Raw genomic sequence first — 72089 nt, 5'->3', positions numbered from 1 at the left:
ATATCCTCACCATTAGATCCTCAACCTCTCTCAGTCATTAACCTCACAGCCACTCGGCATAACAGTAGAAATCAGGGAACTCAGTCCGAACAGTTCTCACATTTTAAGTAGTACAGTGATAACACCAGTTTTAATCAATAAACAGATAAAACATGACTAAGGATATGCTTTCAAACAAATGGAGTGAGGAAAAACTGTAAAAATGCCCCCAATGGTCTCAATAGGTCGGCACATAGCCCCAAACATGGCATACAACCCATAATACAGTATAAATGTCTAAAATACTGAATATCATAAGATCTCAAATCAAATACGCGGCTTAATAGTCGCTACGGGATGGATCAAGTCACAATCCCTACCGGTGCGCGCCCACACACTCATCACATAGCATGTGCGTCACCTCATTTGTCCACACAATTCGAAATAGTACCCTCAGTTTCAGGTTTAGAATGGTTACTTACCTCAAACCGGGTGAGTTACTACTCCGCGATGACTTTGCCTCTCACCTCGGCCTCAACTCGCTGAATCTTTCCAAAATTAGAATCATAACATTAGAATATGCTAAAGGAACGAAGCCCAAGCGAAAATAATTAAATTGTACCAAAAATCCCGAAATTGGCCAAACTCGACCCCCGGGCCCACGTCTCAAAACTCGATAAAAATCACGTCAATGGAATCCTTATCCTCCTACGAGTTCATACATACCAAGAATACCAAAATGCGACCACAAATGGCCCCTAAAATACCTAGATTAAAGTCTCAAGTTTCCAAGCTCTAACTCCCCAATTTAGGCTTCAAATTCCCCAAATTTCATCTTTAATTAGGTAGAAATAACAATAGGATCGAGCATTATGTTCAAAATTCTTACCTTTAACAAGTTCTCCTTGATTCCCTCTTCAATCTCTCTAAAAAGCTAAAAACCGAGTAAAAATGGTGAACTTAGGCCAAAACTCGCAAAAATGGCCTTTTAAACATTGTGCCCAGCGATCAGAAGTCCTTCTTCGCGAACGCGTTCAAAGCCTCACGTTCGCGAAGCACAAAATTCCATTGTCCAAAATTCTCCTACGCGAACGCGATCGCATCATCACGTACGCGATGCCTCAGCCTCACCAACCATCGCGAACGCGGTCAGGCATCTCTCAAACGGAATGCTTCCCATTCCGACTCTTCGCAAACGCGGGACCCCCTCGCAAACATGAAGGCCAAATATGATGCCTCCCTTCTTCACCCTTCGCGAACGCGAGGGTCCCTCGCGAATGCGAAGAACAAAATGCCTGCAACAGCTGAAACCAAAATCTGCAACTTTCCTTTAACTTAAAATGGTCCGTTCAACTATTCAAAATACACCCGAGGCCATCGGCACCCCAACCAAGCATGCCAACATATCCCATAACCTTATTCAAACTTGTTCCAACCTTCGGAATGCCAAAAACAACATCAAAACACCAAAATTACATCAGATTCAAGCCTAAGAATCCAAGAACTTCTAAATTTAGCTTTTGATAAAAAACTCAACCAAACCACGTCTGAATGACCTAAAATTTTGCACACATTCAAAATGACACAACAAAACTACTACAACTCTCGGAATTCCATTCCGATCCCTGTATCAAAATATCACCTATCAACCGGAAAACGTTAAAAATCCAATTCACCAATTCAAGCCTAAATCTACTTCGGACCTCCAAAATACATTTCCATCACGCTCCTAAGTCCCAAATCATCTCTCAAAGCTATATAAACCATTGGAACTCACATTCGAGCCCTCTAACATTTAATTCAACATCTGGTTGACTTTTTCAACTTAAGCTCCCTCAAAAGAGACTAAATATCTCAAACCTTGCCAAAACCTCTCCGAACCCGAATCGATCAACCCGATGACATGAAATACAACTGAACAAAGCAATAAGAAGTTGAAATGGGGGAAACGGAGTGATAACTCATGAGACGACTAGTTGAGTCGCCACATCAGAATAACCTGGACATTAAGTCTGAATAGGAGGTTTAACTTTATGACTCGCTATATGAATCCTTTTGTCATGACATCTAACATAATAATACATATTGAGAATTAACAACATCCAGTGAAACATTCCAAGCTATCAAGATCACCAATACTCCAAAATATCAATGAAAACTTTTTGGACAGTGTTAAATGATCATTAGATAACGAGAAATACTTACTTACAACTAGCTTAGGCAAAAGCGGCATGTGATTGCAACTCATCATTATAGTCATGAAAACAAGATCACGATTGAACTCTAAAGTAAATAATGCCAACATAGTTTGTCTTATACTTCCCCTTCTGTTCAATTTATCATGGTAAACACGCATGTTTGCTAACATAAATCATTTTAACATAGTACCATAAATATAACTGTTAATTGAAATCATTTAACCACGCAAATGAACATGGTAATGTAGGAATAACTATCAATGAGGGTCATTTTAATTATCTAAACAAAAGAAACATGATACTATAAACATGAGGATCATTCAAGCAGGAAAACATAATGATATAAGCATAAGGATTTTTTCAGTTAATTAAACAGGATAACATGAAGGTTTATGAACATCATTCAATCAGCTTAATCAACATATAATATAAGTATGGAAATAAATAAGCATCACTAAATTAACATAGCAATAATATGTAGAAAACATTGTTTACAACATAGAGATCAATTAATTAAATCCACGTAAGAAATTAAACAGGACTGTTCACAGTGATCACAATAATAAGCACAAAAATCATTTCAATTAGTTAGCAATACAAAAATGGTAATATACTTGTGAGAAACATAACTCACTGATCACTATAAGAAGTTGATTTAAACAACAACATAGGGAATAAACACAACAATTAGCAAGAAATATCAGTTAATTAAGTGAAGAACAACACAAGCATCAAAAACAAAATTGAAGGTCACATACTTGGCCGATGTGTGTCATGAAGAAGAGCATGCAAGCGATTAATAGAAAAAAAAACTCTGTAATAACACATGAAATAACCAAACAATTAAAGGGAGGTCAGCAGTCTACTAACCCTCTTCGGGGTAGCAAACCAAGTAGGAGTTTTTAGTTGTTTAGGGACCAAAGCTCACAATCAATTCTCAGTTGTTGAACTCGAGCAAAAATAAAAGAAAGAAAGGAAACCAGTGAAGAACTTTTAGAGTATTTAAATGGAGAACATTTAATAGAATTCTTAAAGTAGTTCGTGTGTTTGATGAGGGCACTAAAGCCCCCTATTTATAGTTGCAATCAAGACATAGGGTTCTAATTGAATTTCGAAAAAATTACTAGAAGGTGACGATAAACACTGATGAGAACAAGAGGGTAAAATATGAGAAAAATAGAGGGAAAAATTAGAAGGAGAGTTTACTTATTTGAAATAATGAATGAATTGGTTGTAGAAGAAAAATGGACCACCAGTTAAAACCAAAATCTATTAGTCACTGCGTTAGACCTTTGGACTAAAAACTGTCATGGTCATATCAAAGATTTGTAGTTGCATGTGCCGATTTGAATGAGCAAAGGAGAGGAATGATTAGATTCTCGCCCTTTGACATTTAGGATTAGGGTTTTGGGGATTGAGTTTTATAATTGGATGATGAATAAGGTAGGTTCGATTAGATTCGCGGTTGAAAGAGGGAAATGATGAAGCTCTTACTTGTCTTTGAATGACTTTGCACGATCTAGTTCTAGGTTTGTGAGATAGTAGGGTGTCAGAGGATGAGAGAAAAAAAGAGAGGAATGGGAAACAATGGAGTCCGGTCTTTGGTAGAATGATTACGGTGTGAGGTTTTTGTTAAAAATGAGAGATTGTATGGGAGTCGTTGGATCACTTAGATCAACAGTTGAGGATAAAACGGAGGCCGTTGAATTATTTTGATCCAACGGTTGTGATAAAACACTAGGAGGTTTTAAAATTCAAAGGGAATTATGGTTGATTTTGGATCGTTGATGACTTTGATCAATGATCCAGATGGATTGTATTCGTTGTTTTAGTGATATGGAGAGGTGACGTAGCGTGTTGTGATTGGTAGAGAGTGAGTGGCATGGATTACCAAGTAGGACACATAGTGGGGATGGCCGGACCGGGTGAGGGGCATTGGGCCAGCATATTTGGGCCAACTAAAAGGATATTAGGCTGGAATGAGCATTTAAATCATAGCCACTTGAATTAAAATCAATCAACTGCAATTGTCGCTTTTTAAAGTTTTAACCCCCTTTTATAATTATGTTAATTAAACTTATTTAATCCTAATAAATATAATAAAATACAATTAATGGGTATATTATTAATTAATTACTATAACTAATTTTAGATTATCAAAATAATTATAATACTCGTTATAAAATTATGACAGCTAGATGTTTGATTAAGTAAAGTAATTGAGTTTATATAATAATAAATATTTAAGACTAAATGATTATTAATATTGTTAGCTATTATTATACTTATTATCACCTATTACATTATTTATATTTGAGAAATAAATAATAGTAATTTTAAAAATACTTTACTATATTTATTGTTGATCAACAAGCGTAAAACTTTAATTTAAAATGGGGAGGGTGAAAGTTGGTCATCAAGAGCTGCCCCTCTTTGACAGAGACGATAAAAGATTTTGCTGGCAAAATAATTAACTTAATGACAAATTTTGCCCCGACATCAGGCATATACTGTAGAAATGGTGTATGAAATTGTGATATAGACCTATGAGATTATGGCTGAATTTGGCTTTGAATCGCCTACATATCTCGTGCTTTACGAGAATCGGGTCATAGGTAGTTCTGGAATGACAATTCAGAGAGTGTTATGCTTGCCGGAATTGCCTAGTATTATGCTATGACGATACTGCAAGACTGAAAGTTTTCGAGACCCAGTGACTTTGAATTTCACCTTGATTATAGGTTTTTGAAGGATGATGACAATTTTGGAGTTCTACTGATCGAATTGAGTTGGAGACTGGATCTTTGGCTTGCTTGTGAGTTTGTTGTCCCTCATAAGTATGGTAACCTGGTTTGTTGGTTAGAGGAAGTTCCACGTTGTAGTATTTGAACCTGCAAAAAGGAAGATACACACAAACTCATATATTGTAATACAAATATGTAAGGATATAATGCAAATATGTAGGAACAACAAAGCCTGGCCGTTGACGAGTCTTTTATTTTGGATCTCTAGGAAATGGGATGTTTGAATCTGAAGCCTCCGAGTCATGAAGCATTATTTGGGATGCCGGGAACAGGATGTTTTAACTTTGAAGCCTCCGAGGTGTGGAGCATTATTTTCGATGCTGGGGACGGGATGTTTGAATTTTGACTTTGAATGTTATTCGGACTGTGCACCATTCTGAAGTTGTCAGAGTGTTTGACATTGACTTTGAATTTTAATCTCTACACGATAAGAGTATTTGACTTTGAATTGAATTTCCTCGCAATGGGAATATTCAACTTTGAATTTGAATCTCCGTGCGATGGGAGTATTGGAATTTGAACCAAGCAAGAATGTAAAAATTCATGTAAGTTGCACAAATGATACATCAATACATTCAAGATAAAAAAATAAGAAAATATATGAGAATTCCCAAGAGATACTCTTCACTGTAGAACTAATTTGCGGCCGTTGATCGGCGAAGCGTGTGAAAAAATTTAACGGTCCATCCTTCGATTGGCAAAGTTGGCGATGAGGTTTGCAATGATCTATCTGAAATCTTTAATTTGGTAGGGTGACTTGGTAGCTATACAATCCGATGATGCATCCGGGCAAGACTTTACGACTATACAATGAGCTTCGATTGATAGGACGGATAGTGCAATCTGTAGAAGGCGCTCTGATTGGCAGAGAAAATGGTGTAATATATAGAAGACGCTCTGATTGGCAAAGCAGACGGTGTAATACGTACAAGGCACTCTGATTGATAAAGCGGAGGATGTTATCTGGTTGCATTGGAGCTTTGGCTTCGGGACACCTGCTTAGCTTTAGATGTATCATACTGAAACGAATTGAACAATAAAGGAGGATTGAGAGCTCATGAGGTTGTAGCAGGTCTGGCATCGATTCTGGTGTTATCTAGCGCCCTTTGATTCTTGTCGACTCTGTGGTCAAATAAAATTCTTAGTAGGGGAGGGGCGTATTACACCCCCCAAAGGGGGGAATGATGTTACGTCCCGCAATATTATGATGATATTACGCCTTGCAGTATTATATTATGATGATGTTACGCTTCGCAGTAATAAGTTACGACGATGTTGCACCCTGTAGTATTGTACGTTGAATTTGTCATAAGGTAATTGACATCAGTCCAAGTAAAAGATTATTTGGAGATTATAAGGATTATGCTATTTCACAAGTGATGAGTAAATTCGTGAAGGTGAAAGGGGAAGCAAGTCAAAGAAAATAAATTTTCGTCAAAGTTTGGCATTTTGGGGTAAAATACGGCCCAAGCTAAAATACCCGGTATCTATGGACTAGTACCATACAAGGTACCCCATGGCCATGATAGTAAGGTGTATAAAGTGTATTAAAAGTGAGTATCATTTTAAGTAAATTGAGATAATTCTTAATTATGTGGATAATCAGATAATTAATAATTTTTGGTGGGAGATTAATTAAGTAATTATAGGATTTTCGGATAAATTAAAATGTTGGGATAAGGCCTAATAGGCCCAAAAACGTGGCAACACAAGTTTGTATTGATCAAGCCAAAGAAATGACTCTTAAGTAATGTGAAAAGGTGTCACGACCCCAACCCCGGTCGTGATGGCGCCCAACACACTGCTAGGCAAGCCTGTCTCGAGCCTCTAATACAAGTTCAACAGCCTACTACATAAGCAGTCTAGATCTAGTACGAGTTCAAAAGTGCGGAAGACAAAAGGATAGAAGGGAGAGATTAAGGCTGTGGACGTCATGCAACTACCTTGATACTCCAGGATAATGCTGGTCAACTGGAAAACTCTCACTCCGCCTCTGGAACACCTGGATCTACACGCAAGGTGCAGGGAGTAATGTGAGTACTCCGACCTAGTGAGTAATAAGCATAAATAATGACTGAGAATAAGAATTCACAGAAAACACAGAGTAATCTATAATGCGACAGTTAAAACGAGTAATATGAAAGCAATAAACCAATGAAAAGCGAAATATGGTAATTCCACAACAGATAAGCAGTTAAGTGACAGACAGTTAAAGAAAGTCAACACATAGAACAATATTATATAGTGACTGCTGCAGCGTGCAGCCTGATCCGTATATCTCGTCGACGGCGCTCGCTGGGGGTGTGCAGACTCCGGGAGGGGCCCCTTACTGCCCAAGCACAATATCAAGCCATCTCGTGGCATCAAATCTAGGCCCTCGGCCTCATATCAGAAATATGTATCACACTGCTGCGGTGCACAGCCCGATCCCATAGTATCCTCACATTTGGCCCTCGATCATACTTAGTCCAGAATCACATAAGCCCCCCGGCATTAGTAAAACAGTAGTTCTCAGCCCAAAAAACATCATTTAATATATCATTTTACTTTCAAAACCGAGTAAAAGTGGCTGAGTTGTAAAACAGTGGAAAACAATACGACTGAGTTCAAGTAGTAGGTCAAAACAGTGAGGAAATAGTGAATAAAAATCCCCGGAGGTTTCAAATAGTTGGCATATAGACCAAATATGACAATCAGTCCAAATAATGATGATAACGTATGAGTTCAAATCAAATATGCGATAAAAGCATCAATCGGGATGGACCAAGTCACGACCCCCAATAGTAAACGACCCTATGCTCATAATCAGGCGCGTGTCTCGCCTCAATATAGCACTACGATGTACGAATCCGGGGTTTCAAACCCTCAGGACATCATTTACATTCATTACTCACCTCGAACCGGCTACAACTCTAGCTCGCGACGCCTTTGCCCCTTGAATCAGACTCCACGTGCGTCGAAACTATCGAAAATCAGAACGAATACGTCACAATATGCTAAAGGAATAAAACCCAAGCGAAAACAATCGAAAATATCAAAAATCCTGAAATTAGCGAAACCCGAGCCCCGGGACCACTTTTCGAAACTCAGAAATTTTTACATCATTAGATTCCTCGTCTCCCCACGAGTTCATACATATCAAAAACACCCGAATCGGAGTTCAATTGACCCCTCAAATCCTTAATTTAAGCCCTCTTAAACTCAAGCTCTAAACCTCCATATTTAGTCCATAATTCCTTAAATTTATGTCCTAATCCATGAAATACCACCATAGAAGTATGTTTTAAGTCCAAAATTCTTACCTTATCGAAGTTCCCTTGAAATCTCTCTTCAAAATCACCCAAAAAGAAACATATATACATTCTGCCCAGCGGTTTTTGCATCTGCGACCCCTTTACCGCACCTGCGGTACCGCATTTGCGGTCCAACCAACCGCTTCTGCGGTTTCTCATTAAAATTCCAAAAGTCGCTTCTGCAACTGAACTTCCGCATCTGCGGCTTCGCAGATGCGGCCACCTCGACCGCTTCTGCGAAAACTGCACCCCAGCCCAAACTTCGCATCTGCGGCTTTTCCCCTCGCACGTGCGGTACCGCACCTGCGGCTCCCAAGCTGCAGGTGCAAAAACACCAGAAGCAGCAGATTACTGAAACCTCTAATCTTCCCGTTAACCATCCGACATCACCCCGAGGCCCCCGGAACCTCAACCAAAAGCACCAATATGACCCAATACCTTATTCGAACTTGTTCCAATCATCAAAACACCTCAAACAACGCCAAATCCATCAATTCACATCGAATTCAAGCCTAAGTTTTCTAAAAATTCCTAAATACGTTTTCGATCAAAAACCCAACCAAACCACGTCTGAATTACTTGAAATTTTGCACACACATCCCAAATGACATAACAAAGCTTCAACAACTCTCGGAATTTCATTCCGACCCTCGGATCAAAATCTCACCTATCAACCGGAAATCGTCAAAATACTAATTTCGCCAATTCAAGCCTATTTCTAATCCGGACCTCCAGAACCAATTCCGATCACACTCCTAAGTCATAAATTACCTCCCGAAGCTAACCGAATCATCAGAACTCACATACCGAACCCTCTAACACTTAAGTCAACATTTGATTGGTTTTTTTCCAACTTAAACCTTCTTAAAAGAGACTAAGTATCTCATTTCTTACCAAATCCACTCCGAATGCAAACTACTCAATTTGATCACATAAAACACGAACAACGAAGCATAATGAAGCAGAAATAGGAAAAATGGAGTGGTAATTTATGAGACGATTGGTCGGGTCGTCACATCCTCCCCAACTTAAACAAACGTTCGTCCTCGAACGAGTGAAGAAACATACCCGAAGCCTCAAATAGGTGAGGATATCTGCTCCACATCTCCCCCTCGGTCTCCCAGGTATCCTCCTCCACGGGCCGACCTCTCCACTGTACTTTCACTGAAGCTATATCCTTTAACCTCAACTTCCGAACATAACGACCCAAGATAGCTACTGGCTCCATATAGAAGGTCAAATCATCGTCCAACTGAACCGTGCTGAAGTCCAAAACATGAGACGGATCTCCAATAAACTTCCGGAGCATAGAAACATGAAATAACGGATGCACACTCGACAAGCAGGGTGGCAACGTAAGCTTATAAGCTACCTCCCCAATCCTCCGAAGTACCTCAAAAGGCCCAATAAACCGCGGACTCAACTTTCCTTTTTTCCCAAATCTCATAACACCCTTTATGGGCGAAACCTTCAACAAGACCTTCTCACCTAGCATATAGGACACATCCCGAACCTTTTGGTACGCATAACTCTTCTGATGCGACTGCATTGTACGAAGTTTCTCATGAATCACCTTCAACTTCTCTAAGGCAGCCTAAACAAAATCTATCCCCAATAGCCTTTCCTCAACGGGCTCGAACCAACCAACTGGAGATCTACACTGCCTCTCATACGGAGCCATCCGTATACTCGACTGGTAGCTGTTGTTGTAGGCAAACTCTGCAAGCGGTAGAAACTTATCCCGTAAACATCTGAAATCAATAACACAAGCACGCAACATGTCCTCCAATATCTAAATAGTACGCTCGGACTGCTCGTTCGTCTGAGGATAAAAAGCTTTGCTCAACTCCACCTGAGTACCCAACTCTCGCTGAACAGACTTCCAAAACTGGGAAGTAAACTGAGTACCTCTATCTAAAATAATGGAAACCGGAACACCATGCAACCGAACAATCTCCCGGATATATATCTCTGTTAACCGCTCTGAAAAATAAGTAGTACACATAGGAATGAAGTGCGCGGACTTGGTCAGCTGATCCACGATCACCCAAATAGCATCAAACTTCTTCAAGGTCTGTGGAAGTCCAACAACAAAGTCCATAGTAATCCTCTCCCACTTCCACTCGGGAATAACCATCTACTGAAGCAATCCACCCAGTCTCTGATGCTCATATTTTACCTGCTGACAGTTGAGACGCCGAGCTACAAATCCCACAATATCTTTCTTCATTCTTCTCCACCAATAGTGCTGCCTCAAATCCTGCTATAGCTTTGTGGCACCCGGATGAATGGAATACCGCGAGCTATGGGCCCCCTCCAGAATCGACTCTCTAAGCCCATCCACATAGGGCACACAAATCCGGCCCTGCATCCTCAACACTCCATCATTGTCGATGGTCACATCTCTCGCATCATTATGCTGAACTCTGTCCCTAAGGACAAGCAAATACGGATCATCATACTGGCGCTATCTTATGCGATCATATAAGGAAGACCAAGAAATCACACAAGCCAACACCCGATTGGGCTCTGAAATATCCAATCTCACAAACCGATTGGCCAAGGCCTGAACATTAACTGCAAGGGATCTCTCCCCAACTGGAATATATGCCAAACTTCCCATACTCGCTGTATTTCGGCTCAAAGCATCGGCCACCACATTGGCCTTCCCTGGATGGTACAATATGGTAATATCATAATCCTTAAGCAACTCAAACCATCTTCGCTGCCTCAAATAAATATCCTTTTGCTTGAACAAATGCTAAAGACTGCGGTGATCAGTGAATACCTCACAAGATACGCCATACAAGTAATTCCTCCAAATCTTCAATGCATGAACTATGGCAACCAACTCCAAATCATGGACATGGTAGTTCTTCTCATGGGGCTTCAACTGACGAGAAGCATAAGCAATAACTCTACCATCTTGCATCAATACATAACTAATTCCAACTCTCGAAGCATCATAATATATATGAACCTGAAACTGATGGCAAAACCAATACTGGAGCTATGGTCAAGGCTGTCTTGAGCTTCTGAAAGCTCTCCTCACACTCGTCCGACCACGCAAATGGAACACCCTTCTCAGTCAACTTGGTCAAGGGCGATACAATAGATGAGAATCCCTAAACAAATCGGAGATAATAGCCCGCTAACCCAAGAAAGCTACGAATCTCTATGGGTGAGGACGGTTTAGGCCAACTCTGAACCGCCTTTATCTTCTTTGGATCAACCTGAATACCCTTGCTGGACCCCACGTACCCCAAGAAAGCCACTGAACCGAGCCAAAATTCACACTTGGAGAATTTTGCATAAAGCTTCTCCTCTCTCAATCTGTGCAATACAACTCGTAAATGCTCCGCGTGCTCTTCCTGACTACGCGAGTACACCAGAATATCATCAATGAATGCAATAACGAACGAATCCAGATAAGTCCGAAATACACTGTTCATCAAATGCATGAACGTTGATGGGGAATTGGTCAGCCCGAAAGACATAACAAGAAACTCATAATGACCATATCTGGTCCTGAAGGCAGTCTTAAGAATATCTGAATCCCTGATCTTCAACTGGTGGTAGCCCAAATGGAGATCAATCTTGGAGAACACCCTCGCTCCCTGAAGCTAGTCAAATAAATCATCAATGCGAGGCAAGGGATACTTGTTCTTAATTTTTACCTTGTTCAATTGCCTATAATTGATGCACATTCTCATTGTGCCATCCTTCTTCTTCACAAACAAAACTGGCGCACCCCAAGGTGATACGCTAGGCCGAATGAACCCCTTATCTAGGAGTTCCTGAAGCTGCTCCTTCAATTGTTTCAAATCTACTGGTGCCATACGATACGGTGGAATAGAAATGGGTTGAGTGCCCTGCACCAGGTCAATACCAAAATCAATATCCCTGTCTGGTGGCATACCCAGCAGGTCTGCAGGAAATACATCAGGAAAATCCCTTACAACTGGTACGGAATTGATACTAGGAGTCTCAGCTCCAACATCCCTCACAAACGCTAGATATGAGAGACAACCCTTCCTAACCATACGTTGGGCCTTCAACAAAGATATCAATCTACTAGGAACATAATCAGTCACACCACGCCACTCGATCCGCGGTACACCCGACATAGCCAAAGTGACTGTCTTAGCATGATAGTCTAGAATAGCATGACACACAGATAACCAATCCATGCCCAAAATGACATCAAAATCCACCATGCTCAATAGCAATAGATCCACTCGGGTCTCCAGACCCCCAATAGTCACCACACATGACCGGTACACACGGTCTACAACAATAGTATTGCCCACTGGGGTAGATACATGAATAGGTAAGGAAAGAATCTCTTGGGACATATTCAAATAATGAGCAAAATATGAGGACACATAAGAATAGGTGGAACCAGGATCACAAAATATAGAGGCATTTTTGTGGCAGACTGAAACAATACCTGCAATGACAGCATCTGAAGCAATGCCATCTGTCCTGCCTGGAATAGCATAGAAACGAGCCTGGCCACCGCCTAATCGACCTCCCCCTCTAGGGAGACCCCTGGCTATCTGACCTCTACCCCTAGCTGGCTGGGCAGGTGGTTAAGTAACTGGAGCAGAAGTCGAGGGCTGACCCCTCTGTTGTAGCTGACTATCATGAAGTCGAAGGCACTGCCTCCTCATATGTCCAAACTCTCCGCACTCATAACAACTCCCCAGTGCTGGAGAAGGGGACTGAAGGGAACCCCTCGCACCGGAGTGACCAGTAGAAGGACCTAGCATGGAAGAACCCTAGACTAATGGAGCACGAGATGAACTCTAAACTGGGAGGGCGTTGAGTGATGACTGGCCCTGCTGAGACCCATGATAACCACGACCTGAAGATGCCCTACGATACACTGGACGGGCCGACTGAGCAGGTCTGAAAGGACGACCTCTACCATGCTGGAACTGGCCCCTCGAAGGAGCACCATTGTAACTACCCGATCCTCGAGGCCTCTTGGTCTCCCTCTCCTCTCGCTCCCGACGGCGAACTGTCTCAATCTCACAAGCGATATCAACCACCTCCTCGAACGTAGCACCCAATACACTCTCTCTAGTCATAAGAATATGGAGATGGTAGTTAAGGCTATCCACAAATCTCCTGATCCTCTCACGATCCGACGGAATCATCTAGATGACATGACGAGCCAACTCAGAAAACCTCATCTCATATTGGGACACAGTTATATCCCCCTACGTCAACCACTCAAACTGCCTACGCAACTCCTCTCTAGGGGACTACGGTACATACTTCTCCAAGAAGAGAGCGGAGAACTGCATCCAAGAAAGGGGTGCTGCACCGACAAGCCTATGCGTCTCAAAATCCTCCGACCAAGTGAAGGCAGCCCCGAGAACTGAAAGGTGGTAAATGCCACACCACTAGACTCAAGAATCCCTATTGTACGGAGCATCCGCTAACACTTATCTAGAAAACCCTGGGCATCCTCGCCTTCAGCACCACTGAATGATGGAGGCTGGAGTCTACTAAACCTTTCAAGATGACTCTCTCATCATCCGACATAATTGGCACAACAAACTCCCTAGCTGGTGCAACCGGCTGGGCTGGAGGTGCTCCCAGCATCTGAAGCCTATGCACTACCTACTCAGGTGTGCGAGCAGCGGGGGTCTTTTATTGCCTTCCTCGGCCTGTGAAGTAGCTGCTGCTGTTGTGGCTGAAACTATCTGAGTCAGGCCAGTGCAAACTAATAAGATTTGTGCCAAGGCCTACTAAAGACCCAGAATCACGATAGGTACAACTGGCGTCTGAACTGGTGCTACTGGAGCATCCGTTGTTGGAGCCTAATCCGGAGCTAGGGCAGCTGGTGGATCTGCAGGTGCTTCCCTCGCTGCTCTGCCTCTACCACGACCACGATCGTGCCCACGGCCTCTGGTGGCCTCAACAGGTGGCACTGGTGGTCGTCCACCTCGTCTTATAGCTCGGGTCCTCACCATCTGTGAGAGAATGGAATAACAGAAGTTTAGTACTTGGACCAATAAGTTCGCACGACAAGAATTTCAAGAATATGAATATTTTCCTAAAGGTTCTGTGGCCTTCCGAGGATAAATACAGATGTCTCCGTACCAATCCGCGAGACTCTACTAAACCGGCTCTTGACTTGCGAGACCTATGTAACCTAGGCTCTGATACCAACTTGTCATGACCCCAACCCCGGTCGTGTTGGCGCCCAACACACTGCTAGGCAAGCCTGACCAACTAACAGCCTCAACCCATTTTTCTTATAAAATTCATTAGTTGACAAAGTTAAACTGCCATTTTTCCATAGTAAAGGTCTGAAACAACGAATTAAATTATGCGGAACTTCAAATGATAATACTACTACATAGCCCATGCAGATCCGGTGTCACAAGTCTCGAGCCTCTAGTACAAGTTCAACAGCCTACTGCATAAGCAGTCTAGATCTAGTACGAGTTCAAAAGTGCGGAATACAAAAGGATAGAAGGGAGGGATCAAGGCAACGGATGCCATGCAGCTACCTCGATGCTCTCAAATAATGCTGGTCAACTAGAAAACTCTCACTCAGCCTCTGGAACACCTGGATCTACACACAAGGTGCAGGGAGTAATGTGAGTACTCCGACCTAGTGAGTAATAAGCATAAATAATGACTGAGAATAAGAATTCACGAAAAAACATACAGTAATCTATAATGAGACAGTTAAAACGAGTAATATGAAAGCAATAAACCAATGAAAAGCGAAATATGGTAATTCTACAACAGATAAGCAGTTAAGTGACAGAAAATTAAAGAAAGTCAACACATAAAATAGTACTGTATAGTGACCGTTGCGGCATGCAGCCTGATCCTATATCCCGTTGACGGCGCTAAGTGGGGGTGTGCAGAATCCGGTGGGCCCCTTACGGCCCAAGTGCAATATCAAGCCATCTCTTGGCATAATATTTAGGCCCTCGGCCTCATATCAGAAATCTGTATCACACTGCTATGGCACGCAGCCCAATACCTCACATTTAGCCCTCGGCCATACTCAGTCCAGAATCACATAAGCCCCTTGGGCATTAGTAAAACAGTAGTTCGCAGCCCAAAAACATCATTTAATATATCATTTTAGTTTCAAAACCGAGTAAAAGTGCCTGAGTTGTAAAACAGTAGAAAACAGTACGACTGAGTTCAAGTAGTAGGTCAAAACAGTGAGAAAATAGTGAATAAAAATCCCCGAAGGGTTCAAATAGTTGGCACGGAGCCCAAATATGACAATCAGTCCAAATAATGATGATAACATATGAGTTAAACCCTTTAAAAATCGCGAAGAAGAAACATATATACATTCTGCCCCGGGGTTTTCGCATATGCGACCTCTTTACCGCACCTGCGGTACCGCATTTGCGGTCCAACCAACCGCTTCTGCGGTTTCTCATTAAAATTCCAAAAGTCGCTTTTGCGACTAAACTTCCGCATCTGCGGATTCACAGATGTGGCCACCTCAACCGCTTCTGCGGAAACTGCTCCTCATCCCAAACTTTGCATCTGCGGCTTTTTCCCTCGCACGTGCGGCACCGCACCTGCGGTTCCCAAGCCACAGGTGCGAAAACACTAGAAGTAGCAGATTTTTCTGAAACCTCTAAATTCAAAATCTTCCCGTTAACCATCCGACATCACCCCGAGGCCCCCGGGACCTAAACCAAAAGCACCAACATGACCCAATACCTTATTCGAACTTGTTCCAATCATCAAAATACCTCAAACAATGCCAAATCCATCAATTCACATCGAATTCAAGCCTAAGTTTTCTAAAAACTTCTGAAATACGTTTTCGATCAAAAACCCAACCAAACCATGTCCGAATGACCTGAAATTTTGCACACACATCCCAAATGACATAACAAAGCTACAACAACTCTCGGAATTCCATTCCAACACTTGGATAAAAATCTCACCTATCAACCGAAAATTGCCAAAATACAAATTTCGCCAATTCAAGCCTATTTCTACTCCAGACCTCCAGAAACAATTTTGATTATACTCCTAAGTCATAGATCACCTCCCGAAGCTAATTGAATCATCGGAACTCACATCCGATCCCTCTAACACATAAGTCAATATTCAGTTGATTTTTTTCAACTTAAACCTTCTTAAAAGAGACTAAGTGTCTTATTTCTTACCAAATCCACTCGGAACACAAACTACTCAATTTGATCACATAAAACACGAATAATGGAGCAAAATGAAGCAAAAATGGGGAAAATGGAGTGGTAATTCATGAGACGACCGGCTGGGTCATCACAAAAGATGTCACATTTTAATGAGAATTTTATGACTAAGATATATTAGGTGGAGCCCACATCATTATGGAAATAGATTCACTTTATAAGGTCATTCATTCATTTCTAGGAAAATTTCATACAGATCTTCTGTCGTGCCCCCTTTTTCCCTCCGCAGAGAGAGGTCCGGGTTTCGATATTCATAGGGGTAATAACTCATTTCATTTTTGGGAATTGGGTATTTGAAGAGTCGTCACCTAACGAGTTATGGTGCATTAGGGCACCTAGAGCGATTAACTCTTAGACTAGTTTGCATTACCAGAGATTAGGGTAAGGGCTCGAAATGACCTTAAGGGGAAGGTGTTAGGCATCCCTCTTGATCCACAACTATGGATCCCGACCGAACCTAAATTTTCGAATTAGTCCATTAACAAATAAATAGTTAAATAAAATAATTTACAAGTAAAGCACATTGGACATTGTATAACTTCAAATATTAAGACAAAGGTTTTTGAACAAGTTGTATACATAAAAAAAAGCTTAAAACACAAGGAATTTGGGAAAGGAGGAGTCCTAGGTTGGTTAGCCTATAAGATCACCCCACACAATGTCCGATAAACACTTCTCAATGAGGGGCTACACGTGACATTAGCGCGCAGTCATCATATCTCATATCTACCCTTCCCACCTTCTTAGTGGTCATTAAAGTGAGTGTTGGTCAGTGATCTCTATTACGTGCTGTTACCCGTCCCTTCTTAATGGTACTGGTGGAAATTTAGGACCTCTACCTATAGGTGGTTCTAGAGAGATCCCTAAGGTTTAAAGGTAAAAATACTAAGTCAACATGCAAGAATAATTAGGACCTTAGCACATAAGATAAAGGGAGAAATTAGAGGCTCAAGTTTACCTCCTCAAACAATACACATAAGCATCACAACTCAATCACAAATAAGGGTCTTTTGTTAAAAAATAACCTAAGGCATGATGTCTAAGTGAATATCAAGTCAAAGAAGATAGGCAATTTATTTTATAAACTCAAAAGTAATGGTCCTATTAATTTGCCTACTAATTTCTAAAGCCTGTTAAAAGCAAAACGACATTAAGTAACAGAAATAGTTTCCAGAGTTATAGGATTTGAAAACGCCCTATAGGCTTGCCTACACGCAGAGTAATGATAACTACGTTTTATATGGTAAAAGACAGGTCAGATTTTAAAGCAGACTCTTAAATCCCTATAGGCATGCTGTCTAATGGTAGATTAAGGCAGTTTTTTTGAAAGAGATCGTTTCAGGGAAAATAAAACACTAATTAAACCAGTTTCGAAGTGAACTAATCGTGGACTAGATTGACTTATTGATTTAAATCTATAGGCAAGATTTGTGGTGGTGTTCCCTATAGGAATGATATCTAGTTGTTTAAAACTGATTTTATAAACTAGTAGGCATGATAACAAATGAAAGCACATATAAATATCTGTTATAACAGAAGTTGGACTAGATCATATTCTATATGCATGGTATCTACTTGTGAAGTTGATTTTAAGACCTATAACATGATTTCTAACTTTGTTAGGCAAACATAGCAACAATATAAAGTTTTATAGGCATGGTTTCTACCCGTATTACCCCACAAATATGTAACTACCCACACTTTTTTAATAGTTACCCCAATATTTGTTTACAAATTATTACATACCATATTAATGAATTACATAAGTAGATAAGAAAAATAAGAAGTTATTCTATAGGGTGCGTACAAATAGGCCCAGAGTCGAAACGGGATTTATTATTTAATTCAGAGTCGCCACTTGGGAGATTTATGGTGTCCCAAGTCACCGGTTGAATCCCGAATCGAGGAGAATATTGACTTTGTATTACAGTCCGCGAACCAGAAATTCGGATAAGGAATTCTGTTAACTCGGGAGAAGGTGTTAGGCATTCCCGAGTTCCGTGGTTCTAGCACGGTCGCTCAACTGTCATATTCGGCTTATTTATCTGATTTTAATACATGTTGGACCTATGTGCAAATTTTTACTTTTTACCGCTTTTATTATTATTATTATTATTTTAACAGAGAATTGCAACGTTATTAAAACACGTTTTAAACCACGTTACATCAATGCACCCATGATTTTGTACACGTTTTAGCATCGTTAAGATTTGGATTTGGGTCGCATAAATGCGCACCCGAGTTTAGGGAAGTAATGTTATTAAAGGCGCGCCTAAAGCGACTAGTGTATTATTATTTTGGGTAAAGCCGTGAAATTTCGCTAAACGGCCCATCCGAAATCTAAGTAATTTTACCAACACGTATAGAGGGCCCCGTAGCTTGTGTACTTTTGTTTGTCGAGGCTCGTCTCATTCATTATTTTTAAAGGAATTTGCAACGTCGTGGAAATGCATCTCAAACCATGTCACAATCAATGTACCCGTGATTAGCGACACATTTCGACTCCATTGGGATTTGGATTTGGGTCACATAGATGTGCACACGAATTTGAGAAGGTAATTTTATTTAAAGTACGCGCCTAAAAAGATTAACGTATGGTTATTTTGGGAAAAAGGCCGTGAAGTTCGCTAAGCGGCCGATCCCGAGTTCTAAGTAATTAATACATACATTTGTGAGGGCCCCACAATCTATGCGTTTTACTAGGTGAGACTCATCTCGTTTATTTTAAAACGGACAATCCTAAAGTGACTACATTTTTCTATTAAGTTCGTCTCTAAAATAAAAGAGAAGAAGTCCTAATTAATTTGTTACTGGACCAAATGATAATTCTGCACCACAGTCTAGCCATCGGGCTCCAGGATAAGCCCAATAAAGAGAAATTACATCCAGGTTTATACCCCAGAATTGGCCAGTCGCAGACCTTGGCCCAGGTCCTAACGTATAGGGAATTAAAACTGGACCTGGGCCCGCGTCAAAGGAGCTGAAGCTCAAACTGCCGGTAACAGGCCGCTGGGCCTTGATCTTTGTACCAAGCAAGCTTAATTCAATTAAAACGAATCCTACTGAAGTTGCTTCAAGTTATTCCATGTGCCCTCTATAATTTGTAACAAGTAAGAACAAGGTAAACCTACTCAAATTAGCAAGCACTGATCATTTTGATTCCAATTCCAAGCTTGGGTTATGCCTAACTTATGTATTACCACAATATTCCGAAGGCAATGGAGTGATTAACGACCGAGTTGAGCTATCAAACACACTTCACCAATTTAAGTGCATATTCCCTGATCTTAAGCTCAAATCACTGGTGTCATAAGTAAAGTGCTGCACTTACTAAATCAATTACTAGGCCCGATTTTAACATTATCATGATCTACATTCTGATTTCAAAGCCAATTTTAAGCTGTAATGAATAATTATCACATGAATTCAAGATACACTACACTAAAACTACTATTCAGAATGAACAAATTCTAATTCAAATTTAACAGTCCAATATCGTTCAAAGTCCAGATTATTACACATCAAATCTGATTTGCCTCAAGAAATATACACACTAACTAACATTTATCTAGCCATCAGTGTACGACACATAGAGAACATGAGCATGCTGATCTCATTTCTATTTCAATAGTTACATCAAGGTAGTTTTGAGACGTGTACCTGGAATTTACAATAATGAAGAAGGAGCAGTCAGTAGTAGCAAACAGCAGGCATAACAGCAGATTCGGAGTTCAAACAGCCACGAACATAACCAGTTCAGCCCAGAACACACAGCAGAAATAACACCCAGCACAAGCAGTACAAAACCCATTAGTGAAACCAAAAAATACCAAGCAATTCACAGACAGGAACAGAATGTATTCAGAAATGAAACAGGAGAGTAGATTTTCTGATTTCTGTTCTTCAGATTCTCAAATAAAGACACTCAGAACCTCAATTAAACAGTAACAAACTAATTATGATTTTCAGTAGTAAAGAAGACCTAACTTTTTTAGTATTTAGCTCTCAACCTATTGAACTCTTTAGGGTAAAAACTCAGCTTGTATTTCACTCTTAAACTCTGAATTTCTGATGTTAAAAGCCCAGCCTAGGCTCTCTGAAAAAACTGAAAGAGAACTGATTTTTCTTCTCCAAAAAACCAACACCTTTTCTGTCTTGAATGACCCTATTTATAACCCAAAAACAGGCCTATTATCTCTTCCTTGAAACCATCAGATTCTCACTGCCCATCCCCCTTTTAATCCCATTACTTAATGTCTTCTTGTTTGAAGTTATTTTGTTCCCCACACTTGCATGCCTTGTTACCTATTGTTTCAATCAAAACTATGGGTTATTATAATATTCCTATTGACTCACATCCTATCATGTTATGTTCCCCATTAGCACTAAACAAATTCATTAGTTTAATGTTAATTAGTACATACTGGACAGAACACTTAAACTAACCATTTTTTAAACTTTTCAATTCCCAGATTACCCCCTTAACCCCTGTGTATTATTGCCCTGCCCTAAACCTCTTAATCTGATGGTAGAACTCTGATCACTAAAGTACTACAACTATAAACAATTCACAACAAATTTCAAACAATGATTCAATCAGAATTGAAGTAGTATGAATCAAATTATTATCAGGTTATTCTAACATTCAAGCATGTAAAACTAATCGACGACACTTATCCAATCGACTACACGAATTACATAACATACAATCAATAACCAATAATCACAATCAAACAGGCACACAGGTGATTCGTGTCGTATTGATAGAAACATGGATATATAATAAAACTTAACTAGTCGACGGAGCTCATTCGAATCAATTATATAGTTTATTATATACTCGACCATGACCAGAAAAAGTTCGACCAAATAAAAGGTCTTTGAAGAAGGACAGAATCAATCGACAAAAAATTGAAAAATCAATAAAACTACACTAAACAAATAAACAGATATAAACAAACACAAAAATGGAACAAACAGGAAAGGAAAAATACCTCGAGAACTCGGAAACTGGACGACCCTGACTTGGACTCTGACTCAGACCTTTTTGAGGTCGAACGGACCTTAATCGAGTGTTCTCAACTGAGAACACTTCGACTAAGGTCCACTGGACACCCAAATTCCTTTTCTTCGGACTAACTCCAGACTTTGGTTTTCTAGGGTTCTTGGGCTTCAATTTGGGGTTCGAACGGTTCTGGTCTGATTCGAACCAAACCAACGGTGGTTTGGTGACGAGGGAGGTCAGGGAGATGTCCGGTATGAGTTTGGGACTGGTTGGGGTAGGTTTAGGTTCTGCTCGAATCTTCGATTGAAGATTCAAGAAGTTGGAGGTTGATTCGAGGCAAACAGTTAGCGAATCTGTAACGAGGGTGGTCAGATGGCTTAGGGGTGTTAATTTGGTGACTGGCGGCATTGTTGTCGCAGGGTTTCAGGCGGAGGTGTAACAATGGCGGCTACGGTTTGGGTCTGGTCCGTCTCTGAGCTTGAGAGAGAAGATAGGGTGAGGGGGGGTTTGGTTTGGGGCATGGGGTAAGGGATTAGGGTTATATACGGGAGGGGGCATTTTATCTTGGCCGTTGGATCAATCACGATCAACGGCCTGGATCATTTTACTAATAGGCACGGTGTCGTTTGGAGTAGTACTGGGGCGGTCCGGGTTGGGTCAAAAACGGGTTATGGGAGGAGTGGTCTGGACCGTTCGATCAAAACAAATCACCGGTCTAGAGCGTAACAGAAACGACGCCGTTTGAGCGGTCGTTTTGCCAGATCGACTGGACCGGGTACAGGGGTGAAATTTGGGCCTGGTTTTGGTCAAAATAAAACGGCCCAGTTCCGATTTCTTTGGATTTTTCATTTCTTCCTTTTCTTTTAACTTCTTTTTAATTCCTAATTACCAAAAATTAAATTCCAAAAAAATCTTAAATTAAATTATAGAACTTAAATTAACTTGGTAAAAACACAAATTAACTTCTATTACAACTATTAACACAATTAAACATCAATTACAAACAAAATCACACAATTGGACTACAATACATATTTTGTGATTTTCGCTCTTTTAAAAATCAAATATGGATTAATTACTAATTGCAAAATTAAATCCTAAATGTACATGCAACATATATTTTGTATTTTTCCTTTAATAAAATGAAAACAAACATGCACAGACAAATACAGATAAATCACAAACAACACAAAACCATTTTATTTTGAAATTTTTGGGAGTAGTTCTCATAGGGCAAAAATCACGTGCTCACAGCTGCCCCTCATTGTCCGAAAACACAAAGAGTTTTCGTGCAAAGATAAAGTGAGCGGATTCGAGCGATTTCTGCCCGTTCGGCTACTCTGTGTGAAGCATTTTTTTTGAAAGGCTTAACCGAACCTTTGCTTCAAAGGTTTCCTACATATCCCTGGCTAAAAGGGAATCAGGTTAATGTAGTTTGGGAAGTTTTGGTAGTTGGGACTACCATGGGACTGCAATGTTGCTGTTACTGCTGTTACATGTTGTTACTACTGCTTTCCGACCTCCTTATTACACCATTGCTAGAAAGAAAACAAAAAACTAGACTAAACTAATGATTACAAAATCTTATCTATCTTCGACTTGCTCTTGTAGTCTTCTTTCTGATTTCTGAAATGGGATTCATGCTGGGGGTATTTTTGTTGTAAACCTCCGCATTACTGACTTCTGACTTGATCTTGAAATGTATTCCTTTGTTCTGCAGGCGGGCTCCTGACTTCAACTTGAATGTGTGCTCCTTTGTTCTACAGGTGGGCTCCTGACTCCAATAGCGACTTTGCAAATAAATCAGCCTCTATTCTCCAGGCGGGCTCCTGACTTCAACAACAACTTTAAAGTAAACACCTCCATTCTACAGGCGGGCTCTTGACTCCTTCAACTTAAAATATGACAACCTCTGTTCTACAAACGGGCTACTGACTTCATCAACATCAAATATAACAACCTCCGTTCTAACAGGCGGGCTCTTGACTACTTCAACTTAAAATATAACAATCTCCGTTCTACAGGCGGGCTCAAGACTCCTTCAACTTAAAATATGACAACCTCCGTTCTACAAGCGGGCTCCTGACTCATTCAACTTAAAATATGAAAACCTCTGTTCTACAGGCGGGCTCCTGACTTTTTTATCTTAAAATATAACAACCTCCGTTCAACAGGCGGGCTCCTGACTTCATCAACTTCAAATATAACAACCTCCGTTCTAACAGGCGGGCTCCTGACTTCTTCAACTTAAAATATAACAACCTCCGTTCTACAGGCGGGCTCCTGACTCCTTTAACTTAAAATATAACAACATCCGTTCTACAGGCGGGCTCCTGACTTCAGCTACTTCTTAAAAATATAATACCTCCATTCTCCAGGCGTGCTCTTGACTTCGTCTACAACTTGCAATGATAACAACCTCCATTCTTTAGGCGGGCTCCTGACTTCCCACACAACTTAAAAATATAACACCTCCATTCTCCAGGCGGGCTCCTGACTTCAACAACTACTTAAAAATATAACACCTCCATTCTCCAGGCGGGCTTCTTACTTCAATTATGACTTAAAAAATTTAACACATCCATTCTCTAGGTGGGTTCCTGACTTCGACTTCTTCTTAAAAATATAACACCTTTATTCTCCAGGCGGGCTCCTGTCTTCGACTACAACTCAAAAATATAACACCTCCATTCTCCAGGCGGGCTCCTGACTTCAACAGCAACTTTAAAGTAAATACCTCCATACTACAGGCGGGCTCCTGACTCCTTCAACTTAAAATATGACAACCTCCGTTCTACAGGCGGGCTCCTAACTTTATCAACTTCAAATATAACAACCTCCGTTCTAACAGGCGGGCTCCTGACTTCTTCAACTTAAAATATAACAACCTCTGTTCTATAGACGGGCTCCTGACTCATTCAACTTAAAATATGACAACCTTCGTTCTGTAGGCGGACTCCTGACTTCTTTATCTTAAAATATAACAACCTCCATTCTACAGGCGGGCTCCTGACTTCATCAACTTCAAATATAACAACCTCCGTTCTAACAGGCGGGCTCCTGACTTCTTCAACTTAAAATATGACAACCTCCGTTCCACAGGCGGGCTCCTGACTCCTTCAACTTAAAATATGACAACCTCCGTTCTACAGGCGGGCTCCTGACTCCTTTAACTTAAAATATAACAACCTCCGTTCTACAGGCGGGCTCCTGACTTCAGCTACTTCTTAAAAATATAATACCTCCATTCTTCAGGCGGGCTCCTGACTTCGTATACAACTTGCAATGATAACAACCTCCATTCTTCAGGCGAGCTCCTGACTTCCAACACAACTTAAAAATATAACACCTCCATTCTCCAGGCGGGCTCCTGACTTCAACAACCACTTAAAAATATAACACCTCCATTCTCCAGGCGGGCTCCTGACTTCAATTATGACTTAAAAAATATAACACCTCCATTCTCCAAGCAGGTTCCTGACTTCAACTTCTTCTTAAAAATATAACACCTCTATTCTCCAGGCGGGCTCCTGTCTTCGACTACAACTTAAAAATATAACACCTCCATTCTCCAGGCGGGCTCCTGGCCTCAACAATTTCTTAAAAACATAACACCTCCATTCTCCAGGTGGGCTCCTGACTTCAACTACTTCTAAGAAATGCATTTCATTGTTGTTGATCCTTCCTGCCTCCTGAACCATTTTCCTTCTAACTTGAGATTATCTTCTTTCAGGATTGCTTCCCTCAAAACTGGTGTTTCATTCTTCTGAAAACTTCTGGGGATAACACCAGTGTTTTATTCAAAAATATGTTATTTTCCTCCTTCAAAGACTACTTCCCTTAAAGTTGGTGCTTTCCTTCCACTGGAACTACCTCCCTTAAGACTTGTGTTATCTTCCTTCCGAAATTGCTTCCTTTAAAACTTTTTTGGCCTTCTTCCGAAAACTGCTGGGGATACCATTTTTCCCAAACTTGTGTTATCTTGCTTCTTCCCTAAGTGGGTACCGAACTCCCAGAAAATTTTCAAAATGAAAGAAAATTTTCTGCCCCAGTTTGACAATCTTTCTTGTATCATGATGTCTTTTCATCATCTATAGCACTTCCTGTCCCTGCTTCAAATCAAAGAAAAAATTTTGTTAGTTTAAAACGTGGCGAATGGTCGTGCCACTCCTGCTGGGGATGGTTTTCTCTTTCTTCTTTCCCAGCTTTGTGTTCCATTACATTACCAAAACTTGCTGGGGATGAGATTATTTGTTGGGGATGATATTTCTGATGGCGATCATATTCCTACTGGGGATGGTTTTCCCCCTCTTCTTTCCCTGCTCCATGTTGTCCGACCCTCTTGGGACTTGGTCGATAATCTACCAGGGATGCTCTTGTTTCTTGACGATTCTTTATTCACCAATTGTGCTTCCCACTTTTCTCCATACCCTCCCTGAAATCCTATACCAATCCATCATTTGGTCTTGCAACGAACGTCTTTCTCGTTCCATTGCATTATTTTTGGCCCGTCCTATCCATATTGTGTTTTTGCACCATCTTGGCAACTGGTAATAAGCTCTGAAAATCCTTTTCAAAAACAAACTGCTGGGGAGGTAAAGTCTTTAAAACAAGAAATGAAAAAGTGATGACTTTGGACGGCCTCATCTTGTTGGGGATAAACAGGCACTCAACTCTTTGCCAAATGCGGATCCTTTCCGCCAATCTTGTCTTGTCGCCTCATAGTGGCCTTCGAGGGGTTTTCACTAATAAGACTCTCTCATTTCTCTCAACTCCCATCGCCTTATGGTGCCTGTGAAGGTTTTCACCGATAAGACTCTCTCATTTTATTTCTCTCAACTTCCGTTGCCTTATGGTGCCTGTGGAGGTTTTCACCGATAAGACTCTCTCATTTTATTTTATTTTTTTAGCTGGGGATTGGAGTGTTACCGATATGACTCTCTCTGCTGGGGATTCTTTTGGCTATCGATTTATTTCTAGCTTATGATCATCTTCTCTACTAGGGATCAGAGTGTTATTCCCGACTTCCATTTGCATGACTTGGCACTTCTCGTATACTGATCGGGAGGTCTTTTTTGGACATCAATATGGTTTTTTGTGTATGGCTAAAAGAAAAGGGGTATCAAAAGGTTCAAAATAATTTTGATGGGTAAAGCATCACAACTCTTGGAATCAAACTTCCTTCCCAAAATTACAAACACAACTTCTGCCCAGTTTCTTGCTTGGGGATTTTTATTTTTGTTACACTATGACCGAGCCGTGAGGTGACTACGTATCCTTTTTGAGGAATCAGGTCAAACGTAGTTCCCAATTCCTTTGTTTTCCTTGTGACTTTTCTTTTATCTTTATTATCATTATTTTTCTCTTCTCTTTCTCTTTCATTTCCATTACTGATTCCACAAGAGGAGTATGAAAGAATAAATAAGGTTTAAAAGGGGAAGCAAAGGTTGAAGTGTTTGGCTGGAAGAACAAATTGCCTCCGTCATTTCATTCTCCGATACCATGCAAAATGCAAACAAACAACAATTACAATCAAAAGAAATCATACATAATATCTCTTAACTGCGTCAGAATTGATAGCCATGTAGACGCATTTCCCTTCGATATCTATTAAGCATAAAGTGCCATTGGACAACACTCTGGTTACAATGAATGGCCCTTGCCAATTCGGGGCGAACTTGCCCTTTGCCTCAGCCTGATGCGGGAGGATGCGTTTCAGCACCTGTTGGCCGACTTCAAACTTCCGAGGACGCACCTTTTTGTTGTATGCTCTTGCTATTCTCTTTTGATATAACTGGCCATGACACACAGCTGCCAATCTCTTTTCATCGATCAAGTTCAACTGCTCCAAACGGGTTTTGACCCACTCGTCATCATCAATCTCAGACTCAGCGACAATCCGAAGGGATGGAATTTCAAATTCCGCCGGCATCACTGCTTTGGTTCCGTATACCAACAAATAAGGAGTTGCACCTACTGAAGTACGAACAGTGGTGCGATAACCCAACAATGCAAATGGTAATTTTTCATGCCAATGCCTCGAACCTTCTACCATCTTCCGAAGTATCTTCTTTATGTTTTTGTTGGCTGCCTCAACTGCTCCATTCGCCTTGGGACGATATGGGGTGAAATTGCGGTGTGTAATCTTAAACTATTGACATACCTCTTTCATCAAATTGCTCTTAAGATTAGTACCATTATCCGTGAGGATCACTTTTGGGATCCCAAATCTACAGATGATATGGGACTGAACAAAATCTACCACTGCCTTCTTGGTTACCGATTTGAAAGTTTTAGCTTCAACCCACTTAGTGAAATATTCGATAGTCACCAGAATGAACCTATGACCGTTGGTAGCTGCCAGCTCGATAGGTCCAATGACATCCATGTCCCAGGCAACAAATGGCCATGGTGCTGACATTGTATGCAATTTTGTCGGCGGAGAATGAATCAGATCTCCGTGTATCTGACACTGATGGCATTTCCGCACGAAACGGGTACAATCACGCTCCATAGTGAGCCAATAGTACCCTGCTCGAAGAATCTTCTTCGCCAATACATATCTGCTCATATGTGGCCCACAAACTCCAGCGTGTACCTCTGTCATAACTGTCGTGGCTTGACTAGTATCTATACATCTCAGCAATCCCAAATCTGGTGTTCTTTTGTACAACACTCCTCCACTGAGGAAAATCCATTTGCCAATCGCCGAATGGCTCTCTTTTGATCTCTGGTATCCTGCTCCGGGTATATCCCCATCCTGAGGTATTCCTTGACATCATAGAACCATGGTTTGCCATCCAGTTCTTCCTCCAACATATTGCAATAAGCATGCTGATCATGAACCTGAATATGCAACGGGTCAACATAAACTATTGGGATGTGTCTGAACTCCACTAATCAAAATCACTTACTCATATCGTGCAAACATTGTCGATATGGTATGAGCTTCAAATCCCTTGTTTCCCATTCACCTTGAATCTGATGCACCAGGAGGTCCGAGTCTCCCAAGACCAAGACGTCCTAGACATCCATGTCTGCAGCTAGTCGTAGACCCAAAATGCATGCCTCATACTCAGCCATGTTGTTGGTACAATAGAAAGGCAGCTGAGCCATAACAGGATAATGATGTCCTGTTTCAGAAATAAGGACCGCTCCTATTCCAACTCCCTTCGCATTTGCGGCTCCATCGAAAAAAATCTTCCATACTGGTTCCTTGGTCATTTCCAACTCATCTATATGCATCACTTCTTCATCAGAAAAATACGTCCTAAAGGGCTCGTATTCTTCATCAACAAGATTCTCAGCCAAGTGATCAGCCAATGCTTGGGCCTTCATGGCCATCCTCGTCACATAGACGATGTCGAATTCTGTGAGTAATATCTGCCACTTCGCCAATCTCCCTGTGGGCATAGGCTTCTGGAAAATATACTTCAGTGGATCCAAGCGTGAAATGAGATAAGTAGTATATGATGACAGGTAATGCTTCAATTTCTGGGCCACCCAGGTTAGGGCGCAACATGTCTTCTCGAGTTTAGTGTACTTAACCTCATAGCCTGTAAACTTCTTGCTGAGATAATAGATGGCTTACTCCTTCCTGTCGGTAGCGTCATGCTGCCCCAGTACACATCCAAATGAATTTTCTAAGACTGTCAAGTAAAGAATCAAAAGCCTCCCTGGTTCTGGCGAAACCAGCACAAGTGGGTTTGTCAAGTAACCTTTATCTTGTCAAACGCTTCTTGACACTCATCAGTCCACTTGATCACAGCGTCCTTCCTCAACAACTTGAAAATAGGCTTACAAGTTGTCGTGAGCTGAGCAATAAACCTGCTGATGTAGTTTAGCCTTCGTAACAGACTCATTACTTTAGTCTTGTTCCTCGTAAGGGGCAAATCTTGTATGGCTTTGATCTTTGATGGGTCCAACTCAATGCCTTGCCGACTGACGATGAATCCCAATAGCTTTCCAGATGGAACACCAAATGCACATTTGGCCGGGTTGAGCTTAATATCGTACCTTCGAAGTCTTTGGAAAAACTTCCTTAGGTCTGCTACGTGGTCTTCCTGATGCTTGGATTTTATGATCACATTGTCCACGTATACCTCAATCTCTTTGTGTATCATGTCATGAAACACCGTAGTCATTGCTCTCATGTACGTTGCCCCAGCATTCTTTAAACCAAATGGCATTACCCGATAGCAATAAGTCCCCCACGGCATAATGAAAGCCGTCTTTTCCGCATCTTCTTCATCCATCAGAATCTGATGATACCCAGCATAGCAATCGACAAAAGACCCGATCTCACGTACGGCGCAATTATCGATCAATATATGGATGTTGGGTAATGGAAAGTTATCCTTTGGGCTTGCCCTGTTTAGATTGCGGTAATCGACACACACCCTGATCTTCCTATCTTTCTTCGGCACTGGCATCACATTAGCCAACCAATCAGGATATCGAGTGACCCGAATAACCTTTGCTTGCAGCTGCTTGATTACTTCTTCTTTAATCTTCACACTCATGTCTGTTTTGAACTTCCTCAATTTTTGCTTGACGGGAGGGCATACCAGGTTAATGGGCAATTTGTGAACCACTAAATTTGTGCATAACCCCGGCATGTCATCATACGACCACGCAAAAATGTCTTTGAACTCAATAAGTGCTTTGATTAGTTCTTCCCTAATATTCGGTGCAATGTGGATGCTTATTTTAGTTTCCCTGATATCATCTGCATCCCCTAAATTGTTGGCTTCTGTGTCATTTAAGTTGGGCTTGGATTTCTCTTCAAACTGGCTTAACTCTTTGTTTATCTCTTTGAAGGCTTCGTCCTCATCGTATTCCGATTCATCATCATAATCGACCTCTTGTACAATTAGTTCGGAATCAGATTGATTTTTTAGACTGGGTTGAAGATCCGTCGTGCATTCCATGTCATTAGAACCAATATAAAGAGAACTGTTCAGAAAGAGAAAAGAAGAAAACAAAATTAAAACAAAATAAGAAGAGAAAAGCTTTCACTTTTTTTTTTAAAAAAAATACGGGATAACAGAGTTTCACACTTTGTCGAATACAAAACAAAACTAGATTACAACCCTGGAATAATCCAAGAAAAAAAAGAAAAAAAAATCAGAGCCCACTACCAAGACTCCCTCCGGGTAGGAAGGGGAGTAGCCATCCAGTTGTTGATATTTGCCCTAGGCCCCACAAACTGTACATCTAACCTACTGGACCCTTCTCCAACTTCTATCATATTGACATCGGCGAACAACCTTTCAAAGACCTTATTCAAATCTCCATCTGGCCCAATCAGTGGTCCGAGAACTTTCGGGACCGACAACTTTCTGATACCTGCTCTGACAAATGATCTGGATAGGCGCGGGATTGGCTTGGGAAGGACCCAGATTCTTTTCTTCAACTTGCGGGCCCGTCTCACATCCGCCATTGTAGGCTTGAACCCCAACCCAAAGGTATGCAGATTTTTGGGCAAAGACACTGGCTGAACAATACGCTGAAGATCAGCCCCTAAACCTTTGCCTGGCACAAACCCGTTCTACAACATCTCCGAGGCTACCATGATAGTTGCAGCTGCTATTTTGGGAAGTGGGATGCTTTCACCTTCGGGAACTTTGTCCACTAAAACCGTATCAAAAATCTGGTAAACCCACGGTCCCTTATCATTATCAGTCTATATGAAGGGTATGATGGCATCACTTACGGCGCTTCCATTGTCTTCCCCATGTACTACGATCTCTTGCCTATCCCACTCGAATTTGACCATCTGATGTAATGTAGAAGGCACTGCTTTGGCAGCGTGGATCTAGGGTCACCCCATGTCTATCACTTGAAACTCCATGGTGAACTCGACTGGACCAATTGTTAATTCAAGTATGATGTCACCCACTGTGTCTGTACCACCACCATCAAACCCTCGAACATAGATGCTATTCTTGTGAATCCTGTCACCCTCGACCTTCAATTTGTTTAATGTGGCCAAAGGGCAGATATTGGCACTAGACCCATTATCAATTAGTACTCGAGTGACTACCGAGTGTTCGCACTTCATGGTCAAATAAAGGGCTCTATTATGTTCTGTAACCTCCACGGGCAACTCGTCGTCTGAAAAAGTGACCCTGTTGACCTCGAAAATCTTGTTTACTATTTTCTCCAGATGGTTCACAAACATCTTATCCGGAACATGGGCTTCGTTCAAAATTTTCATCAATATCCAGCGGTGCTCATCTGAATGGATCAACAATGATAACAGTGAGATCTGTGTCGGGGTCTTCCTCAACTGCTCCACAATGGAGTAATCTTGCGCCTTCTTTTTCTTTAAAAATTCTTCCGCCTCTTCCTCGGTAACTAGATTCTTTGTCGTAACTGGATTGACCCTTCTTAACTCTGCGGGAGCAAAACACCTTCCCGAACGAGTTAACCCCTGTGCCTCACATATTTCCTCCACAACTTTCTTCCCCTTATGCATTACCATTACTTGACTGTAGCTCCATGGCACTTCTTTCTCGCAGATTATCGGCAACTGCATTACTGGCCTGTAACAACTGGTCTTGTGCCTGCCCCCTTCACGGCTAACTGCCTCAATTTGTGGAACAGAGTAGTATAGGTTTCTCCCAACGGAGTGAATGTTCTCTGCCTCTGCTCCCTTTCATTCCTGAAAGTCTGATTCCCACGGAAACCTGGTTCCGAAGGATTTCTGTAGGCCCTTGGTGGTGGATATGTGTTTTGTGGAGGTGGATATGTGTTTTGTGGAGGTGGATATGTGTTTTGTGGAGGTGGATATGTATTCTGGGGAGCCAGCACACGCCTTTACGGGCGAGCCGGAGGCTGGATGTAAGTTTGGGCGTGATGGACAGAGAAATGTGGCTCTTGTGGTGGGTAGTAGGGTTGTGGAGGGTCGTATGGAATGTGTGGATAAATAGAGTGATGGGGTCTAGGTTGGTAGTGATGGGGGGACCTAAGGATCTGGACCAAGTACCTACCTTGACTATTGCAACATCTTCCCTTTTCTTCTTTCCGAGTGCACCTCCCGTGTCGCTCTGGATGGCCTGAGTGGTTGCTTTAATCGCCGAATAGCTCGGGATTTTGTTGGACTTAAGTCCCTCTTCAATCATACCGCCCATTTTTACTACTTCATTAAAAGATTTGCCAACTGATGTCACCAGGTGACCGAAGTAAGTTGGCTCCAGAGTCTGCAGAAAGTAGTCCACCATTTCCCCCTCTCTCATCGGAGGATCAACTCTTGCCGCCTGCTCTCTCTAGTGGAACCCAAATTCTCGGAAGCTTTCCCCGGGCTTCTTCTCAAGTTTCAGCAATGTGAGACGGTCAGGGACGATTTCAAGGTTGTACTCGAAGTGGCCTGCAAAAGCTTGTGCTAGATCGTCCTAGGTGTACCACCAGCTATGATCCTGTCTTGTGTACCATTCCAGTGCAGACCCTCTTAGACTTTGACCAAAATGAGCTATCAACAGCTCGTCTTTTCCCCCCGGCCCCTCTTATCTTACTACAAAAACCTCGTAGATGTGCCATTGGATCACCGTGCCCCTCATATAGATCAAACTTTGGCATCTTGAACCCTGCCGACAATTGAATGTTGGGGAATGGGCACAGATCTTTGTAGGCCACACTGACTTGGTTGCCTAACCCATGGATATTCCTAAAGGACTGCTCCATGCTTTTAAACATTCGAAGCACTTCGTCTTGCTCTGGGCTCTTAGCCGGCTTTTCAGTCTCTGTCGGGAGCTCGAAGTGAGTATTATAAGTATGAGGCTCGGGTGCATTGAAGGTTGGTTTAGGGGGGTAATATTTGTTATCGTGAGCTTGAAACAACAGCTCTCTGGATGATCTTTGTAGCATGGCTGGTGGGGGTGCCACGAAAACAGGAATATTTGGTGGAGGAGGGTTCTGATTGGGTTGTGAAGCTTGGGGATCATAGGCATTTCTTCCCTGATAGTATTGGTGACTGGGGAAGCTTGTCGAAAAGCCGAGGGGAGGGTATTCCGGCATGTGTCCTGGTGGGAGAGTGGGAGTAACGGGATGTCCAGACACTTTTTGTACCCTAGCTAAGGCCAACTACATTTCTTTCATCTCTTGTCTCATCTTATCCATTTCCTCCTTCAGCATTTGATTCTCCGTCCTTTATCCTCGACACTTTGGTCTGAACTAGTCATGCTTTTTAGTATGGGCCCTTTGGATCTTGTTTGGTAATGGTAATCTGCCAGAACGTTCTAACAAACTAACTGGTTTGAAATCTCTGGAAATCAACAAACTTGTTAGCGTTAGAGTTTAACATATATTGCAATTTCACGTTGGGGGATGCAATGTCCTAGGTAGTTTAACCGTTTCTAACATGTCTTTGCTTTGACCGCATGTGTCATTCTGGCTTACTTTGTTTGTGCCTCATTTAAGTGTTTCTGAAACTTTCTTTATCTCTCTTTTTATTTCTTTCTTTTCCTTTCTTTTATTCACTTTGCCTTTTCTCTTTTTCTTTTTAGTGGTGGTCGAATATTATGTGGATTGCCTACATATCATGTCCCCGCATGAATTAGACCGCGCGTAGTTCTGCCACAAGTGCGGAGAATAAAGACACCATTTTTGGATTTTTCAACTTTTACTAGCAAAACGTTTTATTACAAGGCAAAACATTTTTGAAAGGAAATTGACAGACTTGATACAGACTACAGACTTTATGCCAAAAAGGGAAATACAAACTCCGACGGACAACAGACTCTGAAGACAAGGAAAATGCAGACTCAAACTATGAATGTTGCAGAGTTTTGAATTTTGGCACCCGCGAGGCGTCGTTCGGCCTCGCCGCGGGCTTTGGTGCAAGGCCCCTTTGCAGATCTTTCAAATCTTCCATAATCTGGTGGACATAAATCATTATTGAAGCAAAGAAGGTGGTACGGGACATATCCTCACAAGCTAGACACTTTATGGTGATGTAGTGCCCGATATCGTCGATTCATCCCTTGATTTTGTCCCTCTCCATAAGCAATCGCCCCATTTGTTGATTTCGTGTCCTTAGTGTAAGCACGTGATTTTTGACCCTCCCCGAGAATTTTCACGTTTTTAGCATGAATATGTGAAACTGGGTCTAGTATAGCTATTTTAACTATTTTTACTTTATTTCGTTGCAAAAAGAAAATTTCAAAAAATATATATAAATTTTAGTTTATGTATTTCTCATAAACTTGAAAAATACAAAAATTGCACTTTATTTTTATACCTTATATAATTTCGAAAAAATACAAAAATAATAATTCTATTAAAGTTTTATAGGCATTTTTAACTTTGAAAAAATACAAAAATATTACCTCATATTTTATCTTAATATTTAAAAACGAAAATTACAAAAAAATAGTTTTATTAATATTTTGTAGCTATTTTAAACCTTGAAAAATATTTAAAAAGATATAGTTTTGTTTAAATACTAGTCTTATTTTTGGTAGTTATTTTGCTTACATAGGACTAGTTAAGCAACGTGTTTCTATTTCTCGGGTCCGGGCAAAAGAATAATATTCGGGTTCAAACTACCCGGTTTTAGGCCTAATTTTCGGACCTAGCCCATAATAAACCGTGTCCAGGACACATGGGGAACCCCACCACGCGTGGGGGACATATGCCTCGAACCCCACCACGCGTGGGCTCATTTTTCTGGGCAAAACCCAGTACAAAGCACGGACAAAAGGCAAAGGAAAGGGAAGACTTTTAAAAATTGGGTTTTGGAAAATACTGTGGATCTTCTTCTTTCTCTTTGAAAGAAGAAGCAAAGAACCCTACTGCAGGACCTTGCCCCCGTCACCTTCCCCTCCATTCCCTACTCCCCCAGCAACGGACCACCCTCCTCCTCCCAAACACCACCCTGTCACAACCCAAACCCAACACCCCTACTGCCCAAAACCATCAACAAACCACCATTGTTGTTGTCCACCCCGGCTCCTCCCCTCTCCGCCATAACCACCAGCCCCACCATCGTCAAAACCACCCAACACCACCCGTCCCCTCCAACTCCATCACCCTACTATCCAAACGAACGCCGGAAAACCCTCACTGTCCAAACCAACCAGTCCTACACCCTAAAACCATCGTCAAAACCACCCGAACCAGCTTCCCCCGACGCGCGAACCACCAGCCCGTCGAGCAGCAGCTGTGGCTGCTGCTGCTGCTGTGTCACCTTCCCTCCGTCGACCATGACCACTCCTCCATAGCTGCTTCTTCTTCACCAAGAAAAACTTAGCAAGGAACCCTAATCCATCAACGTCGGAACACCATCAAACACCCATCCTGACGTCCGGAATACCACCAAACGACCCACCATTGTTACCTATCCAGCAATCCACCATTTCTGCTTCGTCCGTCGTCCCCCACACACCACAATCACACGATCAGTTTGAACCTCCATAACTGGTCATTCACGCTACTGTCCAGCATTGTTGGTTCCCTGCGTTCCATTTTGTTGTGCGATCCCTTTTTGTCATTCAAAGGGTCATTGCATCCCAGCTCGTTAGTTTGAGTCCATTTTTGGAGATCGTTTGTTGAGGTCTGTTCGGAGGCGAGTATCGAAGCTTCGAGGTTGTTGTCCGAGGTTTCGTCGCAGGTCCAACGCATCGGACGATAATATCAAGTAGGTCATCTCTGTCCGTGTCCTTCATATTTGCTGTTTAGTAACATGTACATGCGTTGTTGAAATATAAGCCTAGTTCAAATTACGCGAGACATATATACATGATGATTGCGAATTGCTATATTTGATAATTAACCCCGTATGGTATTGAAATTTGGCCGTGAATGTCTTTTCCGTTGTTTCGTTGTTTTAAGTAGCTATTTGACATTTTGTTTCTTCATGTTCAAATTGTTGTTATCCAAATAGTTGTCGTAATAGAGGTTTGCACATATTCCGAAAGGTGTTAATTATTTAGTTTGTCTTAATAGTTGTTTATACATATGGTAGTAATGTTGAAATTATAGTAGCAATTTTAATTCCGCGGAAAAATACTTGCTTCATCAAATAGGTTCAATCTATAACCTATGATCTCGCGAAGTAGCAAAAAAAACATAGTTATTTTAGCCTTGTCCTATATCTAAAAAAAAAAAGAGAAACATAAATAAGTAAATAAAATGAGACGAGCCTCGCCAAAAAAAAATACAAGTTGCGGGGCCCTCCAAATGTATATATTAAATACTTAGATTCCGGGACGGGCCGTTTAGCAAATTTCACGGCCCTACCCAAAAATAATAATGCGCTAGTGGCTTTAGGCGCGCCTCTAATAATTTAATTTTTCCTAAATTCGGGTGCACATTTATGTGACCCAAATCTAAATCTCGACGGAATCGAAATGTGTCTCTAAACGCGGGTATATTGATTATGGCGTGGCCCGAGATGCATTTCCATGACGTTGCAAATTCTTTTAAAAATAATGAATGAGACGAGCCTCGACAAACAAAAATGTAGAAGCTGCGGGGCCCTCTAAATGTATTAGTCATAATAAATACTTAGAATTTGGGATGGGCCGTTTAGTGAAGTTCACTGCCTTCCCTAAAGATAATAACGCGTTAGCCTCTTTAGACGCGATTTAATTAAATTACTTTCTTAAACTCGGGTGCGCATTTCATGCGACCCAAATCCAAATCCTAAAACATCAAATAAAATATGTTTCGGATTGTGGGTGCATTTCATGTGACACAGTCCAAAGATATGTTTTAAGCGATGTTCACATTTCTTAATAATAATAATTAATAAAGCGGTTAAAAGATAAAATTTGCACATGGTTCATAATTGTATTAAAAATCAGATAAATAAGCCGAATATAACAGTTGAGCGACCGTGCTAGAACCATGGAACTCGGGAATGCCTAACACCTTCTCCCGGGTTAACAGAATTCCTTATCCGGATTTCTGGTACGCAAACTGTAATATAGAGTCATTCTTTTCCTCGATTCGGGATTAAAATTGGTGACTTGGGACACCCTAAATCTCCCAAGTGGCAACTCTGAAATAATTAAACCAATCCCGTTTCGATTGTCCTTTAATTGGAAAAAACTCCCCCTGCGCCCCCTCGGGCGCGGAAAAAGGAGGTGTGACAGCTCTGGCGACTCTGCTGGGGACTATACCCAGAACCACTGGTTCAGGGTTAAGAATTCGAGCTTGAAATAATTGTTATTATTTGGCTTTATTTATTATCTGGTTTTTTACGTGTTTGAGCCTAATGTGCTAAATGCTGCTTTTACTGCTTTGATATTATTTGGACTGTATATATAAACTGTGCCGAAACCCCTCTCTTCTCTCTCTTGAGGAGTGCACGCTGGTCGTGGCTTCTTTCTGTTAGTGTCATATACCAAAATAGAACGAGGATTCGGTGGAGTTGCAAAATCGGATGGCCTTTTGGTTACCGGTACACAGTTCCCATCCTTGGCTCGAGTTGTCCGCTCGGGTAAGCCAGGTCTAGAACAAATACCCAGGTTATCAACTTAGAATAACTCAGCTTCATGTCGGATCCCTAGTAGGAATGTTTATTTGCATCATGTGCATTTGACTTAGGGGACTCAACACAGGGGTTGGGTCCGTCTAGGACAAGCAACCTGAAAATAATAGACCATTTTTTGGCATCCTAAGTGCTACATGTTGTATTTATTCAAGGGTGAATGGGTCGTTTGGCGGACCAATAATAGTTGCAGACAAATAACACACCTTGTTAGGTTGATCACATTTAAATAAGAAGGCCGCACGTTTTTCCAGCATGATGTTATTTTAATCAAAGCGTTGTAAAAGAGTTGATCCTGAAACTCATTTATCTGTTTCTTCATTTGGGCCATCAGATCATAGTAGTGCTTCCTATCTGTTTTGGCATCTCGGGCTTGTCTGAAGATCCGCTCTTCGTAGTCCCTCTTCATTTGTTGCATGAACCGTACTTGCTCTTCTGTCTTCTTTATCCATTTCAACTGGATTCTCGCTAGACCAACTTTAGATTTTTTCAGGTCTTCTTGATAGTCGAGGACTTTTTTCTTCAGACCGTTTATGAGCCTTTTATCAGCTCGGCTTCTCTCCTGGCTTCTGGCAACTATTTTCATTTCCTAGATTTGAGCTTTAAGGATCTCGTTTTCCTGAGCTAGTTTTCTCTTTTCTCCCTCATCTGCAGCGATATGAAAATCTTTCTCAAATTTCAAATCTATGACTTGCTTCTCCAACTTGCCAATTGTAACCCTGTACTCGTGCTCTTTAGCCAACCAATCCCACTATTCTTGTGACGCCTTGACGAATTCCTGGAGATGGTGCCTTTTAGCCGGCCTTTCGTGCTCAAGTTCTCTCATGTACCAAGCAAGGTATCCTGGCACCACTTCGCCTTTGGCCTGATCCTGCACGCAAGTATCTGCTTTTAAATATTGGCATTCACTCCAGATCTGACGGACTCTTGCTTCAGGGAATTGTCTGTCAGGCTAATCTCAATTACTTGAGCACTAAGATCTTCCTCCTGTGGCACTGTTTGGCATCTCCCGAGTTGTCTTAAAACCCGATATGGCGCGTAAGGCTGAATGATGTTGAGCCCCATCAATAGAAAGTGGGTCCTAGCTGCCGGCATATGGATGACCTCGTCAACGGGCAACCATCGTAGTGTCCACTATATTTGGCTGGCGGTGAGGGTCCGAAAGAATGATGTCCATGCCGTAACTCCCTCGGGTAGACTGAACCCCTTGATTCTCGTGTAGAACTCTTCTATGCAAGTTTTCTTCGAGGATCCATAACTCACGAGCTGGGAACGGTGGCAGAGATGCTCAGTCATCCATATTTGTAGCAACAAGTTACACCCCTCGAAAAAGTTCCCTCTGGCTTTGCAGGCTGTGAGAGCTCGGAAGATATCAGATACTATCATAGGCGCAAGAGTGCTTTCATCTTAAATGAGCAAGGTACTAACAACCCCGGCTATTTTCAGATCAATGTTTTCGTCTTTCCTTGGAAATACCAAAAGGCCCAAAAAGTTTATCATAAAAGCCACTCGTCTATGCTTGTCCCATTTCTGACGGTTACTTTTGCTGCATAACTTGTTACCCGGGTTGTTGAATCCTCCGACATGACCGTATCTGTCGTATATGAAGCACGGATTACAAAAACCTGCGGCCAAATTTGGGTTATGGACCGTCCTGGGTATCTTTAACGAATCTAAAAACCGATGCACAGTGACAGCTCTTGGAGCAACCAGGTATTTTTGCCTCAACGAAACTTCAACATTTCCGATGTACCCGGCTATTTCCTCCAAAGTCGGAGTGAGTTCAAAATCGGAGAAGTGGAAGACATTGTGTGCCGGGTCCCACCGGTGACCAAAGCTCTTATGATATCCCCCTGAGGCTGGATTTCCAATAAACCCGTAAGACCTTTTAGATGTTTCTTTACCTCATCTTGCCCTTCACCACCTAAATCATCCCACCATAGCCGCAACATGGGAGGGATTTTAGTCATTATTGAAAAAGGTTCATTTTTCATTGTTCTCATCCTGCACATTAATTAAGGCGATTAAGCAAAAAAAATAAAATTTATTTGACTCAACCAATTGGCTATTTTTTTAATTTTTCACAGATTAAAAGAAAGATCCGGTTCTGAACACGGCCTTTCAGCACTTCGGGAACGAAGATTTTGAGGCTGGGTGAGTCAACCAGTCAAAAATCCAAAAAATGACTACAAGTGGCCGTTTATGCAAAGTTAGCCTTCCGGCGTCCCTTTTGGGAACATTCGGCTATTTTGACAAAAACGGCGCAACCCGACTTATTTATGACGAAAATTAAAAATTTTTGACATTTTTGTAAAGGGGAGGTTGGACCCGATGAGGGTTGTCTACGTATCCCGCACCTTGTGAGAATCAAACCGGTGTAGTTCGGGTAGATAAAACAAACTTCTTTTGAAAACAAGCCTCTTTTTAATGGCAAATAAAACCATTTTTCATAAATAAAACCCCATTTTTTTTCATTTTCTCAAAAAACCGACAGAGTTTCGATGCTATTTGGACATTGATTTTTTCAAAACAGGTGATTAACTACCTCTATCTCTTTTTCTTCAAAGTATTCAAAAGCCGGTCAGCATGCAAGCCCGAAGCAAAAAAATGCACAGGTAGCAAGTTGGATGCATCAGGATGGTCTTTTGTCGTTTTGGTGCACCTGTCCTAGACAGACCCAACCCCTGTGTTGAGCCTCCAAAGTCGAATGCACATGATGCAAACAAACGTTCCTACTAGGGATCCGGCATGAAGCTGAGTTATTCTAGGTTCGTAACCTGGGTATTTGTTCTAGATTGTGTACCCGAGCGGACAACTCGAATCGAGGAGGGGGCTACGTACCGGGGACCCGCGAGATCGTCCGGCTTTGTAACTTGTCCGGTCTCTTTCTTATTTCAGGGTATGACACTAACAGAATATGGAGTCTCAACCAGTAAGCACATCCCCGGAGGTGAGAAGAGAAGGGTTTCGTAGCAATTTATATACAGTTCAGATAATATCAAAGCGATAAAAGCAACACTTAGCACATTAGGCCCAAACGTGTAACAAAATCAGATAAAGCCAAATATAATAATTTATCTAAGCTCGAATTCTGAACCCTAAACCAAAGATTGTGGGTTATGGTCCCCAGCAGAGTCGCCAGAGCTGTCACACCTCCTTTTTGCCCGCGCCCGCAGGGGCGCAGAGGGATTAGGGGAGTTTTTCCAATTAAAGGACAATCGAAACGGGATTTATTATTTAATTCAGAGTCGCCACTTGGGAGATTTATGGTGTCCCAAGTCACCGGTTGAATCCCGAATCGAGGAGAATATTGACTCTGTATTACAGTCTGCGAACCAGAAATCCGGATAAGGAATTCTGTTAACCCGGGAGAAGGTGTTAGGCATTCCCGAGTTCTGTGGTTCTAGCACGGTCGCTCAACTGTCATATTCGGCTTATATATCTGATTTTAATACATGTTGAACCTGTGTGCAAATTTTTATCTTTTACCGCTTTTATTATTATTATTATTATTTTAACAGAGAATTGCAACGTTATTAAAACACGTTTTGAACCACGTTACATCAATGCACCCATGATTTTGGACACGTTTTAACATCGTTGAGATTTGGATTTGGGTCGCATAAATGCGCACCCGAATTTAGGGAAGTAATGTTATTAAAGGCGCGCCTAAAGCGACTAGTGTATTATTATTTTGTGTAAAGCCGTGAAATTTTGCTAAACGGCCCATCCGAAATCTAAGTAATTTTACCAAAACGTATAGAGGGCCCCGTAGCTTGTGTACTTTTGTTTGTCAAGGCTCGTTTCATTCATTATTTTTAAAGGAATTTGCAACGTCGTGGAAATGCATCTCGAACCACGTCACAATCAATGTACCCGTGATTAGCGACACATTTCGACTCCGTTGGGATTTGGATTCGGGTCACATAGATGTGCACCCAAATTTGAGAAGGTAATGTTATTTAAAGTACGCGCCTAAAGAGATTAACGTGTGGTTATTTTGGGAAAAAGGCCATGAAGTTCGCTAAGCGGCCGATCCCGAGTTCTAAGTAATTAATACATACATTTGTGAGGGCCCCGCAATCTATGCGTTTTACTAGGCGAGGCTCATCTCGTTTATTTTTAAAGGGACAATCCTAAAGTGACTACATTTTTCTATTAAGTTTGTATCTAAAATAAAAGAGAAGAAGTCCTAATTAATTTGTTACTGGATCAAATGATAATTCTGCACCACAGTCTAGCCATCGGGCTCCAGGATAAGCCCAACAAAGAGAAATTACATCCAGGTTTGTACCCCAGAATTGGCCAGTCGCAGACCTTGGCCCAGGTCAAAACGTAAAGGGAATTAAAACTGGACCTGGGCCCGCGTCAGAGGAGCTGAAGCTCAAACTGCCGGTAGCAGGCCGCTGGGCCTTGATCTTTGTACCAAGAAAGCTTAATTCAATTAAAACGAATCCTACTAAAGTTGCTTTAAGTTATTCCATGTGCCCTCTATAATTTGTAACAAGTAAGAACAAGGTACACCTACTCAAATTAGCAAGCACTGATCATTTTGATTCCAATTTTAAGCTTGGGTTATGCCTGACTTATGTATTACCACAATATTCCGAAGGCAATGGAGTGATTAACGACCGAGTTGAGCTATCAAACACACTTCACCAATTTAAGTGCATATTCCCTGATCTTAAGCTCAAATCACTGGTGTCATAAGTAAAGTGCTGCACTTACTAAATCAATTACTAGGCCCGATTTTAACATTATCAGGATCTACATTCTGATTTCAAAGCCAATCTTAAGCTGTAATGAATAATTATCACATGAATTCAAGATACATTACACTAAAACTACTATTCAGAATGAACAAATTCTAATTCAAATTTAACAGTCCAATATCGTTCAAAGTCCAGATTATTACACATCAAATCTGATTTGCCTCAAGCAATATACACACTAACTAACATTTATCTAGCCATCAGTGTACGACACATAGAGAACATGAGCATGCTGATCTCATTTCTATTTCAACAGATACATCAAGGTAGTTTTGAGACGTGTACCTGGGATTTACAACAAAGAAGAAGGAGCAGTCAGTAGTAGCAAACAGCAGGCATAACAGCAGATTCGGAGTTCAAACAGCCACGAACACAACCAGTTCAGCCCAGAACACACAGCAGAAATGACACCCAACACAAGCAGTCCAAAACCCAGGAATGAAACCATAAAATACCAAGCAATTCACAGACATGAACTGTTACAACCCATATCCGCATGTGTTAGTTTATGCCATATATTAGTTAACATAAATCCAAGAAGGAATTATCTTTGAGATGATAATAAGTCAATCCTATTGGTCTTAAGTGATACAAGAGTGTATAAGGGTGATTAACCAGTATTAAAATTTAAACGAATCAAGGATGTTGTAACTCGTATTTTCAGGTAATCTAGCGGTGCTTAATACACTCAAGAGGTCATTTATTAAGGTATTTTAATCATATAATATATGTATCATAAGTCTTGAAGTCAAACGAGTTATGAAACAAAAGTCGACAAAAGTTGTCGCAACTTAGGTTCATAATTTTACTTAAACATTAGGTCAAATGTTTCTAATCTTTTCTAATAATTTACAAGGAATTACGGGGTGATCTACCAACCAAATTAAATATCTATGAGTCTAGTTTCTCATGCATTAAACCGTTCATTGATACGATCTCGGAGTAGAGAGATATTCGCGTTTTTACAAGACTGCGCCAAGCACCTCTCCATGGGGCCCACTAAGGCGGTTTAAGATATTTGGACCTATATAGGATGCCTCCAACCCATTTTAAGTCATTTATTCTCACTATATTCAGAACTTAGAACCCTAAGAACATCCTCTCAAGGTTCTCTCAAGATTCAAGACCCAAAAAAGGGGCAAACAACACAAATCAAGTGTCAGGAATTCTGTGGCGCTAGTAAGTCTCTTGTTCTTTTTGTTGTTGCTCATTTTTGTGTCGTTCCAGCTCGTGTGGGAGGTTGTTTTAAAGGGTTTATGTTCTATAAATACTCCCTCAAGTTCTTAATATCAATCCTAGGTGATTGCAAGCCTTCTAAAGTGATTCTAGTGCCGAAAGACACTAATTGATCGCTAGTTTCGCTTTTTTGTTGTTGTGGCAGCATTGGAGGGATATTTCATGGAAATTTAAGGTCAAATTGGAGTTGTTCTTTCTGTATAAAGGTAAGGAACCTCTTACTCTATATGTATTTAAGATTATCCAAGTTGCGGCTAAGCCATTGAAGCTAGAACTTGTGAAATATATATCGAAAGGCTTGGTAGTAATGTTATTGTTTTGTGGACTGTTTTGCGTTGTTGTTGGGCTGCGTATTTTACTACTATCTTGTGGAGTTTTGGAGGAGGAAGGGTGTGGAGAAACACCATATATATGTAGGGTTATGGGCTGATAGTTATTCATAACATTTCCAGGTTGTTTGACACGACTACGGTGGTCGTCGTATGTATGGAGTGATTAGGCTGTGTGTGGACTATTTTGGGAGGCTCAATATGTTTATTATTGATGTTGTTTGGGCTGTTTGGTGACTGTTTTGAATGGTGTGAGGTCATATATATAGGGGAGGTGTTGTCCGTTTCATCGTAAAATAGGTTGTGGTCGATACATAATAGTTATGACGCTTAAATGATAACGATAGTATCGTTTCTCTTATTGTAGACTAAGGAGTTTTGACAATTGCATAGATTGAGATTGGGGCAGTATATACAAGGTATGTGAGGCTATCCCTTTCCTTCTTTTGCACGACTCCGATTGTACATAATGTAATGAACGAGCTTCCAAGATACTCTACTCTTAGAAGCTAGCAGTACTTACATTGTTTTCCCTCTTATGGAACGATTGATGTTAATGTTGCTTCTCTTATTCTTATGTTATCAATGTTGTTGGTACTTTCTGATTCTTATAAGGTTCATAGTGAAGAGTTAGTCCTAATAACGTGTACAGAGGATACCGACCTTACGTCACTCCGAAAGGTTTAGAATGTGATTCCATGAGTCGAGCATGCATTATATATATGTATCTATTTTACTCTACCGAGCCACACTATAGTTGGCCGGGTACGACACCTATTGTGCAACCACTGATCAGTTGGGTTTTACCGAGCTCCACGTGGCCGGGTACGATTCTACCGAGCCTTATGATGGCCGGGTACGTTTTTTTACCGAGCCTATTATGGCCGGGTACGATATGATGATGATGATGCCCACAGAGGCGAATGTTTTAAGGGTTTATGTATTTATACATATGTATCATGCATTTCATGTAAGTAGCCCTCAGAGGTACTAAGATGTTACAGGTTGTATATTCTCTATCCTTGCTTACATTACTGATCGTATTTATGGTTCCCTGCCTTACATACTCAGTACTTTATTCGTACTGACGTCCTTTTATTTGTGGACGATGCATGTCGTGCTGCAGGTCCTGATAGACAGGCAGGTGCAGCTCCCCCACCACAGTAGGCTGTCTAGTTCAGCGGTGATTGGCGAGATACCTTCTCCGGACTTGCCTTGGTCTTTGTATGCACTTTTGTTATAGACATTATGGGTATGTCGGGGCCCTGTTCTGGCTATGTTGCAGCACTTACGTTTCTTTAGAGGCTCATAGACAGGTGTCGACTCATGTATAGTTTGGTATGCCTTGTCGGCTAGTTTTTGTTGTATAGTCTTTCATAGAAGCGTGGTAGCTCATACCTTATATGTAGTTTCTTGATTGTCTAGTCATCCCCTACTTTGTATGTTATGCCGTCATATTTTATTGCTGGTTGTCCATGATCCAGGTCTACCATTTATATTGATCTCGTCAGCCCTAAAAGATAATAATGAAGGTTAGATGAAATGTACGTTGGTGCTCGGTAAGTGTGGTCGGGTGCTAGTCATGGCCCTCTAGTTTGGGTCGTGACAAACTTGGTATCAGACCAAGTCTTTCCTAGGGGTTGTCTATGAGCCGTGTCTAGTAGATTCTTGATTATGGATGTGTAGCGCGCCACATTTATAATCAGGAGGCTACATGACATCTAGGGTTGTTACCTTCTTCCTGAATCTAGATCGTGCGTAGAGTTGAGTCGTAAGTGTTCCTCTCTAATATTCACCTTGTTTTTTATCAGTGATGTCTTTGACTAGGAAGCAAACGATTAGTATACGGCTTGATACAGCAGCGGGAGAGGGTACCAGTCAGGTGCCCCAAGTCAGAGCAGGACAAAGTGAGGCTCAGAGTGAGATGCCCTCTCATACCTCATCTACTCCATCTCCTCCAGAGGATATTAGAAGGCACCCAGTGCCTCCAGTTCCTCCGTCTGGCACTCCAGACCAGGATATGCGGAGTGCTTTGCAGTTATTGACTAGCTTGGTAGCTGCTCAGGCTCAGAGGCAGAATACAGGTGCTGCTGAGAAACCAATTAGTACAAGAGTTCGTGATTTTATTAATTTAGACCCTCCAGTGTTTACCGGATCAGACCCCAAGGAGGACCCACAAACTTTTATTGACCAGGTTCATCGTACACTTCGGGTTATGCATGTTTTTTAGATATAAGGCAGTAGAGTTGGCTTCTTATCGGTTACGAGATTTAGCGGTTCTCTGGTATGATAGTTGGGAGAGATCCAGGGGTCCGAACGCTCCTCCAGCTGTGTGGAAGGAATTTTCTGAGGCCTTTCTTCGTCACTACTTGCCAGTTGAGATACGGCGAGCTAGAGCTGATAAGTTCTTGAACCTTAGACAAGGTAATATGAGTGTGCGAGAGTACAGTATGCAGTTTGATTCTTTGGCAAGGTATGCTTCCCATATGGTGGCCGAGATGAGTGATAGGGTGCATATGTTCGTGAATGGGTTGGGACCACATCTGATAAATGAGTGTACGACAGCCTCCTTGGTGGAGGGCATGGATATTTCCCGTATTCAAGCTTATGCCCAGACCCTAGAGGATCATAAGCGCCAGCAGAGGGCAGTTAGGGAGCAGGATAGGGGCCAGCATAAGAGGGCGAGATTTGCAGGGTATTCTGATGACTTCAGAGGCCGCATCAGTCCACAGTTTTCGAGGAGTTCGGTGCCACCTGTAGCTAGTGCTCCTCCACAGTTTCAGAGGGCTCGATAGGATCGATCCTATTCTGGTCTAGGTCAGAGTTCACGGGCATCTGGCTCGCAACATCACAGGGATACTAGTCAAATGAGACCCCCAACACCACATTGTGATCAGTGCGGCAAGGCCCACTTTGGACTGTGTCGTCGAGGTTCTGATGCATGTTATTCGTGCGGACAGCCTGGCCATATGATGCGGGATTGTCCTAATAGAGGAGGTGATGGTATGGCTCAGCCGACTGGATCTGTGTCTGGTTCTTCCTCATTAGTTCGACCTCTAGCACGGGGTTTTCAGCAGTCGACAGGTCATGGTAGGGGTAGAGGTGCAGTGCCGAGTTCGAGTGGTGCTCAAAATCGAACCTACGCTCTAGTAGGTCGACAAGATCTCGAGTCATCTCCAGATGTTGTTACAGGTATTATATCTTTGTTTTCTTATGATGTATATGCGCTGATTGATCCGGGATCTACATTATCATATGTTACACCCTTTGTGGCTAATAAGTTTGGCATTGAACCTGAATTGATAAGTAAACCCCTCGCGGTATCTACTGCGATAGGAGATTCTGTGATTGTTAGAAGGGTATATAGAGGTTGCACTGTGATGATTTGTAGTCGTCAAACTTCGGCAAATTTAGTTGAGTTAGAAATGGTTGATTTTGATGTGATAATGGGAATGGACTGGTTGGCCTCATGCTATGCAAATGTTGACTGTCGTACGAAGATGGTTATGTTCCAATTTCCGGGTGAACCCGTCATTGAATGGAAAGGGAACATTGCTACACCGAAAGGTAGGTTTATTTCCTATCTTAAGGCAAGGAAAATGATCTTAAAAGGTTACATTTATCATCTCGTTCGTGTTAGGGATGCGGAGGCAAAACCACCTACTTTACAATCAATCCCTGTGGTCAACGAATTCCCAGATGTTTTCCCAGATGAACTCCCAGGCCTTCCTCCTAAAAGGGAGATTGAGTTTAGCATTGATGTGTTTCCTGACACTCAACCGATCTCTATTCCTCCATACAGAATGGCCCCGGCAGAGTTGCGAGAGTTGAAGGTGCAGTTGAAGGACTTACTGGATAAGGGCTTTATTAGGCCTAGCATTTCACCTTGGGGTGCACCAGTCCTATTCGTGCGGAAGAAAGACGGGTCGTTACGGATGTGTATCGACTATCGACAGTTGAATAAGTCTACTATAAAGAACAAGTATCCACTTCCAAGAATTGATGACCTGTTTGACCAACTCCAGGATGCCAAGTATTTCTCCAAGATTGATTTACGTTCAGGGTATCATCAGGTGAGGGTTAGGGAGAAGGATATTCCAAAGACGGCCTTCCGGAAAAGATATGGGCACTTTGAGTTCTTGGTGATGTCGTTCGGGCTAACAAATGCCTTAGCAGCTTTTATGGATCTCATGAATCCTATTTTCAGCCCCTATCTTGATGTGTTCGTGATTGTATTCATTGATTACATTCTAGTGTATTCTCGTTCGGAGGCAGAACATGCGGGCCACTTGCGGATAGTATTACAGACGCTTTAGGATCATAAGTTATATGCTAAGCTCTCCAAATGTGAATTCTGGCTGAACTCAGTAGCATTCCTTGGCCATGTGATATCTGATGAGGGTATTAGTGTCGACACTCAGAAGATTGATGCAGTAAAGAATTGGCCGAGACATACAACACCATCAGAAGTCCGTAGCTTCCTAGGTCTAGCAGGATATTATAGGCGGTTTGTAGAAGGATTTTCCTCTATATCATCACCATTGACTAAGTTAACACAGAAAGATACCAAATTCCAGTGGTCTGACACTTATGAATGTAGTTTTCAGGAGCTGAAGAATCGATTGACATCTGCACCAGTGCTCACTCTTCCTGAAGGAACAGAAGGTTATGTGGTATATTGTGATGCCTCAGGTATAGGTTTGGGGTGCGTATTGATGCAGCGTGGGAATGTGATTGCTTATGCATCAAGACAATTGAAGAAGCATGAAAAGAATTATCCAACCCATGATTTGGAATTGGCTGCAGTAATATATGCTTTGAAGATATGGCGGCACTACTTATACGGCGTCCATGTTGACATCTACACAAATCACAAGAGTTTACAATACATCTTCAAGCAGAAAGAGTTGAATTTGAGGCAGCGTAGGTGGCTTGAATTATTGAAAGACTACGACGTCGAGATATTGTATCATCCCGGTAAAGCCAATGTTGTGGCAGTCGCTCTCAGCCGTAAATCAATGGGAAGCTTAGTACATATTGAGGCAGGTAGATGGGGGTTGATTAAAGATCTTCATCAGCTAGCCAATATGAGAATCAGATTGTTAGACTCTGATGACGGAGGTGTTACTGTACAGAATACATCAGAATCATCTTGGGTAGCCGAGGTAAAATCACGACAATATGAAGATCCTATCTTAGTACGATTAAGAGAAAGCATTCAACAGTGTAAAAGTATGGCTTTTGGGATCGGAAAAGATGGGGCACTGAGATACCAGAGCCAATTGTGTGTGCCTAATGTGGCAGGGTTGCGAGAGAAGATTATGAATGAGATTCATCAATCCCGATATTCCATCCATCCCGGCTCGACAAAGATGTATCATGATGTCAAGGAGAAGTATTGGTGGGATAATATGAAGAAGCCTATTACAGAATTTGTAGCCCAGTGTCCCAATTGTCAGCAAGTAAAGATAGAACATCAGAAACCCGGTGGATTGCTTCAAAATATAGAGATTCCGACCTGGAAGTGGGAGGTGATTAATATGGACTTCATTATTGGATTACCTCGCTCTTATCATAAGTTTGACTCCATCTGGGTGATAATTGATCGACTTACAAAATGTGCCCATTTTCTGCCAGTGAAGACAACTTACACGGCTGAAGATTATGCGAAGTTGTATATCAAGGAGATTGTTAGGCTTCATGGTGTGCCCGTATCTATTATATCAGACCGATGAGCTCAATTTACGGCTAACTTTTGGAGGTCTTTCCAGAAGGGTTTAGGCACACAAGTAAATCTCAGCACTGCATTTCATCTGCAGACTGACGGACAGGTTGAACGTACCATTCAGACACTGGAAGATATGCTACGAGCATGTGTTCTAGATTTTAAGGGGAATTGGGATGATCATCTTCCACTCATAGAATTCGCCTATAATAATAGCTACCATTCCAGTATTAAAATGGCCCCATACGAGGCACTATACGGGAGGAGATGTAGATCACCAGTTGGATGGTTCGAAGTCGGTGAAACAGAATTATATGGGCCAGATTTGATTCACCAAGCTATTGAGAAGGTGAAAGTGATACAGGAGCGATTGAGGACGGCACAAAGCAGGCAAAAATCTTATTCTGATGTCCGACGTCATGATCTAGAGTTTGAGGTTGGTGATTGGGTTTTCCTAAGGATCTCACCAATGAAGGGTATTATGCGTTTTGGGAAGAAAGGTAAGCTGAGTCCAAGGTATATCGGGCCGTATAAAATTCTTCAACGAATTGGACAGGTTGCTTATGAGTTAGAATTGCCATCCTAATTGGAATTTGTCCACCCGGTATTCCATGTATCTATGTTGAGAAAATGTATTGGAGACCCTTCTCGAGTCGTCCCTATCAAAGATGTACAAGTTATAGAGGACCTATCATATGAAGAAGTGTCAGTGGCGATATTAGATCGGCAAGTCCGCAAGCTGAGAACAAAAGATGTAGCTTCCGTCAAAGTATTGTGGAGGAACAAAAATATGGAAGAAATTACATGGGAAGAAGAAGAGGAGATGAGGTCTAAATACCCTTACTTGTTCCAGAATGAAGATAACAAGGATGCTGGTGGAAGACAAGATACATTGGAAGGTGAAACGGCTCTATGAGGTAAGCAATAATTTGAGAATACTCCTCCTTAATACAAAATGGTGATATGTAGATAATGTAAATATGCATAATGCTTTGTGTAGCCTTGTGAAGACATATGTTGGGCTTAATTACTTGCAAGTTTTGCTAGTGACCATTTTATAGGGGAAAATTGATCGGAAATTTCCATTGGAATCCACGATGATTTAAACTCCCCATAAACCCTTACATTTGAGGACGAATGTTCCTAAGGGGGGGAGGGTGTTACAACCCATATCCACATGTGTTAGTTCATGCCATATATTAGTTAACATAAATCCAAGAAGGAATTATCTTTGAGATGATAATAAGTCAATCCTATTGGTCTTAAGTGATACAAGAGTGTATAAGGGTGATTAACCAGTATTAGAAGTTAAACGAATCAAGGATGTTGTAACTCATATTTTCAGGTAATCTAGCGGTGCTTAATACACTCAAGAGGTCATTTATTAAGGTATTTTAATCATATAATATCCGTATCATAAGTCTTGAAGTCAAACGAGTTATGAAACAAAAGTCGACAAAAGTTGTCGCAACTTAGGTTCATAATTTTACTTAAACATTAGGTCAAATGTTTCTAATCTTTTCTAATAATTTAAAAGGAATTACGGGGTGATCTACCAACCAAATTAAATATCTATGAGTCTAGTTTCCAACACATTAAACCGTTCATCGATACGATCTCGTAGTAGAGAGATATTCGCGTTTTCGCGAGACTGCGCCAAGCACCTCTCTATGGGGCCCACTAAGGCGGTTTAAGATATTTGGACCTATATAGGATGCCTCCAACCCGTTTTAAGTCATTTATTCTCACTATTTTCAGACCTTAGAACCCTAGGAATATCCTCTCAAGGTTCTCTCAAGATTCAAGACCCAAAAAAGGGGCAAACAACACAAATCAAGTGTCAGGAATTACATGGCGCTAGTAAGTCTCTTGTTCTTCTTGTTGTTGCTCATTTTTTTGTCGTTCCAGCTCTTGTGGGAGGTTGTTTTAAAGGGTTTATGTTCTATAAATACTCCCTCATGTTCTTAATATCAATCCTAGGTGATTTCAAGCCTTCTAAAGTGATTCTAGTGCCGAAAGACACTATATGATCGCTAGTTTCGCTTTTTTGTTGTTGTGGCAGCATTGGAGGGATATTTCATGGAAATTTAAGGTCAAATTGGATTTGTTATTTCTTTATAAAGGTAAGGAACCTGTTACTCTATATGTATTTAAGATTATCCAAGTTGCGGCTAAGCCATTGAAGCTAGAACTTGTGAAATATATATCGAAAGGCTTTGGTGGTAATGTTATTATTTTGTGGACTGTTTTGCGTTGCTGTTGGGCTGCGTATTTTATTACTATATTGTGGAGTTTTGGAGGAGGAAGGGTGTGGAGAAACACCATATATATGTAGGGTTATGGGCTGATAGTTATTCATAACATTTCCAGGTTGTTTGACACGACTACGGTGGTCGTCGTATGTATGGAGTGATTAGGCTGTGTGTGGACTATTTTGGGAGGCTCAATATGTTTATTATTGATGTTGTTTGGGCTGTTTGGTGACTGTTTTGAATGGTGTGAGGTCATATATATAGGGGAGGTGTTGTCCGTTTCATCGTAAAATAGGTTGTGGTCGATACATAATAGTTATGACGCTTAAATGATAACGATAGTATCGTTTCTCTTATTGTAGACTAAGGAGTTTTGAAAATTGCATAGCTTGAGATTGGGGCAGTATATACAAGGTATGTGAGGCTATCCCTTTCCTTCTTTTGCACGACTCCGCTTGTACATAATGTAATGAACGAGCTTCCAAGATACTCTACTCTTAGAAGCTAGCAGTACTTACATTGTTTTCCCTCTTATGGAACGATTGATGTTAATGTTGCTTCTCTTATTCTTATGTTATCAATGTTGTTGGTACTTCCTGATTCTTATAAGGTTCATAGTGAAGATTTAGTCCTAATAACGTGTACAGAGGATACCGACCTTACGTCACTCCAAAAGGTTTAGAATGTGATTTCATGAGTCGAGCATGCATTATATCTATGTATCTATTTTACTCTACCGAGCCACACTATAGTTGGCCGGGTACGGCACCTATTGTGCAACCACTAATCAGTTGGGTTTTACCGAGCTCCACGTGGTCGGGTACGATTCTACCGAGCCTTATGATTGCCGGGTACGTTTTTTACCGAGCCTATTATGTTCGGGTACGATATGATGATGATGATGCCCACAATGGCGAATGTTTTAAGGGTTTATGTATTTATACATATGTATCATGCATTTCATGTATGTAGCCCTCAGAGGTACTGAGATGTTACAGGTTGTATATTCTCTATCCTTGCTTACATTACTGATCGTATTTATGGTTCTCTGCCTTACATACTCAGTACTTTATTCGTACTGACGTCCTTTTATTTGTGGACATTGCATGTCGTGCTGCAGGTCCTGATAGACAGGCAGGTGCAACTCCCCCACCACAGTAGGCTGTCCAGTTCTACGGTGATCGGCGAGATCCCTTCTCCGGACTTGCCTTGGTCTTGGTATGCATTTTTGTTATAGATATTATGGGTATGTCGGGGCCCTGTTCCGGCTATGTTGCAGCACTTACGTTTCTTTAGAGGCTTATAGACAGGTGTCGACTCATGTATAGTTTGGTATGCCTTGTCGGCTAGTTTTTGTTGTATAGTCTTTCATAGTAGCGTGGTAGCTCATACCTTATATGTAGTTTCTTGATTGTCTAGTCATCCCCTACTTTGTATGTTCATGCCGTCATATTTTATTGTTGGTTGTCCATGATCCAGGTCTACCATTTATATTGATCTCGTCAGCCCTAAAAGATAATAATGAAGGTTAGATGAAATGTACGTTGGTGCTCGGCAAGTGTGGTCGGGTGCTAGTCATGGCCCTCCAGTTTGGGTCGTGACAGGAACATAATGTATTCAGAAATGAAATAGGAGAGTAGATTTTCTGATTTCTATTCTTCAGATTCTCAAATAAAGACACTCAGAACCTCAATTAAACAGTAACAAATTGATTCTTATTTTCTGTAGTAAAGAAGACCTCACTTTTTCAGTATTTAGCTTTCAACCTATTGAACTCTTTAGGGTAAAAACTCAGCTTGTATTTCACTCTTAAACTCTGAATTTCTGATGTCAAAACCCAGCCTAGACTCTCGGAAAAAACTGAAAGAGAATTGATTTTTCTTCTCCAAAAAATCAGCCCCCTTTCTGTCTTGAATGACCCTATTTATAACCCAAAAACAAGTCTGTTATCTCTGCCTTGAAACCATCAAATTCTCACTGCCCATCCCCCTTTTAATCCCATTACTTAATGTCTTCTTGTTTGAAGTTATTTTTTCCCTACACTTGCATGCCTTGTTCCTTATTGTTTCAATCAAAACTATGGGTTATTATAATATTCCTATTGACTCCCATCCTATCATGTTATGTTCCTCATTAGCACTAAAAAAATGCATTAGTTTAATGTTAATTAGTACTTACTAGACAGAACACTTAAACTAACCATTTTTTAAACATTTCAATTCCCAGATTACCCCCTTAACCCCTGTGTATTATTGCCCTGCCCTAAACCTCTTAATCTTATGGTAGAACTCTGATCACTAAAGTACTACAGCTATAATCAATTCACAACCAAATTCAAACAATGATTCAATCAGAATTGAAGCAGTATGAATCAAATTATTATCAGGTTATTCTAACATTCAAGCATGTAAAACTAATCGACAACACTTATCCAATCGACTACACGAATTACAACACATACAATCAATAAAAAATAATCAGAATCGAACAGGCACACAGGTGATTCGAGTCGTACTGATAGAAACAAGGATTTATAATAAAACTTAACTAGTCGACGGAGCTCATTCGAATCGATTATATAGTTTATTATATACTCGACCATGACCAGAAAAAGTTCAACCAAATAAAAGGTCTTTGAAGAAGGACAGAATCAATCGAAAAAAAATGAAAAATCAATAAAACCACACTAAACAAATAAACAGATATAAACAAACACAAAAATGGAACAAACAGGAAAGGAAAAATACCTCGAGAACTCGGAAACTGGACGACCCTGACTTGGACTCTGACTCGGACCTTTTTTGATATCGAACGGACCTTAATCGAGTGTTCTCAACTGAGAACACTTCGACTAAGGTCCACTGCACACCCAAATTCCTTTTCTTCGGACAAACTCCAGCCTTTGGTTTTCTAGGGTCCTTGGGGTTCGATTTGGGGTTCGAACGGTTCTGGTCTAATTCGAACCAAAACAACGGTGGTTTGGTGACGAGGGAGGTCACGGAGATGTCCGGTATGAGTTTGGGACTGGTTGGGGTAGGTTTAGGTTCTACTCGAATCTTCGATTGAAGATTCGAGAAGTTGGAGGTTGATTTGAGGCAAACGGTTAGCGGATCTGTAACGAGGGTGGTCAGATGGCTTAGAGGTGTTAATTTGGTAACCGGCGGCGTTGTTGCCGCCGGGTTTCAGGCGGAGGTGTAATAATGTCGGCTAGGGTTTGGGTTTGGTCCGTCTCTGAGCTTGAGAGAGACGATGGGGTGAGGGGGGGTTTGGTTTGGGGCATGGGGTAAGGGATTAGGGTTATATACGGGAGGGGGAGTTTGATCTTGGCCGTTGGATAAATCACGATCAATGGCCTGGATCATTTTACTAATAGGCACAGTGTCGTTTGGATTAGTACTGGGGCGACCCGGGTTGGGTCAAAAACGGGTTATGGGAGGAGTGGTCTGGACCGTTCGATCAAAACAAATCACCGGTCCAGATTGAGCGTGATAGAAACGACGCCGTTTGAGCGGTCGTTTTTCCAGATCGACTGGACCGGGTACAGTGGTGAAATTTGGGCCTGGTTTTGGTCAAAATAAAACGGCCCAGTTCCGATTTCTTTGGATTTTTCATTTCTTCCTTTTCTTTTAACTTCTTTTTAATTCCTAATTACCAAATATTAAATTCCAAAAAAATCTTAAATTAAATTATAGAACTTAAATTAACTTGTTAAAAACACAAATTAACTTCTATTACAACTATTAACACAATTAAACATCAATTACAAACAAAATCACACAATTGGACTACAATACATATTTTGTGATTTTCGCTCTTTTAAAAACCAAATATGGTTCAATTAATTCCTAATTGCAAAATTAAATCCTAAATGTGAATGCAACATATATTTTATATTTTTCCTTTAATAAAATGAAAACAAACATGCACAGACAAATACAGATAAATCACAAACAACACAAAACCATTTTATTTTGAAATTTTTGGGAGTAGTTCTCATAGGGCAAAAATCACGTGCTCACAATGACTACTAAGGAAAGATTTCAAATTTAGTAAGTATAGAGTAAACAATTAGGGCTAAGTTTAGAAAATTCTAATTAAGAAAATAATCCGTAAGAATAAAGTACCACAGCAGACAAGGTAAGCGAATTAGTTAATTTGAATAGAAAGGGTAGAAATTGCTGGTTTAAGGGAAGGTCTTCCAATCAAACCATTAAATAGGGAATCTAGGATCAATCAAAGAGGAAGTCATGATTCAGTATCCAGCATATAAATAGAGTTAGAATAACTAGACATAGCAAACATGCAGGTTAAACAACACTGATAGAAAGAGGCAAGTCTGAACAATCAAGATGAACATAAGCACATAGAGGTGATATAAGTTAGGCTAAAAACTCAGTAGGAACATATTCAAAGCAAGATAGTCATAAAAACTCAAACAAGCAATGATCAGCCATGCTAGCACACAGAACCAAACAAAGAAAATCTAGAAAATTAGGGCTTTCAACATAGGCAAGTTGAAGAGGTAGTAAAATCACAGAATCAGTCGAAATGTGCAAGAAATAAAAGTTTAAACATAGAAAATCAGTTTAAACAAAGTTTTAAAAGAAGTTGTGAAACCCAAATTTTTAGAAGAAGACGAAAACACTTGAAATCACATGATTCTTGTAAAGAGTTTCAAGAACAGTGTAAAACATTAAGGAAACAAACTCAAATCATTCAAGATCTATACAGATCTAAGAAATACAAGCAGAAATTAGGGTTTCAGAAGAAACCCAAATAGAGATGAAAGAACCTGTCTAGAATCCCAAGGATCGTAACAAATATAGCGTGATTTTGCTCGTAATCACACTAGAGTAGCCAAGAACATACAAGTGAAGAACCCTAGGTGCAAGTCGGCGTGGCCCTGGGCCCTTGATGACCTTAGGGAAGGCAGACATGGCATGAGAGAAGCCATTGGAGGCTTAGGAGTCGATGAGAGATCACCGTAGAAGACCGGAGAAGAGAGGCCAGCGGTTGAAGGGCTAGGTTTGATTGAGTTGCTGAGAGAGGAGAGGAGATGAGAGAATACAGAGGTGGCGGGTTTGGTAGAATGAATTAGGGTTAGGGGTCTTTCAGAGTTAAAAAGGCAAGGGTTAATACGGGCCGTTGATCTGAGAGATCAACGACCATGATTTAATGGGTTATGGGTCGGGTAAGTGTGTTTTGGGTTTGGGTCGGTTATTTTAGCCTGAAATTGGGCTGGATATTGGGTCTAATTTAGGCTATGATTGAAATACAATCTTGTTATATTTTAAAAAGCCAATTTATCCCTATATGATTTATAATAAATAACAGTTAATATCTGGAAAATATTTTGTATACTAAAATGATTTAAAATAGATATTTAATATTTTAAAAATATAGAAGATCAATTTTATGCATATAAATGTAATTATACATTAATAAGGCTAATATTGCAATTATATGCAATTTAGCTTTAAAAATAAAAAATGCAATTATAAAAATGCACTAAAAATATTTTAACAATATTTTGGCATAAATATAGAATTTCAATGACTAAATCACCTCAAAAATAATTTGAGGGATAATTATTGGGGATTTCATGAGTAAAAGGGAAGGAAATAAATCAATTTAAAATCTTTAAAATTATAGAAAAATTATACAAACCTTATGCATATTATATATGCATTTATATACTATTTGGAAAGTATTTATGCATGTTAAAAATATATAGGGGAAAATCGGGTATCAACAGCTGTCCCTCTTTAAATGCTGGCCAATTTTGATCGGATGGGATGTTTTGAAAGATAGGGGCCAAACTATGGTCTTCGAGCTACCTACATATTCCTGGTTTTATAGGAATCAGGCTATGTGTAGTTCTGGATTCATCTGCGGAATATGTTGATGAAATTACTGCAAGAACGGACACGCGATGCGGAAGTGGCTACGGTGAGCGGTTAAAGCTCGGGACGGTTGGAGTGAACTGGAGCAAGATCACTCATGATAGGATAGAGGTTGCTTACTGGTTACCTGTGGGTAAAAGATGCTACAAACATGTATTTGCGAAAAAATAAACATGATGCAAATTCTCTTTGGACCATGAAGGTTGTCTTCGGACGGTTAAAGATGATGTCCTTAGACCATGACGTCCTGGGCCATAAATTGTTTAGTGAGGGATTCGCAGTACATGAAATGATGTTCTCGGTCCATGAAGATGGTGCCTCCGAACCATGACTCCTTTAACTAATGATATGCAAATTTGAGAGATCCTCAGGCCATGGCATTGTGTCTTCCGGCTATGAGGATGATGCCTTTAGACTATGACGCCTTCGGATAGATTAGCGATATTTCAACCCATGATATGAAATAGTCATGTTATTATCAAGACAATGATTAGTTTTGTGAAATGGAGGGCACAACTTAGCCCAATTGGAAAACAAATAGATAGTAAAATAGAGCAATATCTATGCAAAAAGGGACAGCGCCTAGTCTCATGTGAATGTAGAGGCAAGGATTAGCCTCATGAAGGTATGGAGGCAAGGATTAGCCTCATGCAAGTATGGAGTCAAGGATTAGACTCATGCAAGTACGGAGTCAAGGATTAGACTCGTGCAAGTAGGGAGGTAGGGATTAGCCTCATGCAAGTATGGAGTCAAGGATTAGACTCATGCAAGTAGGGTGGCAGGGATTAACCTCATGCAAGTATGCAGTCAAGGATTATACCCATGCAAGTAGGGAGCCAAGAATTAGACTCGTGCAAGTAGGGAGGTAGGGATTAGCCTCATGCAAGAATGGGGAGACAGGGATTAGCCTCATGGAGTCAAGGATTAGACTCATGTAGATAGGGAAGCAAGGATTAGCCTCCTACAAATATAAAAGTAGCGATTAGCCTCATGGAGTCAAGGATTACACTCATGCAAATAGGGAGGCAGGGATTAGCCTCATACAAGTTAGGGAGGCAGGGATTTGCCTCATGGAGTCAAGGATTAGACTCATGCAGATAGGGAGGCAAGGATTAGCCTCATGCAAATGTGGAGGAAGGGATTAGCCTCATGGAGTCAAGGATTAGACTCATGCAAATAGGGAGGCAGGGATTAGCCTCTTACAAGTATGGGGAGGCAGAGATTAGCCTCAGGGAGTCAATGATTAGACTCATGCAGATAAGGAGGCAAGGATTAGCCTCATGCAAATGTAGAGGAAGGGATTAGTCTCATGGAGTCAAGGATTAGACTCATACAAATAGGTAGGCAATGATTAGCCTCATGCTGGTATGGAGGTAGGGATTAGCCTCATGGAGTCAAGGATTAGACTCATGCAGATATGGAGGCAATGATTAGCCACATGCAAATATGGAGGTAGGGATTAGCCTCACAGAGTCAAGGATTAAACTAATGCAAGTGGGGAGGTAGGGATTAGCCTCATATGGAGAGCAAGTAGCAAATAAGAGTAGTATATGTCTTAGATGGAGATATATTCGGTGTCTGATAGCCTGATTGATAATGAATTATCTTTGTGTATACATGTTTTGCGAATGCTATCGTTACGTCAAATGTGCCTGCGTTCAAAGAAAAATTGTATGTTTTGTGGAGGGAAGGTTGGTTCGTGTTCCTGTCGGCTGGCTTTTCTTTGCTCCATTCTGAAAGCCTTTCGAGTTCCCCTGGGTGACACCTGACTGTTATGGAAATGGAATTTTCGAAAATATTCAATTATTGATAAAAATAGAGTTGTTTTGGAAATATATTGATATGTCAAATAATTTTTGATGAACTAGTGATAGTAACACATCTCAAAGGCATCGCAACTCTCTCATATTGGAATTTTGAGGGTCCTTCTCAAAATTCTACACCAGTATGGTGGATGATCTTTGACCGTTCGCAGATAATGAATCTTGCTAAACCATCCCCGAAATTTTGAGAATCATTCTCAAAATTCTGCCCCAATTTCCTAATTGGTTACTGACCGTCTGACACATGTTGGCGCTGGCTAGACTTGCTCCAGAATTTTGAGGACCCTCCTCAAAATTCTGCCCCAGTTTCTGCTCTTGGGGGAAATGAAAATTTTATTATGATATGACCGAACCCATAAGGCTGCCTATGTATCCCCTCTTAAACGAAAATCAGGTCAAGCGTATTTCAATTACATCAAATGATGAAATGTACATAATCTAAGCATAGTATCTCTTGCCTACGTCAGAATTGATTGGTTTTGGATAGATTTCTCCATCCATTTCTGCAAGTATGAGTGCTCCTCCTGTTAGTATCCTGTGAACCATATACGGACCTTGCCAGTTGGGAGAGAATTTCCCTTTGGCTTCATCCTGATGTGGGAAGATTTTCATCAATACCAGTTGCCCTGGTGCAAATTGTATTGGTTTGACCCTTTGTTGAAAGCTTTGGACATTCTGTTCTGATAAAGTTGACTGTGACATACTGAGTTCATCCTCTTTCCATCGATAAGGGCCAATTGCTCATAGCGGCTCCTTATCCACTCTGCATCGCTGAGTTCAGCTTCATGTATGATTGTTAAAGAAGGAATTTCCACCTCGGCTGGGATGACAGCCTCGATACCATAAACCAGCATGTAGGGATTTGCTCCGGTTGATGTGCGAACTATAGTGCAGTATCCCAACAAAGTGAAGGGTAACTTCTCATGCCACTGTTTGTGGTTCTCTACCATTTTCCTTATTATTTTCTTAATGTTTTTGTTCGCGGCTTCTACGACTCCATTCATCTAAGGTCTGTAGGATGTGGAATTCTTGTGCTTGATTTTGAAAGTTTCACACATTGCCTTCATTAGATTACTGTTGAGATTGGCGGCATTGTCGGTAATAATGGATTCGAGAACTCAAAATCGGCAGACAATACGATCCTTGACAAAATCTGTGACGACTTTCGTGGTTACAGCTTTGTAAGATGCAGCTTCTACCCATTTTGTAAAGGAATCAATGGCTACCAAAATAAACCTGTGCCCGTTTGAAGCAGTGGGATTGATCGGACCAATAACATCCATTCCCCAAGCGACGAATGGCATTGAGCTCACGTGGCAGCACTTTTATCATGTCAGCATACACTTGACATTGAAAGTATTTGCGGACATACTGAATGCAATCCATCTCCATGGACATCCAAAAGTAACCTACCCTGAGTATCTTTTTAGCCAAAACGAAACCATTTATGTGCGGACCACAGGTCCCAGCATGCATATCCTCAAGTAACTTAGAAGCTTCTCTTGCATCAACACATCTAAGTAAACCCAAATTAGAAGTTCGTCTGTACAAGTTCCCTCCGCCGTGGAAGAAGTAATTTGACAATCTCCGGAGCGTGTGTCTCTGAGTGTGATTTGCATGCTTTAGGTATTCTCCCTTCGACAAATACTCCTTGATGTCGTGGAACCAAGGTTTTCCATCCATCTCTTCTTCAACATGGGCACAACATGCTGGCTGATTATGGATGTTTACCAGAATGGGATCAATATAATTCTTATTTGGGCGTTGTATCATAGATGACAAGGTGGCCAATGCATCGGCAAACTCATTCTGAATTCTGGGCACATGTCGAAATTCTATCTTAGTAAAGCTCCTTCTCAATTCCTGCACATGGTGCAGATATGGCAATATCTTGGAATTTTTGGTAGCCCACTCTCCTTGTACCCGGTGCACAAGAAAATCTGAATCACTGATCACCAGTAACTCCTGAATGTTCATGTTGACCACCATGTTGAGACCTAGTATGCAGGCTTCATATTTCGCCATGTTGTTGGGGCAGGGGAATTTGAGTTTAGCAGATACCAAATAATGCTAACCCATTTATGATACCAAAACTGCTCCAATTCCCACTCTTTTAAAATTTGCGGCTCCATCGAAGAAGATCCTCCAACCATCGTATGATTCTTGTAATGTCTTCCCCTACGAACGACACTTCTTCATCAGGAAAATATGTTTTCAAAGGATTATATGCTCCTCCCACCGAATTTTCAGCAAGGTGATCTGCCAATGCTTGTCCTTTGACCGCCTTTTGAGTTATATAGACGATATCGAACTCACTTAGTAGTATCTACCACTTAGCCAACTTTCCTGTCGGCATAAGTTTCTAGAATATACACTTTAGAGGGTCCATCCTGGATAAGAGATATGTAGTGTAGGCATAGAAGTAATGCATTAAATTTTGGGCCGTCTAGGTCAAAGCACAACAAGTGAATTCAAGTAGAGAATACCATGCTTCATAAGGCGTGAACGTCTTACTTAAGTAGTATATGTCTTGCTCCCTTCTCCCTGTCTTGTCATGTTATCCCAGAACATATCTGAAGGCTCCATCCAACACAGATAGATAAAGTAGCAAAGGTTGTCCTAGTTCTGGCGGGCCAGAACTGGTAGTGTGGATAGGTATTCCTTGATCTTGTCAAAAGTCTTCTGACAATCCTCTGTCCAACTTGTTTCGGGATCTTTCCTCAGCAATCTTGAAGATGGGTTCACATATGAATGTGGATTATGCTATGAATCGACTGATGTAGTTGAGCCGTCCTACGAAGCTCATCACATCCTTTTTGCTCTTAGGTGGCGGTAACTCCTAAATATCTTTGACTTTAGATGGATCCAGTTCAATCCCTCGACGACTGACAATGAATCCCAGTAACTTTCCTGAGGGAACCCCGAATGCACACTTTGCTGGGGTTCAATTTCAAATTGTACTTCCTTAGCCTATCAAAGAACTTTCTCAGATCTGCTATGTGATCTGTGGCCTTTTTGATTTCATAATAACATCGTCCACATACACCTCTATTTCTTTGTGTATCATATCATGGAAGATGGTTGTCATGGCTCTCATGTAAGTGGCCCCAGCTTTTTTCAAACTGAATGGAATCATCTTGTAACAATATACACCTCATGGTGTAATAAAAGTTGTCTTCTCTGCATCTTCTTCATCCATCCAAATCTGGTGATAACCCATGAAGCAATCTACAAAGGATTGAGTTCATGCTTGGCGCAGTTATCGATCAGGATATGTATATTTGGTAGCGGGAAGTCATCCTTGGGCCTTGCTCTGTTTAAATACCGGTAGTCAACACATACTCTGACCTTCCCGTCCTTCTTCGGAACTGGCACAATGTTAGCTAACCAGGTTGGATATTCAATCACCTTGAGAACTTTGGCTTTGATCTGCTTGGTAACTTCCTCTTTAATTTTCAGGCTCATTTCTGGTTTGAACTTTCTAAGTTTCTGCTTTACTGGCGGACACATGGGATTAGTAGGCAGCTTGTGAGCCACTATGATCATGCAAAAATGTCCTCATATTCTTTTAGGAAACGAATGTACTCTTCCTTCTCTGTTGGTGACAAGTGAATGCTAATGCGAGTCTCCTTGACGGTCTCGGCATCTCCCAAATTTACTTCTTCGGTCTCGTCCAGGTTGGACTTAGGCTTGTTCTCAAAATTCTCGACTTCCCTGACAATTTCCACAGGTATCTCGTCTTCTTCCTCTGAATCACTATTCTTATGTTGCTTTTCCTCATTACATATCATAGTCACTGGTTCATCAGGAAAATTAATAATAACACTGTAGAAAGAAAAAGTGTAGAGATAGTAATGAATAATGATAAAGAACAAATGCATTTGATTAAAACTAATAAAACTATTCATACAAAGTTTGGCTCGATGAATCGAGCATTTATTTTGAAACAAGTAAATCTTAAAATGAAATTACTGGAAGTCTTAAGTGTCTAGAATGGCTATAGAAGTAAAATATGCCATTCTACCTAGGGACTCGGCGGGCTCGGGATGGTGTGGCAGTCTAGTTCCTGAGAATAGCTCCCTTCACCATAGTATGAACAGTGAGGCCTTCTTCCTTCTACTCCTCAAATATGGCACTACAGTCCATGTCTTCATCCTCCAAGAACATATTCTTCAACCCAATTAGTGCTTCCTATTCTACAGCCCCCCATATCATGTCAGCCTGATGAAAAGCTTGTTCCAAACGTGGCACTGGTTGCTCAAGAGGGTAATACGGTCCGCGTCATGGAGGCGACCAATCATTATAATCTTGCCATATATACTAGTATCCGATCCCAAATATGGTACAATGATTTTTCAGCTGTATTGGTTTGGTGATGCCTTGGAGGTTCTTTCCTAACCCTTTGCCAGGTTCATATCCGGACCATGCTAGTATGCTTTCTATTTTGTTACTCCACCACTTATCCTTCTCGACGACATTGACGCGTTCGATGTGATGATAGGTTTCCCCTCCTAGCCTTCTTCTATGTCCAATGGCCGGGATGGTTTGACTAGTGTAGATGGGGTTACTTCCATCTCCGTGAATGATTACCTCCTGGCGGTTCCATTCAAACTTCACGGCCTGATGTAGTATGGAAGGCACGACTCCAGTGGCATGGATCCATGGCCGGCCCAACACACGATTATATGAGGCTGGTATGTCAAGCACCTGAAATTCAACGTCGAACCAATTTGTCCCCATCTACAAGCAAAGGTTGATTTCCGTAATCGTGGCCCTCTAGGACCCATCGAAAGCATTCACATTCATACTTCCTACCCGTATCTCATGGAAACCTTTGTCCAACCTTTTCTGAGTGTCCAATGGACAAATATTTAGGCTCGAACCTCCATCAACATGACCCTGGCATTGAACTTGTCTTCAAATGGCACTGTGATATGCAATGCTCGAGTGTGATTCAAACCCTCGGGTGGTAGCTCATCTTCATGGAAGATAATCTTATAGCTCTCCAGCACTTTCCCAACCATGTTGGCCATTTCTCCACCAGTGATGTTATTGGGTGCATAAGCCTCGCTCAATACTTTCATCAAAGCGTTCTTGTGTGCCTCTGAATTCTGCAATAGTGACATGATAGATATCTGAGTAGGGACTTTGTTTAGATGGTCAAAAACAGAATACTCATTTGTCTGTACTTTCCTCCACAGCTCATCTGGCCCGATCTCAATGATAAGCTGCCTAGTAGTGGCCTCTTTACTTGAACCTCCCAGGTTTTCAGGTGTATAGACTCTTCCGGTTCTAGTCATTCCTTGTGCATCATAAGATTCCTCTATCTTAGACTTTCCTTTTCGCCGAGCCTTGGCAACATAATCCTAGGGTATTGCTTTTGAGTTGATTAGGGTGTGGTTGATACTGTCACAGTAAAAGGGTTGACAACTTCTACTTCAAATGGAGCGGGGGTGGATGTGGGCGGAGCCACTTCCACCTCGAATGGAACTGATGCAGTTACCTCAACCTCGATTGGTTCTGGAGTCTGAACCACAATATGAGTAAGTGTGAATGCAACCTTAAAGTCATCGCCTTCTCGAATAAGCCCGATCGACCCCTTGGGGTCCCATTCTTCATTTGTCTTTATCACATGTACACCATCACCTCTGTAATTAGGGAGGGGATTGTTGCGGACGTTAGGTATGACTTCTTTTACTTGTATGGCCTTGTTATCAATTAGCGTGTGAATCTTATCCTTCAATGTTCGACACTCTGCAGTGGTGTGCCCTTTCATACCAGAATGGTACGTATAAGTTTTGTTCTGATTGACCGATTGGTATGGATTTTCTAATGCCACAACAGTAACTGGAGTGACCTAACCTGCGGCTTTCAACCTTTCATATAGTTGGTCGATGGGCTCAACAATGGTGGTGTATTGTCTGGGTGGCTTGCAATCGAAGTTAGGTCTTGGTCTTGGATAATTTTGGTGAGCTGGTGGTGATTGAAAGTGGGATGGTTGGGAATTATAGGTGTGATGGACAGTGGCTGGTTGGGAATACCTCGGAGATGAAGGTTGATATGTAGGCGGTGATGCTTGGTATGTGGGTGGGGAGCTTGATATGTGGGTGGAAGTGTTTGATATGTAGGTTTAGGTATTTGATATGTGGGTGGAGGTGTTTGATAGGTAAGTGGAGATTTTGGGCCCTGGGCCATCATTATTGCCCCAATATCTCTCTTCTTCGATATTCCCCCTAATTGTAGTGCCTTATTCGTTGCTTGTAGTGCCTTGAAGTTTGTTACTATCCCGCTCTTGATTCCTTCTTCGATTCTTTCCTCGAGTTTGATGATGTCAGAGAATTTGTTATTTTCGATAACAATCAACCTCTCATAATATTGTGGATCCTATGCCCTGACGAAGAATTTATTCATTTGTTCTTTATCCAAAGAGGGCTTGACCTTGGCCGCTTCCAACCTCCAACAAGTAGTGCATTCACGGAAAGTCTCTGTAGGTTTCTTTTTAAGATTCTTAATGTAGAGGACATCCAGTGCATTCTCTGTGTTGAACCTGAACCGGTCCATTAAGTACGACGCCATGCTTACCCAATTGGACTATTTCTTGGTATTTTGGCTGATATACCAAGACAAAGCATCCCCAGTAAGGCTCCTCAGAAAGAGCTTCATTCGGATATTTTTATCTTTCCCAACCCCGATAAGCTTGTCGCAGTAGGTCCTTAGATAAACCCTGGGATCACCTGTACCATCAAACATTTCGAACATGGGAGGTTTGTACCCCTCTGGCAGTTCGATATCAGGCTGTATGCACAAGTCTTTATAGTTTGTTCCTTCCATTCCTCTGTCACCCTCAACACCCTGAACTCGGATTTTTAACTTCTTGAGTTCTTCAGCCATGTTTTTAACGAGCAAGTCCTTCTCAGAGGATTCCGTTGCATAGGAGATTGGTTGGGTAGGATGAGGTATAGTTTCCACATATATAGGGTTGCTTTGATAGGTACCAGGAACTTGGGTATAGTGATGGTCATTGGTAGAGTTTTGTGGATCGGGAATGGGTTGTGGTGTGTTTTGAGGAGTGTGGTAAGTGGCGGTTGGTGGGTCATGAATTGGTTGATGATAATGTTGTGGTGGAGTTGGTATTGGTAATGGATTGATATTTTGGGGTAGAGTTGCGTATTGATTTGGTGCGGGAGGATTTTGTGGGTGTTGGTTTTGTGTGCTTTGAGGAGGTACCGGGTTCTTAGTGTTCTGTTGGTTGATGTCAGAGACATTCAGGGTAAGTGACAGGTTTGCCAAGTTGCGGACCTGCTCAAGTTCTCCTTGCAGTTCCAGTATCTTTTGTTCCAGTCTCAAAACTAGATCATTTGGGGCAAGTCTCTACATTCTCAATATTCTCCTTTCGGACCCCACTCAAGTCGTCCATTTTTGCTTTTCCTCGGCCTTTTGTGTTGCTTGGAGCATGAGGAGGTGGAGCGTCTCTAGATCTGGTATGATATGATGATGAGGCCAGTGTGAGTGAACCAACCTAAGGGGATGTGAATAATCAAAATAAAGAAAAACAAAAAAGGTAACAAGTCAGTGAGGGTCCTAAAATGTTTGCAGTATTTAAATATATATTGCGGAAATGTAAATTCACATCTTAATTTGGGAGCCTCGTTGTGCTCGAGGTAGGCCTAGCGACAAACAGATTTGGAGAACTTTAAATGCGAATAAATGCTTCATTTCATAATATAAAAATAGATGAATCCCAAAAAGACACTAAGATAATAATAAAATAAGTCACTACTGGCACTTGGCCTTATTACAATTTTAGGAAAAACAAGTAAATCTAGCCTATTTGGTTCTAGAAGGACCTTCCCTAGATTCGATCTTCCGGACTCCATCATATAGATCCTCTAGCTCGCGCAGCCCCAACAGCAAGTAGGTTCTGGAAAAATGTCCTCCTTCAGCTCCTTCAGCGTTCTGGCAATTTTCAATCCTCTTTATGACCTTGCCTTCCAGCTCCACTATTCCTCGCTCCAGATATTCCAGTTTCCTATTGGAAGTGATTGCCATCTCTTTCCACTTCTCGATCAACCTCACATTTCTTTCATGTATTTCCCGGTGCTCGGTTTCAGAGTCGTGGACCCTCTTGCGCAACCAGTTGTATTTGACTTGCACTTCAGCTTCCTCATCTATGATATTGTTCCCTTGACTGGCCCCTAGTGTCACCATTCCTTTTATAGTGTCCTCCAACCATGCCAGGTAGAGAGGCTCGCACCCTGTATGGTACCTGTCTGGCTCAACGGTGTTCTTCTCCATAATGATTTTGCAGTTCCACATGTGCTGAGCTTGACACTTGTAAGGGACATCTTCATCTTGGGAAGTCTGCCCTGAAATGGATCATCTTGACAACCCTTGGTACAACCTGTTTTTTGCCTGCTTGCCTCATAACTCGCATAGGGACATATGGGTATATCTCTCTCAACCCGATCAGCACCAAGTGCGGAGCATCCCTTGATCTGATAATAAATTCGCCTATTGGGAACCATTCAAGTATCCATTGCACATGTTCCTCGGTCAGATTGTCGAAGAACTCTACCCATTCTTTGGCGCTTTCTAGCTGAGCAAATATTTCTGGAATGTAAGACATCTGCTTAGGGTGATGGAAGGCAATATGGTCGTTCCAAGCCCTTCGCGGAAATTCTTGGAGATAGTGACACTTTTGGAAATGCTCCAGCAACCATAACTGCACCAACAAATTACAACCCTCGAAATGCTTGACCCCTCTGTGACAACGTTCCAGTGCCCTGTAGATGTCAGTTATGATCATAGGGACTATGGTATATGTCTTTCCATTAATCCCTTCCATCAGAGTCTTAGCGACCATGGCCAACCTATTGTGGATTCTTCCCTTTTTCATTGGGAACACTATCAGGCCTAGGAAGCACACAATGAATACAAACACTCTACGGTGGATGTGGCCCAGAGAAGTGAGAGAGATCTCACCATGGTATGTACGAAAAGACTTACTATGACCATACCTCTTGTACAGGCATTCCAAAGGTATGTAAGATTCTTTTAAGCACACTAGGTCGACATTCTTCTTTAGCCCAATCATCTTTAAAAATCTCCTGCCCGTACGGTTTTCTGGTACCAATATCCCGGGACTATCCCAAGTCAATCCCGTAAGCCCTCCAATTTCCTCCATAAGCAGTGTCATTTCTATGTTGCCGAAACGAAACACAGCCCTTTTACTATCCCAAAATAAAGTGGCAGCTTTGATCAATTTATTATTTGGCTCAATATCTAGCAAGGAAGGCAGGTTACCCAAGTACTTTATCACATGTTTCTTGTCATTTTAGGAAAGGTCCTCCCACCAATCTAGCAGCAATGGTGGGATGTTGCTAACCATACCGAATCTAGGGACCTCTTGCCTCATTTTTTGCAAAACAAAAGGGTTAGACCTTACCCCCACCGGACTTGACTATTTATTCATTTATGATCAATATATCGGCATTTAGTTCTCCAAATTAATGCACAGAACATGGTTGTGTCTGTTGGGACTATGGAAAACCCGATGCACTTTGGATAAGGCTTATCTTAAAGGATCATTATGTGGACAACATAACTGATCCGACTAGGTTTGACCATGATCCATGCACAATTTTAACAAGAGTACGGTTTCTATAAGGTTTTAGACTACTACCCTCAAGCGGACAACTCGAGGAGGAAGGCACGGAACGATCGACTGCACCGCTGATTGACTGGTTTTACCGCAAATAAACCTTTCCAAATTTAAGGGTAGTAAGAAGGAAGAGCACAACCACTCATTAAAGCGTTGCTATAGGATTTCATACGCACGAGTGGAATACGATGCAGATCATGATTTATGTATCAATTAATAACATGTAGTCAAGTATTTGAACTTAGGGAAAAATAAATACAACATTTAAATAATTGAAAGGCAGTTACAGGTAAAAAGAAAACAAAGAGACAAGTCAGTTTCGGGGATAAAGAACCATAAATGCTCAAAAAATGTACAGTTAAATTCAAGTAAGGGAGAAGGGTACGGAATAAAGCATTATTGGACTAATTTGTAAAAAGATAAGTTTGATATGGTAAGAGCCTAAAGGTATCCCCAACAGAGTCGCCACGCTGTCGCGCCCCCTTTTTCCCTCCGTGGAGAGAGGTCCGGGTTTCGACATTCATGAGGGTAATAACCCATTTCCTTTTTGGGAATTGGGTATTTTAAGAGTCGCCATCTAACGAGTTATGGTGCGTTAGGGCACCTAGAGAGATTAACTCTTAGACTAGTTTGCATTACTAGAGATTAGGGTAAGGGCTCGAAATGACCTTGAGGGGATGGTGTTAGGCACCCCTCTTGGTCCACAACTTTGGGTCCCGGCCGAACTTAAATTTTTGAATTAGTTCATTAACAAATAAATAGTTGAATCAAATAATTTACAAGTAAATCACGTTGGATGTTGTATAACTTCAAATAATAAGACAAAGGTTTTTGAACAAGTTGTATACATAAAGGAAAGTTTAAAACACACGGATTTTGGGAAAGGAGGTGTCCTAGGTTGGTTAGCCTATAGGATCACGCCACACAATGTCTGGTAAACACTACTCAATGAGGGGCTACATGTGACATTAGCATGTAGTCATCATATCCCATATCTACCCTTCTCACCCCCTTAGTGGTCATAAAAGCAAGTGTTGGTCAGCGATCTCTAATGCGTGTTGTTACCCGTCCCTTTTTAATGGTCCTGGAGGAAATTTAGGACCTCTACCTATAGGTGGTTCTAGACAGACCCCTAAGGTTTAAAGGTGAAAATATTAAGGCGACAGGCAAGAACAATTAGGACCTTAGCACATAAGATAAAGGGAGCAATTAAAGTGTTTAAAAATGAAATTCTATGTTCCGAGGCTTTAAAAACCTCTTTAGCATCACCTCAATTTGCGTGCGCAGTCCGGGCGCATAGATGGAAAGCTTATATGTGAAAATTTGTGAAAAATGATAAATTTTGACTATAAAATAAATTAATTTGACTTCGGTCTACATTTTGGGTAAGCGGACCCGGACCCAGACCCGTAATTTGATGGTTCCGGAGGGTCCATAGGAAAATATGGGACTTGGGCGTATGCCTGGAATCGAATTCCGAGGTCTCAAGCCCGAGAAATGAATTTTTGAGGAAATTTGTTTTTTGAAATTGTTTACAAGGCTTGTAAATGAATTTTTGATTAGAACATGTTGGTATCGGGGCCGTATTTTAGTTCCGGCACCCGGTACAAGTCTTATATGTGATTTAAGATAATTTTTTGAAGTTTGGTAAGAAACAGAATCCATTTGCGTGATTCAGACCTTAAATGCAAATTTGATGTTTAAAGAAGTTTTGAGAAATTTCATTGATTTTGAGATTTAATTCAATGTTCATGATGTTATTTTGGTGATTTGATTACACGAATAATTCCGTAGTATGTTTTTGAGGTTGTGTATGTTTGGTTTGGAGCCCCGAGGGCTTGGGTGAGTTTTGGATAGGCCACGGGGTGCATTTTGAACTTAGAAAATTGCAGATTTCAGCTATGCATAGCAGGTCTGCAGGCTTCACATATGTGAAGCCTGGCTCTCAAATGCGATATCAAAAATGTGAGTGGCTGATCGCAAATGCGAAGGAAGCCAGGCCAACTCCAGTCTCGCAAATACGAGATTTCCTTTCGCAAATGCGAAACTCCCCTGTTCAGCCTGGGGTCGCAAATGCGACCCTGTCTTTGCAATTCCCATCTCGCAATTGTGAGACCCCCTTCGCATTTCCCAACCTAGCAGAGGTCGGGGTTCGCAATTGCGAACCCCTGTTTGCAATTCCCACATCTGAGACTTGCAACTTTTACACTTAGATAATTTTCAGCCCATTTTTCACATCTTTTCAAAATACAAACTCCCTAGGGCGATTTCCCAAGAACAACTCTTCTTCCAAATTGAATGTAAGTTAATTTTAACTCATTTCCTTCAATCATTATCATCTTTTAACATTATTACAACTCAAAATCATTGATTTTCATGGGGAAATTGGGTGTTT

This window comes from Nicotiana tabacum, chromosome 20 (assembly GCF_000715075.1).
Source record: "Nicotiana tabacum cultivar K326 chromosome 20, ASM71507v2, whole genome shotgun sequence".
NCBI lineage: Eukaryota > Viridiplantae > Streptophyta > Magnoliopsida > Solanales > Solanaceae > Nicotiana > Nicotiana tabacum.
This window is presented reverse-complemented; position numbering follows the sequence as displayed.